General features: G+C 31.2%; 1 protein-coding gene across 1 annotated transcript; it reads left to right on the plus strand.

Moving 5' to 3' along the window:
* The first annotated feature begins 18,000 nt into the window (after positions 1 to 18,000).
* Positions 18,001 to 58,529, plus strand: LOC131845890 (neuronal acetylcholine receptor subunit alpha-10-like). The gene is made up of 10 exons (XM_059195042.1): positions 18,001 to 18,129; positions 34,458 to 34,612; positions 38,655 to 38,838; positions 44,818 to 45,034; positions 46,236 to 46,370; positions 47,708 to 47,786; positions 48,297 to 48,396; positions 49,274 to 49,415; positions 53,778 to 53,950; positions 58,393 to 58,529. Exons 1-10 carry the CDS (start codon positions 18,034 to 18,036, stop codon positions 58,522 to 58,524), a joined length of 1,413 nt encoding a protein of 470 aa, XP_059051025.1. The 5' UTR covers positions 18,001 to 18,033; the 3' UTR covers positions 58,525 to 58,529.
* Positions 58,530 to 60,948: the final 2,419 nt, after the last annotated feature.

Raw genomic sequence — 60,948 nt, forward strand, 5'->3', positions numbered from 1 at the left:
TCCAGTGGATATTTCTATTCAATGAAGTTATTGAACCGTAGATAGTTATTTTTAGACTTGAATAAGAGAGTGGTTTATAGCAATTTGAAGTATATCGTTGTTAAATTTGATGAAAATTGATAAATCGATTTGATGAGAACTCTCGAATGTAACTTTCTAAATGTAGATTTCGGACTTGTAAAATATTTCTTCAATTCCAGTCTTATATGTGATATACATATACCCAGTCCTATATGTATATCAATAGTTTGCGTACCATTTCTGATATGTAGATAATATTATAACGAGTGCTTTTTTTTCTTATAATTTTTAATATGTTCTAAATGATATAATAATTTACTGTAATAAGGATAATTTACTGTTTACTATTAGTGACAGGAATAATCAAGATTCCTCATCAAATGGAAGGTCAAACCTGTGAAGAAAGAATTATCTACTATATGATAGTGCAAATGAGTCTGTACCTACTGGATTTTGAATAACATTTGATGTAGCAATTTAATAGTAATCTTTTACATATTTTGAATATTCATATATATACTTAAAGTATGTAAACGATTGATATAATATGTATTCTATACTGCGTTATGAAAAATAGTGCAGCTTAATTAAAAAGTACAAATAAGTGCTTACGCACTTATTGTGACAGTGAACTGGAGAGTACCTACCGAACTTCATCTTGGCACATTTCATAGGTTTCAATATAAATTTATATTGGATGAAGTTTACATTTATAATCTGGGATAGGATTGTGAATATAAACCTCGGAGAAATTGTCAATACAATTAAATACATCTTGATCAAATATTGATTTATTTCTAATATTATCGTTCACATGTCAACATTTATCATGAACATGTCCACGTTGATTTATATAAGATTTCAAAGCTGAACTTGGGTTGTATCAGAGTAGGCTTTTATACATTATTCATGTGTTCAACGAAATAATATCTTAATATAATACAATATCATTGTTTGTTCTTACCAAAGAGTATTATAATATAACAGAATACTTTGTTGGCTACAAGTGAAGACACAATTTATTTTGAAATACCGTTTGTGTTCTATATGTTTTCTTAGTCTAAATCGAGTGTGAAACTAATATGTAGAATAAAAGGTGTTTTAATGTCATTTTAAAACTATAGATGGTATGAATGTGAAAAGTAATATGTTATTTTATAAGTATATATTACATATTAATTTAATATTTTGAAATTTATTAAAATTTAAACATTTAAATAAATTCCTTCAGTCGAGCTTATACGAATTCAATAAAAATGTGTACAGAAGTTGGTTGAGGCTCCGCGCCGCCGTAGCGCGGGCCGTAGGCCTGTAGCGCTGAAACGCGGGTAAACGTAGCTCCGACTCAGTCCGACGCGTCAGCTGCCGCCGCCGGTAACCACTGCAACATTGGCCGCGTCACATACAACTTTCGCTCGTTAATCACATTTTACGAACGTCATAAAAATATTTATTACATAAATCAGCTTTTTTAACAGCGACATAACAATACTAAATATTCGATATTGTAAAAGTGTCCGTAACTGTGACTGAAACCGAAAACTACTAAGTAACATTTGAAGTTGTAAGTCGTAAGTGTTCATCGTTTTGACAATGAGAAAAAGCCTCTTAAGATAAAGTGAAGGCGTTGGAGTTAATAATAAAGTGGGAATCTGTTAAATAAATCTCCAACATGTTGTATTCTCTGTTCGTTCGACAGTCTATTTGTATAATTGCTGTATTTTATATCAGAGGTAAGTTTATAGATAAATATTTATCAATAAATATGTAAGATATGTATATTAAAAAACCTTTTATACTTATTTTAAAAAGACAATATCATGAAAAAAATCAGTAATTCTTATCATTATTAAGATTTATTTTATATGTCGAATAAGTAGTTCTATTATATATCTCAGACCATGACACATTTAAAAAATAGATTGATATACCTATTTTTAAATATTTAAAGTATTTACTAAATCTTGCAGTAGAGGCATGAACATGATTGCAAAAAGAATTATGAAGTTCTATACGCAATAGTTGTATATAAACATAAAAAAAATAATCGAATACCTAGTCTCTTTCTATTGGGCTTAAAAAAACTAGCCATATTTTCATGCCAAATAGGATTTAAAATATCACAATCATTTGTGTTTACATATTTAGGTCCTAAAATTTATTTAATATACAATTAATGCAATATGTACTGTTTAGGCATTTAGAGGAGGATAGAGGCAAGGGAGTGGGCTGGATGTTACTATTTGGAGGGTTGTTGAATACAATAGAGTCAGATGTAGTTTTGGCGGCGGCGCATACCCTTATTCATTAATCAGATAAAACCATTTGTTTACCACACATATCTTTTGCATTTACTCTTTCCTGTGGTATTTCGTAATGTATGGTCAGTTCGACAGCGAGTTACTTTACGTTTCAATCTCATGTCCACGGGTTCCATTGAGGGCGTAAATGAATCCGCTACCAAATAGTCCGAGTCATACATAGCACACGACTATACTGAGCCTTTTATAAAGTACGACCTAAAAGAAATGTGGAATAGGTACTATTTGCACCTCTGTGCTTGCTCTTGTGTGTACCTATCTTACTTCCACGATATCTCATCGTGAATGAGAGTTACCAAGAGATTTCGCCTCTCAATATCTTTTACCATCTACTTCATAGTGTTTACTTTCAAATACATTTCCTTATTTCTGAATTTAATTTTTATTAATAGTAAGGATTGGTCCAAGCTGTATCTTACATTTGATGCGTATTACAAAAATATTTACCTTTTTGCCTTTGTCTAGCTTTCAAGTAAAAACTTGGGATGAAAGGAATATGTTGTTAATTATTCAGGTTGAATCTCACACCCTTTAACAAAAATACATATTTATCCTGTAATTTCATTAAATTATGGGATACAGATGATATGACGTCATAGTTCTCCGGAATGGCAATGCCTGAATAGTTCCACAGCCGTCATTTGACAATATAATGTCAGGCGTGTTATTTTTGTATAATGAGACGTTTGTCATCATGGTGAGACAAATTAAAAAGAAACATAATTACTATTATCACAGATAACATAATATTACATACTATTATTCTCCTGGATTATTCATTCAGGAGTAAATAAAATTAATTATTTTAAAAATAGAATGTTAAATTAATAATTTCTCAATAATACCCGTAAATAATGTCTGTATTGTATATATTGTAGTGTAGTATATATATATATATATCCACCACACCACAATTCCTTACAGTCATTCAAAGGTTGACTGGAGGAAATCCCTCATTTGGGATAAGTCCGCCATAGTACAACTTATTTTTTTTAAATCGTTGTATCTTTAGTTAATTTAAATGTATTTACTGTACAATAATTGTAACAAACAAACAAACAAACGAATCTGAAAATTATATAGTAAGTTAGATATTATTTTAGTAGTCAAAGTGGAACTAAAAGTAGCATTTGGTTGTGAAGCTACGTGTCACACTCTGCAGTATATTTTATTCCTTGTATCAATATTAAATTACCTTCTAAGTGTTTTTCCGTGTATTATTTATTGAATAATCTCGAAACATAGGCCCTTTATTGGAACTTGTGATTTTCGAGTTATGCGAATATTTCATTTATACCTAAATGTAACAGTGTGCAATTTATATTTAATGTTTTTTGTAACCTGCTTAGCGGTATAAAGAGGCTTGTACCTTGTAAGAGGGTTGATTTATCAATATACATAAACTAATGAGGATATAATTGAAATTAGGTACTTTTAGGTAGGTAAGCGTGATCCAATAAAAATATTTCCTAAAATTTGGGAAAGGAAGGTTATGAGATTATGTTTGTAGGCTTTATAATGGGATAAGAGGCATGTCGTCTTAGCACTCCGGAATGGCAACGCATTATGAGTGATATCCATAGTACTATGTATATATATTTTAAACGGTCCCCATTTACCATCATGAGTCTTTATTTTGAATGACATTAAGAAAATAATATAAAAATTATCCATTATGCGTTTATGATACTATAACTACTTCAGACTATTGATTTTCACAAGAAGCAGTGCAGATTGTTCAAGGATGTAATTTTTAATTATGACACTCATTCCAAGAGCGTGTATTCAAATTTTTCTATATAATTGTCAATAGGTATGTTGTAGCGGGAACACAACTACTATTTAAATTGTAAATCAACTAATAATAAAAATGTGCTAATAAAATTAAAATTCTCAAAAGGGCTCACAGCGAGAAGGAAAGTAACAAGCAATCAGTAAAAAGTGATATGTAAAAAAATAGATATCAAAAATATAAAGTTTATAAAAAGAATGGTAGACAAGCTGCCAGCAACATATGTATTATCTGTTTATTTTGCGTCAATATGTCAATTGCTGTATTTATTAATTACTTACTTTAACTATTATACAATTATTCATATTTAATAAATTAAGACTGAAATGTCTATGCAAAACAGTTTGAACATCAAAAACGGTCTTAATTTGTTTAATATTGGCATCAAAACGATCTTTATTCATAAAGCAAATTGACCTTAGATGAGTATAAATCATTAATAATAGATGATCACAATTAATTCATAGGATCCTATGGTAAAGGAACGGTTTGTTATTAGATTATCTGAAAGGGAGCGATAAGACTTTTGTATAGGAAACGTTGATTATTAAATTGGATATGCTATTCCTTCCACGAAAACAATTACCCAGATTTGACAGGTGAGTAAATTACGAGTTTGCTTTTCATGTCTAATTAAATGTAGGTTTAATTTCACCACAATCCTTTATTAATAAGATTTGTGAGTAATTGAGACTATATTTTATTTTAAATTAGTGCAACGTTACTAGTCACTTTTAAGAATATTCTGGAAATGAAAACCAGTCATTGAACGAGATCGTTTTATAATACAAACTGTCCTAAACTAATATAAGACTAAGTCAAAAAAATTAAGTCGGACTAATCGAACTCGCGACATTGGAAGTAAGGCGGTGTACTAAACTGCTAGTCCACCGTGGCCGTCATTCTACACCCTGTGACGGTAATTTCACTTGTGTTACTGTAGATGTGTACTTTTATAGTATATATTTTTTGTTTTATTATCCTGAATACTTCTTTAAAAGCTGGCTTTACATAAATAAGGGTCAACTGCTCCAGTTTGAAAGTAAATGTCACTTTCAGCCCAAAATTAAAAATTAACGCTTAGCCCAGTTGTAATTGACCAGACTAAAAATAAATATACCACGCGAGTTTGGTAAGGAACTTTAATATTTGGCCCATTTAATAAGTATCCTGAAATGTTTTGACACTTGTTAATTTATTAATTGTGGACATTTTATTCCAATATTATAGAAAATTATTTTCAAAAATGTTTTTACTTAAAATTTATCGCATTAAAATATGATTATTTGTCAATTCTTGTGGACTGTATCTCGTAATCTACATGTGTCATAATTTAAGCCCTAGTGTCGAATTAAGTGTTTCTTCTGTTGCCGACAATTATAATGTTAAAACGTCGTTCATGTAGTCAGTCCGTCTGTCTATATGTGTAGCATTAAATATTAATAACGCTTTGGACATATCGGCTCTAGCCGGTTACAGTAATAGAAAAAAATACATAATTATTAAGAACGTGAATGTTGGAATCCATTAACAAGGTTACTTCTATTTAAGATGGTTGCTCTTCAAATTTGGTGCCGGCTCTGCATGATTTTGTGTTCGCTAATAAATAAAACCTACGCTGTATATTGGAGTAGGTTGAAATGATTACGTTAAATTGAAACATTCCATCATAGTCCATAAATCAAGAACTAATCACGATTCCAGGGTAAACCGCGTGAAGATCTAGCTGATTATTCTCCCTTATAGATAGACAGGATTATCAATTGTGAAGCTTTCCTTCTAATAGATTATCAGTTAGATATACAATGCGCACAATGGTAACTTTGTCAAAGGGAAAAACCTATGAATTGCGTATCTTGTACTGAATACTGTAAGATTGTCCTGATAAACCGCTCACCCATGTGATTGTGAAAATAGTCGGACAAAATTTATGAGAAACCAATGTAGACTATATTATTAATCTTATGCAATATTATCTTATCCGTGGTCTTACTAATATCACAGCATTATGAGTAGGGAAATTTAAATGCTATTAAAACTAATAGCGTTTGTTGTAATCACAACTAGTAATTTATTGTTAAAATTTCAACAGTAACATTGTATCTTTGTAGTTTACTATCATTTGTCACTCTAATATCTATCGCAGTATTCAGTAGATTACCATGCTGCCGTTACAAAATTTTATCTATAAGTTCGACGAACAGATGCAAATAGAGGTAAATAAATAGTCGTTATAGATAGACAAACCCACTTTGTATGTATTTTCAGTTTATAAGAAGTATAAATCACATTATCGAAAAAATATATTTATCAATTTGTCAGTACACGAACAGCAGACATTTTAGTGTGATATTCTAAACATTTATTAGGTAGTGTGCAACATGCACACTCCCTAATGGAGTAGTAAACCACAAGGCAGGCCACGGCGCTCTCGAGTTGATAAATAGTTGGTTAATAAAATGCTCTCTAATTATGTCTATAAGTTAATATCAAAATTTATGAAACTTTTGTTAACTTTACTTTGAAATGGCTGTTTATGATTAAGTTATGAATTTATGGGTAAAAATATTCTGTTAAATATAAGAAACATTAATCAAAAGAGAAAAGCATTATGAAACTTTAAGACTTTATTCATCATGACTTAACATTCCTGATTGAACGGGACATTGAACGGGAATCGACCATAAATTCGGACAAAACTTAGCTGGCAATATTTCCCAAAATTAATTCATTTAATGATCGTAAAATTTACTTAAAACTTCGCCCTTTGCTTGCAATATTTATGCGCAATTGTGAACTTTTATGTGTGAGTTTGATACAGCTCTGTCCATTTAGGAAACTTTGTAATGGAGTATTAGCATACTTTTGTGATAGTGGGTCCGACTACATAGCATATCAATGGTGCAACGTTTTCGAAGACAACCTTCTATTCTACCTTCTAATACTTTTTAATAGGTTTGTAAAAATACTTGGATATTTTTCATTCAGATGGACCTTATTTTAGATTTTTTTAGAACACAGGGGACAAACGAGCATGCGGCTCACCTGATGGTAAATGATTACCGCCGCCCATGAACACCCGCAACACCAGGGTAATTGCAAGTACGTTGTCGGCCTTTTAAAAAGGATTAAGCTCTTTTCTTGAAGGTTTCAATATCGTATCGGTTCGGAAATACCATTGCTGGAAGGTGATTCCACAATGTGTGTGAGTGGAAGACCGCCATTCATCCAGATGATCAGGATGGTATTTTAGTTTCTGGCGGGTGGTACGGTGGTGAAACTCAGCAGCTGGTATTAATCCGAACAATTCCTCAGAACACTCCCCGTGATATATGCGGTAGAAAATGCACAGAGATGCAATATCTCGCCGCAAAGCCAATGGGTCGAGTCTGTCACATAGACATTGATTACCAATGATTCTGGCTGCTCGGTTCTGAATGCGGTCAAATGGAAGTAGCTGGTATTGTGGTGCTCCCGCCCAGAGATGAGAACAGTGTTCCATGTGCAATTTTAAAATTGTATTTGTAAAATTGCAAGCGATGGGCCGCCGTGAAATACCGTCTCACCTTACTGAGCACACCAAGCTTTTTTGAGGTTAATTTAGCCTTGACCTCCAAATGACCGCAAAACTGAACGTCACTGGATATATCAACGCCAATGACCTCGCGATTTGGCTTCATATCAAGGAGAATGTCTTGAAACTGAGGAGATACGATAAATGGATTAATTTTAGCGGTAAACGCGCAAGATTAGTATATTATGATATTGTATAAACATAATTAATATCAGAGAAGGAGAGCCTCGTGATTTATTATATTATAGACTTATACCCATAATTAGACACATGAGTTCAAAACTGGCTGACACAAAAAAATGTATTGTGTGTCAATTTATATTTCTGACTGACTCTATGAAACACCAAACCAGAAATTAATCCTAGAGACACCTGTAGTCTCGCCGTTTGCCATGTTGTATTGCAACAAACCGAAGGAATTGTGGACAGGTCAAATGTTACCTTCACCACAACTTCAACAGTTGACAATGTCTTTGACTCTCCTATTTAAAATAACAATTGGGACGGTATGTTATGTTTTTATTTACCTACCTAGTATCTGTATTTGAAACCAAAACGTCTATTTGAAATAAACATAATATTAATTAAATATATAGTATTTTAGTTTTTACTACCTTTACAAATACCTACTTAGATTCCGTTGGCGTCATAGTACTAGTTTAATTGATATTGGTTAGTTTTTTCCTTATTGGTAAAAGTAATACTTCTCACTGACAAGTAAAGAACAGGAATTGTGTCTGAAAGTCCCTAGTGTGATATTCGCATGAATTTGTTAATGCCTAGTACAAAAAATGTACAATTTTAATTCTTTATTTGACATTTCGAATAAAAAATAATGACAATTGGATTGAAACACATTGAATATTAAATGATTTACCAATTTGAATAACTTCATTAACTTTCAAGGTATTCGAAGAAATTAATTAAAAAATTTCATAACATGACCTACCACCCATACTGTTATCCAAACTTAATCTCATTTCTACTTAATTTGGAGTTTAATGAAATCTTTTTCATCGACATCGTGTAATAATTGAAGTCGTTAATACAGTTTTTTATTTCATGACTCTGCGTCTTTCATGCGTATATTTTTCCTCCTCTATTCTAAAAAATATTAAATTTTTGTTGTATATCCATGCAGTATTGTAAGTTACACGATCGTTATAAACAATAATATACGGCCTCGATAGTATAGCGGTTTAACACACCGCTTTATTTCCGATGGTCGCAGCTTCGATTCCTTGCAGGATGCAAACATTTGTAGTCATAATAATGATTATTTGTAACTAGTTTATTTATTAACTTTTAAATTATGCTATTTAGCAGTTAGTATTCACACAAAATCTTAAAAATGTAATGCATTCAGCTTTTATTTACAAGAGCATCACGCAATCTTATCTATGAAGTGGCAAAGTAAAAAGATGTGATTATTCAAAAGTGCTTATTGTAATTTATTTGAATAAAGATTATTTCTATTTCTAATGGTTTCGGTTTATTGAATTAAAGCGTGTTGATGAGAGATTTTGATAAGAACTCTACCCTTATCAATATGTACCATCAATATTGTACAAAGAAACCTGAAAATTTATCTCACATTAACCATCTAACTAGTAGTACCTGCTGTTGTTTCATTTTAGATACATACTTCATTCAATTCAAATCATAGTCCAAGTAAAAATTTTGACCAGACATACATACAGAACAAACAAAATTTTATTATATAAATTTACTAGTAGTTCTGTACGTATTTACTTTAAAATCAAAATCAGACATCGAATAAAGGCCGTTCCGGTTCCTATTCTGATATCCTATTTGATATACATTAAATTTTGTCAGTATTAGGTAACACAATATTAAATACAAACTATAAAAAACTAGTAGGTAAAAAATAGATAAAGACTAAATCACATAACTAGGTAGTATTTTTAGTTTATAAACCCGTTAATAATATAAAGACCTAAAGAAACTATGGAAAGGTGAGCGTTAACAATATGAAGGTATTACACGAAATGTATACTAGGTATTATATCTTTATTGAAATTCTCTAAAGTTATAATTTAATAATCAAGCCTAACACATCTTTTTCGACGACATAATAAGTAAATAAATAAATTATTATTACCGTATTTTTTGATAAAATATACAGAGTAAAAGTGGATTATGGAGTGCAATGCGAGTCTTTCAAGCTTTATACAGAACTCTACCTATAAGTGTTGAATGTATATATCGTTGTGTGGTTAAGCCGTCTGCACTGGCAAATTGCCTTCTAGGTATTTTCTATTTCCGCGACGATACGATATCACAGTCGATACTCAACGGACAAATTTATTTACTCATATATTTGTACATGTACGTAAACAATTTACTCGTAAATTGATTTTCAAATTATGAAACAATGAGGAAGCACATCGTGTCAGAAGATGACATGCAAATATGTAAAGAAAAGGTAAAGGATGTTTGAAAAGGATTCTCTGTTATGAATAGTCTAATTGCTGACAATGTCGCTACCCTAAATATCCCTATCGAACCCTATCAGATTGGTCTCCATGCAGTTCTCCTCGGTAAATTTGACACTATGAACGAACTGACCTAACTTCATTCTCATCATATTTATTGTAATAATAAATTTAAGCATTGTATTATAAAATATTACATGTGTTGTTCCCATCCAAGTTTATGAGGAGAAATAAATAAAAAGTTTTATATTATACTATAAATATCATTCTCCACTGCTACTCCGTTAGCGTTAACCGTTAGCACAAGCTGGATAACTATACTATTATAATCCATAAAAAACATATAGTAAGTAACCTCACTTTAATGGAAATATTAAGGTTGACACAATATAAATTTTAATTGGGGCACTTATACTCCGCGTATTGTAGCACGGTGCGGGTGACAGGCATACAAATCACTAAAGCGTAGGTCATTTACGAAGTCTCAATGTATTCCACAAAACAAATAGTTGTGGGGAAGTGACACTTAAAACTGTTAAATTTGGTTTTAAACCAAAAATCATATTATTTATTGACTTACATTTAAATAGAAAATTTTATGCGTTAGTGCGTTAGGTAGGTAACCTACACTAGTATATTGTTTTTTGAAAACTATGTAATTATTCTCTTTAAAATCGGCTATTTGTTACTGTTGCAGGGTAATAATCTTACTAGGCATATTAATTGCAATTATTATTTCGATATATCTAGGTAACTGTGTCCCATACATACAATTCGAAACAATTTTAGGCGACGGCATTTTTGTATGTAGTGGTATTACCCCGATTTGTTGATTTTAATACTAGAACTACTGAATCAGGGAAGGACTAACGCTACCTGTGGATATATAAATAGAAAATGTCGCCTAATTGAATGTAAATATTATATTAGGTTTATATTTGTATTATAAATATGACAATAGTTATAATATGCGAGTATATGTAAGATCCACCGGTACCTTTCATTAGAGCTTAAACACGAATTAATTAACAAAATTTGCATCGTATCTTGTGGCGCCCCCATAGTCGTAAATGGTGTTATAGATTTGTAGCGGCTTAGATTTTGGTTAGTACAAACACAGAGAACATTAATAATTAAAGTTTCATTAAGGCTTCGGTGGTCTAGCTGTTTAGTACACCGTTTTACTTCTAATAGTCGCGGGTTCGATTTCTTTCAAATATTTGTATTCATGACTATGATTGTTTATATGGGTCTGCGTGTTTTCTATATATATTATTGTGTATGCATTTATGAAAGAAAATCCTAGTATTTATATCAGTTGTACCCATAACATAAGAATTGCTTACCATGGGTCTAGATGGCGTCATTGTGAATTGTCCAGGAGTATTATATTATATTAGTGAAATAAGAAACGTACATATAGTACTTCCTAGATACTATTTTGTCTTATATGTATCTATATCGAGAACTTAAAAAATATTATATTTTTTAAATTCTCGTAAGCAATGTTTATTATAATAGATTATTATTAATAATAATATATCATTATATTATATTTTATTTCTACTACATTACATTAGTATATTTGGCCATTTATTTAATATATATATTTATATTATCTATTGTCGATCTATTTAAATTATAATGTCATATTATTTATTTCGAAAGATCTCTACCTCTACGCAGTCATCATACCGCTATTATTTTAGCTAACCATAGTTTTTCTTGTATTGGTTATGAATAAATTAATACAAATTATATATTTATATTAATATATTTTATTTTTTACTAAACGGGGTATCATTTTGCTGAACGAAATGGTGTTTTAATATACACAGTGCCTCATAGACGAGTCTGCAAGAAAGGGTTAGTGGAAAGTAACAAGGAATAAAAATAGATATTGCCAATACTGTAACGTAATTTGTTTCCGGCCCTATGGAGAAAGAGAAACGTAAAATCCGAGACATTACAAAGCATGAAATTACGGTAGCTATTATTCATAAAAATGAAAAGCGTTTTTCATCTTCTTTCAAATTATCAATTTAATTCAGAGGAAAGAGATGGAATTCAGTACAATAGATACTTTTTTGACGTTATATTAAGAGGGTTAGAATACAATACGAGTGAATAAAAAATATGTCTATTTTTATACAATCGTGACAAGAGGCTGGTCATCTGTTAGCTTGATTTAGTTTGTAATCAGTGTCCATCCATCCATGTGTGTGAAATATAAATCGACACAGTTTTTTAGTGATTCGAACTCACGATGGAGTAAACGTCCACTGAACTACCACTCTATCAAACTTACTAATTAAACAATTATCTTTAAAATCTAAATCTATCTGCAGATATGGTACTTCTGATTTTGTCTGTCTCAAATTCACGTTAATATATCTCAAGCATCTAAAGTTTAAACCTCGATACAAACTTTAGACAGATCCTAGACCTGGAAGCTCCTGGATTTAGCAGTTTAAACCTCTAACAAATTAACGACTGATTCTAAGTTAGAATCTGTTGTGTCAATTGTAATGAGAGATGCCAAAGATTAATGATACGATCAAATTAGCTTAATAAAAAATACAGATAGCATTAATAATATTACTCTTAGCATTAGCTGAAATAAAACTTACTGAGAAATTTCTATATAAAAGTATTCAGACTCAATGAATTTAGAAATGTCAATTTACAGTCTTATTCAATATACTTTTATTGAATCAAATTTAAAAAGCAGATTCGCATCATAATTGTCTGTTTAATGTAACGGACACTTATTCTTTATTAATCAGCTGATTCTTTTTGCAATCTTAATATTTACTCCCCAGTTGTACCTTTGAAACGATGATGATGACGATGAATCTTTAATTTTATGGAACTAAGTCTTTAATTGGATTACTGAGAGAATAATGAAATTTTTCTTGATTCAGCTTGTCAGGTTAACATGATAATCACTATATTTTGGTATATATTATATTATAGTGCACAACTGTTAACTAGGATGTTATAATGACAAGACACTTTACGAGACTGATTCTTTATTATATTGATGGTGAACATAAAATATTAATAACAATGTACCCACATATATGCCATTCTTCCCCCCTAGCTACAAAGTAATATATACATAATAATTATTTACTTGTAGATATATAACACTGTAACGAAAAGAAATAACCTAAAACAATTATATTTACTACACCTGTACATACCATAATACTTAATCTTATATATAAAATTTTACGTTCAATTAGTACATTAAAAAAAACTAAATCTAAAACTAAAAACACTGAAACAAAAAAAACGTTTAACTTTAAAGTTCAATTAGTATAAAAAATAACTAAAATTAAAAAAAAATACAATTACATATTAAACCAGTTGTCTTATGTAAGTATAACAGTAATATACAACGCTTACTGGTGTACGCATACACAAATGGAAAAATGTACAGCTTGTGTGAAACCTAAAATATTTGTAAAAATTATTCATCCATTCCATATCTTGACACCGGTTTGCGTATTCGAATTGAACGCGATCTAGGGGCATCGCCATCGGGTGACTCATGAGTCCCTGGCGAAAGCACCTGTGGGTATAGTGACCGCGGGCCTACCGGCTGTGTCTCCGTCACGGGTTCAATATCGGGTTCAGGTAGATTTTGGTCGTTGTTGGACACGATTTGACCGCTACTGATTGATGCAGCATCCCCACTCGATCGACGTTCATAATCATATAATAAATTTGAATCAATACTATTAAATATGCGTAACTGATCGACATGTTTTTTTAAATATTTATTATTATACTTGACATAGTACGTCAATGGACCCACACGGTCAGTGACAACACCCCTTTCCCATGTAAATGTATTACGCCGAAACAACTTAAAATACACGTGATCCCCGACGCTGAATTGTCTATAGGTATTATTATTTTTATATTCAATCTGTTTTCTTTGTTTATTTTTCACTAACTCGCTCGTGCTGGGTTGTAACACTAAAAGGTGTACGCACCTCTCTGCCTAGCAACAGGCTTGTTGGAGTTTTCCCAGTTATACTATGTGGTGTAGAGCGGTATATTAATAAAAAATTGTCCAACGCCAATTCCGAATCTATTTTGTCATGAACCGCTTTTTTTAATGCTTTTTTAATTATTTTTACCGCATTTTCTCCCGCCCCGTTACTACTAGGTTTATAAGGAGTCGTTGTTATTGGATGTAGACTGTTCAAAAAAATTGTAAACTCATGACTAGAAAATGGTGGTCCATTATCGGACACCAATTCATGTGGAAGACCAAATCGTGCAAATACTTTGCGCAATTTGTCTATGGTCGAAGTAGCTGAAGTGTTGTGAACTCTAAATGACTCAATCCATTTAGAGTGTGCATCTATGATAACAAAATAATACTTAGAATCGCCGGGTAACGAGAAAAATCAACGTGTATTCGGTACCAGGGTTCCTGTGGCCACATCCACGGGTGTAGCGGCGCGGCCGGCGGCGCGGGCCGCTCGCGGGCGCACGTCCCGCACGCGCCACACACAGTTCTATGTCGCCATTGATACCTGGCCAGTATACATAGCAAATTTTTACATTTCACCACACCCTGATGCGTCTGGTGTATTAAATTTAAAATAGCCTCTCTCAATGCGCCGGGAATAACAACCCGATGACCATATAAAATACAGCCTTGCTCGATACTGAGATATTCCTTTATTTCAAAATATGGCTTTAAATCTTTACATTTACAGTATATCCAATTAGATTTAATACTTTTATGTAACTCTTGCAATACTTTATCGGATGCTGTATATTTTGCAATATCCTTGTAACTAATGGGAGACGTATTTTGTATAAAATTAATGTATGAATCGATCCGCGTACTCTCTTCTGTCACAACGGTCGGAATCCTCGATAGGCAATCGGCTAACAATTATGTTTTGAACTGATACACTTAACTTTATAGTTGTACGCGCCTAGTATTACGGCCCAGCGCTGAAGACGGCTCGCGGCCATCAATGGGACTCCCTTATTTTCATTGAAAATAGCGGTTTACAGTCTGTGACTAAAGTGAATCGACCATATATGTACTCATGAAACTTAGTAACTGCAAAAATAACAGCCAACCCCTCCCTACATATCTGTGCATAGTTCTTTTCTGGCGCGGTGAGCGTGTGTGAAGCATGCGCGACGGGCCGATCGCACGCCGCGCCACCGCCGCGCCGCACCGGCGACTGCGCCGGCTGCGACAGCACCGCCGCCACCGCGAACGGAGATGCGTCACACGTGACCGAAATCGGCCGCGAAGGGTTAAAGTGCGCCAGCAATGACGAGTTTTTTAATGCATTCTTCACGCGCTCGAATGCAACATTACAAGAATTACTCCATTCGAATCTTTTACCTTTTTTTAATAATTGATATAAAGGGGAAAGTATATCACTCAGATTTCTCACGAATTTCCCATAATAATTTATCAATCCGAGAAACGCTTTTAACTCTTTTACATTGGTGGGGGTTGCTGTGTTGTTGATCGCATCAACTTTTGACGTTTCCGTGTGTAACCCGTCCGCATCGATTATGTGTCCTAAATACGATATGGACTTCTGAAAAAAACTACATTTCTCTGGAGCTACTCTTAATCCACACTCTGATAATATTTTAAAAACTTTCAATAACCGCATCCATAAATTGTCTATTTATACCACAGACAGTTAGGTCATCAATATAACAAGTTACGTAGGGCATCCTAAACAATTTTTCTATCAATCTTTGAAATTTATTTGGAGCGCACTTAATACCGAACGGTAGTCTATTAAAACAAAATATTCCCTGTTGTGTCACTATCGTGCACAACCTTTTTGAGGATTCATCTAACAAGATTTGTAGATACGCATTAGAAAGGTCAATTTTTGCGAATATTTCTCCCCCTGTAATGTAGAAAATATATCCTCGATCCTGGGGATAGGATATTTATCGTCCATGAGAACCGGGTTCAAGGTAGTTTTAAAATCTCCGCATAATCGCACTTGTCCATTTTTTTTTAGTACGGGAACGACGGGCGTACCCCATTCGCTCCATTCTACTGGTGATATAATGCCTTCATGCTGAAGCCGCTGTAGCTCAGCATCAACAGCCGGGCGTAGCGCGTGCGGCACGGGCCGCGCTCGGCGCCACACCGCCTGCGCCCCTTCTACTAGTTCTAGCCTTATCTTGCACTTATTAAATTACACCCGATTTAAACACGTCCGGATACATTTTTTTTAAATTATATACAGCACTCTTTGTGTCTATGGGTACAGTAAATTGTGTATTATGCATAGTACTTACTGACAATATTTTAGGAAAAATAATACCAAAAGATCGCATCCAATCTCGACCGAATAAAGATGGACTGAATTCATTATCTATAACGACTAAGTTTAAATTTGATATTATATTATTTTTTATACGAACTGTACATTGAATCTTACCTTTCGGTTTCACGTTTTGCCCACTGTACATTCTTAAATTTGTCGTATATGTTTGTAACTTACAATCACTGAATAACGTCTTATACGTGCCATAAGAAATTTACTGACTGCAGAACCAGTATCGCCCTCCATTTTTAATGGCACATCATTTATGTGAACAGAAACGTTCCACTTCTCGTCTGAGTCGTCATCACTTAACTGATACACTGTCACGGGGGCCCCGTCCTCGGAGTCAGAACAATCTGACGAGGTGGCTGTCACTACCGCTCCACTAACCCCGTGAATAGATTTTTGTTTACGTTGGTTACACATTTTTGCTATATGCCCTTTTTTTCCGCACACATAACACTCACTATATAAAAACGAACACTTGTCTGACGCATGATTTCCATCGCAACGATGACTGGGTGCGCTGCGGTACTCGATTACTACCGCGCGCTTGTCGCCGTGCTCCCCTTTGCCAGTCACGGCCGCTACCGGCGCCGGTACTGCGGCCGCTGACTGCATACACAGGTTCCTGGTCGGTGACACCGCTGCCGCCGCGACCACGCCCAGCTTCCGTAGCCGGTCCCGAGTCTCGTTCCATCGTCTCCAACGATAGTGCCAATTCAGAGGCACGAGTAAATGTGAGGTCCTCGTCCTTCTCTGTTAACAGGCGTTGCCGTGTACGATCGCTGAGAAGTCCATAAACGAATTGATCACGCAGATTCTCTTTTAATTTGTCGGTAGAAGAAAATTTACACGCCTTACTTAATTTCTTCAATTTTACAAGATAATCGCTTATTGACTGTCCCTCTGTTTGTTTGCATGATCTAAATATAATTCGTTCAGCGATAATTGATCTCTTTGGAGATAAATGTTCGTCAACGAGCGATTCGATTTTTTCAATTGACACGTTTTCAGGTTTTTCCGGATAACATAAGTCGATTATAAGGTCCAAGGCTTCGGTGCCAACCACGGCCATCAAGTATTTAGATTGGTCTGCAATTTTCACATCATTAATTACGAACCACGCCCTAAGTCGACTCATGTAGGTGGGCCACCGATCCACATGTATTTGGAATTCTTTCAAGTAGCCAATATCCTTCGATTTTTTTTCACTCATTATGTCACAACTAATAATATCAATGAACAATTTATATAATAATTTGGGTTCCCTCGTCGCCAAATGGTATGTATTATATTATAGTGCACAACTGTTAACTAGGATGTTATAATGACAAGACACTTTACGAGACTGATTCTTTATTATATTGACGGTGAACATAAAATATTAATAACAATGTACCCACATATATGCCAATTTCTAATTTATAGTTTAATTACTGGATAAAATATATGCTTACACCCTTTTTATTTCTTTCTAGTGGTGTGGTGCTGCGATGAGGAGTACAGACTGGTTCGACATCTGATGCAGAAATACGACGCGTCCGTTAGACCAGTCGAAAATTCCTCACATCCACTTTTGGTCACCTTTGGCGTCTCACTGCATCATATTATTGACGTTGTAAGTTATTATAATTATTTATATTTTGTCAAACTTCAGTTTATTTATTGATTTACTGTTTAGTATACCAGAAGACATAAATACTAACTATTAATTGAAATTCTACCGTGTAATTACACCATAAAAAAGGAAAAAATAAAACTAAGTAATATCTAGAAATAAAGCAAATTATTTAATTTTATTCTTATATTGTTCCATGGTTAATAAAAAAAATATTGCAAGTTCAATATTTTAAAATATAATACATTTCAAAATAAAGCAATCGCAATCAGGAAATACGTTCGAAAACTTTATTGTATTCCATATTCAAATTTTATTTTACTGGCGTCTTGAATTTGTGATTGGTTGAATTAGCTCAAATTTTAAATTCGGCTTTTTATTTCAGCGTAAAAATAAAGGGTGTAACAAATTATTCACAATTTATACGTCGATCTGTAATAGAATATCAGCAGTAAGGCCGCCTTGTTGTAATTATATATGTGTTCATTAATACATTGTTTATTTGCTGTATGTTACAAATAAAGTATATTCTATTTATCTATCTAGATTCTAGAATATAGTGTGTACTTTGTAGGTACTATTTACAGCAGTGATAAGTACTGTTATAATTAATAATATAATTTATATAACTCTTATCGACTCTTATTGTATGAAATAATAAAAAATATTTAACTATTATGAAACAGATACCCACGTAAAATATTCTTATAATTCGTCTTTCAGAACAAACCATCACTAAAACTGGATCCTTTTAAAATTGTCATAAATATAATTTGAAAGTTATTTAATACTGGGCCGCATGAAATTTTTTACTCAGAAACACCGCTAATTTAATAATACCGTCCACAAAAAGGCTAATGATGAAAATAAACATGATAAAATATGAAATAGAAAGCAACCTAGATGACAAATTATTTTTTATTGAGTCTACGGAAAGAATAAAGTAATTTCTAACAATTCTTCCATCAGATCTTAGCAGTGTCGAGAACGAATCGTTTTAAATACCTCAAAAATAAATATATATTAATTAATTAGCTTTATAGATTATTAAGTCTCTGATTACCATGAGCTTGCGAAGTTATTATATAAGTAAATTAGTAGAGACAGCATTTAAATAGATATTTGAAAAATAATAAAAATTAACTGCAAATTTTCATTATGTTCATCATCTTGTTGAAGTTGTCACTAAAGTAAAAGAGCATAATTGAAAAAAAAATAACAAAGATGATATGAGAATAATTTAATTAATTAGTTCTCATTAATTAAATTATTCTTAACTCTTTTGTTTCTTTTTTATTAGAGTTTATGTAATTTTATTGTTCTGATGCCTTAGCATAAATGTATAGAAACTATATAATGAATGTTGAAGCTAAAAACTATTCCAAATAAATGTAATTGATCATACCTGATTAATTTTCGATCTCCCTCATCATCATCAATTTACATAATAATAATAATATTATATGTAAATTTTGATGATATACCGGTTTATTTCCAACATCTACCTTATATAATATATTTGTTCCTATCAGTGGTAAGATAGACATGAATTACAGGCATATAATATATTATGCATGTGCCGTTGTTATCTATGTAATAAGGAATTAGTTTCTACCGATTTGCTATGGTTAATGGAGACCGACGAATTGGAAGCGACAACTCGCCTCAAACAGCACTAGAATGGATTCCACCATTAATAATTGAATGGCTCAAAACGGAAACAGATTAATTAGTAAATATTCAAATAGGTGATAGATATTTTTGGTTAGAATATGAGTTTAAAAAAAAATTGTAAATTAAGTATACCAGAATTAACTATTTATTTAAAAATAGGCCAAGTGTAACAATTCAAGTACTTTTCATTTTAAAATAGTGAAGACTAAAATTTTATACAATATTTATTAATTAATATTGTAAGATAAATTGTAGAAGAAGAGTTTTAACATTATTTAATCATAATTTTTATTGGGTAACTAATTAGATAATGTTTGATAATATAAGATAGAGATAATTAAGTGACTTTTGTCTAGTGTCTAATAGATTTTTATAAATAGAATTAAATTATCATATAATTTATAAATGTTTTTAACGAAAAACACTTGATCGAATTAAGTTTAGTGACCACAGGCGCTGGAATTACATGATGGCAATTACTCATTGTCCCTTTTTGTGCGAATCTAGCCCTCAAAGTGTTTTTACCTCCCATAAATTGTTGCTTGTCAGTCGATGTATTTATTACTAGATTGCTGAGGAAAGCAGGACAATGTTCAACGGGTACATTACATACTTATATATACCTCTAGGTCTTTTAGATAACTTACTAACCTGTGAATTTATGATGTATTCTTTTCTTTTGAATGTCAAGATGCTCTACATATATAGTAATTCATTATAAATGGACACTGGAATTTGTCTTATGTTCTTATTTTTTTTCATTATATTCATTGAAAACCCTATAAATAAAAGAATGAAGTAAAGAAGAAAAAATATTTCAAAGCACTAAAGCTTTTACAATAAAAACAAAAACAACCAATAGAAGATAAAATTAAATGCATAAATATATATATATATAATAAAAAGAATCAATTTTTACAAATAGGTACATAGCACTGAAATGACTTCACTGAACTTTATAACATGTTCTATGAGAAAATTCCGATAGCTTTCAGTAGTACCAGTAGGAAAAAAGAGAGAGGGTACTACTTAAAATATAAATAACTAGCTGTAACCGCGACTTCGTCCGTGTGGAATAGTGACTTTGACCAAATAAAGAACAAATATTTAATAATCTAACCCAAAAAAGCCAAAGAAAAGTTTAATCGTTTAGTCTAGTTTCAAACATGATGAATTTCCTTCCAAACTTTCATATTTTACTCCCTTAAGGGTAACATCTTAACAAACTTTTTTTTCGCATTAAAAAGTAGCCTGTGTTTTTTTCAAGACTATCTGTATACAAAATTTCATTTAAATCGGTACAATAGCTTTCGCGCGAAAGCAAGACAGATAGACAGAGTTACTTTCGCATTTATAATATTAGTAAGTATAATGAAAATGATGAGGGCAGTGCATTTAAAATAGATTTATAGTATTAATACTGGTGTAATCACAATTTTTTTTAAATATGCATGTTTTTAAATTCAACAGCAATCAGTTGTGTTGTCATCTCGATTTATGGCCCTCCATCCTGCGTCCGTGATCCAACACTGGGTTAATAGTATAATCTGTCTTCTTTCCCGGCCCGTTATCAGCTCTGTTCCGGCTTTAAAATGTATCCAGGATCTACCTGGGACAATTCTGTCTGTTTTTTAGAAATCCAATTAACACTTTAAACCAGTAATATTTAATTTAAAATGTTAAGTAATTTATTCTGGTATGTTTGCGTAGTTAATTATTATCGTGAGAGATATACTACGATTCTTTAAATATTTCACAAAATATATGTTACATAATAAAAATATTTTTTTATTGCAATTATTGAGCGAATATCAGGAACAGGACTGCGACTTTTCAGATATCTATTATACATGCCCTGTTAACTTGCTGTATGTTATAATGTTTTTAAGAGCAATCGTTTTTATCTCCTCCGGATATCGTATTTATTTTCTTCCTTTATGGAGACATTACGTGTAGTAATGAGTGGGCTGCAGCTATATAGGACGTGTAGTAGTGGCGTTCCCTCTCCGCTTCGATAAGTACTTACTTATCTAGAAATAAGCTATAACTACTTTTCACCTTAAAACGTCGTAAGTGGCATTTAAGAATATACAGAACAAATTCATCGGCGAGAGTGAAAAGAGAAAGGAAAATTCAAAATAAAATCTATAACCAAGCCTGGTTACCATGATAATTGTCAGCTAAACTCTTATGCCAACGTAATGCTCATTACGTGATGATGGCTCGTATGTTAAGGTTAGTCATAAAAAGACAAAAGATAAATTTGAAGAATTTTCCCAAAAAACCAACCTGAAAAATTGGGAACTATTTTTTAAATCTTCACATAAACTATTCAGTCACGTGATCAGTTTAGTTTGAAAAATTCATAGTATACATATTTTCATTTTGTTTCTTTAGTGAAAGTGGTTCAGTTTGATGAGTATTTAACATGGTATTTGTCTTGGTATACAATTTACAACGTATATATTAAAAACGATGACACACAATTCTAATAATTTTATAAGTTATTTAAATAAACTAATAAGTCATTTTACGATATACCTGAATACAATTAATTACATCAAAATGAACTCTCATGATAAAATATAAACTAGTATAATAAAGAAAAATAATGGGAATGTTATATTTAGAAATGATATAAATATACATGAGAATATAAACATACACAGTGCAAAGTCACTCGGTTTAAAAGGAAGTCACAAATTTCCGTCGCCAACGCCTTATTTAATTCCTCCGTAGCTGGTGATTTACCTAAAAAATAAATTACATTTCTGCGAGTAATGAAATATTGTGTATTAATCTTTTTGATGACACGATCAAGTACGGGTAACGTGTTACCAATTATATTTAAATCTCTTTTTGCAAACGTCATTATATTATAGAGATTGACTTGGTTTATCTTTTAATTTGTCTTTCATACAATTGCAGTAATGATTATTATAATCTTATATATAAAATTCTCTTGTCACATAGTATTAGTTACCATAATCCTCCGAAACGATTTGACCGATTTTTATGAAATTCTATTATATATGCATATTCATTAGATCTGAGAATCGGCTACTATCTACTTTTCATACTCCAAAGTGATAGTTTTATAATGTGGCATTTAAAATACATATAAACCTAATTTTTTTTTTGTTATACTAGCTCGTTTAGTGTACAAAGGTTATTTGGTAGGGAATGCTAATAATAAGTTCGTCGTCCATGCAAAATTTCAATAGTTTAAATAGATTAATATAAGCAGCTCTAATGTTTATTTTCTAAAAAAGTTTGAGAATGATCAGTTTCAGCAGCCAATATATTTCTGGGTGTAACAGTCCATCTCATATGCCAAGTAGAAAATGTCAAAGACCTTCTATACTTAAAACTATATAAATGCAGCTTGAGCTGATACTGTTAATGCTAGAAAATACACTTAAATAAATAAAACAATATTGTATACTTCGTGTCGAATGAACAATACCAATTAATATTACAAGCATGTAGCAATCTGGCATTAACTAAGGTAAACAAAGTTCTCAGGAAGAACTCAGTTACTTCCCACTACTTTATCTGTGGAGGCTTAACAAAGTTTGTTGTAACCAGTAGCCAGCAACCCACTTAGATCTGGTAGTGGCATTTGATACATATAACTTGATATAGTTTTCAAAAATATGAGTTCTTCATAATCGACTTTTTGAATTACATACACGCACTTGAGTTTTGCGTTTATATATATTTTAGTAAGAAAATTCCATGTAATATATATAAGTATTTTTCATAAGTGGATAGTTCTATTTTTTGATCCAAAAACCTAAACTACCCAATATATTTGAAATTAGTACATTATATTTATTTATAATATACCTTTCGTGTTTATTATTAACAGATATTATAATTGTAACATTGATTTGACTAAAGAATAGTTTAAACTGAAATAAAACATTTCTCAAAACTTATTCGTTCGTCAATCTCTCTGTAACAATGTGCGGAAGTTTTCTGCGCTATAATGTCGAGTTATTCATTAAGCTCTCCAAAATGTTAGTTAATTGTGTACCCTTTGTCCACGACTCCACAGTTTCCCACGCATTGTATTCGGGATTGAATATTAAAGGCAAAAAGTCGGATTTTGATATAAAAACCTTTAAAATACAAAATAAGGATTTTTTAAATTTAATTCTATAATTATACTAGTATTTTTATTGTAAATCATAGAAAAGATAAGAGTAGTGTCCCGACACACAGACTCTTATATTTTGCTGTTTAATCTATACATATAAATAAAATTGGAGTGTCTGTTTGTAATATTATATAACCGTTTTTACTACATGCATTTGAATATAAATACGGTACATATACCAAAATAACATTTTTTACAATATTTGTCTGTCTATCTGTTTGTTCCGGCTAATCTCTGAAATGGCTGGACCGATTTTGACGTGATTTTTATTGGCAGGTAGCTGATGTACCTAATAAGGAGTAACTTAGGCTACTTTTATTTTAGAAAAATAAAAAAATTTCATGCGGACAATGTCGCGGGTACAGCTAGCCATGTATATATTTGTCTAGTCCGTGGTCGAAATTTGACCATAATTAATTTAACATTCACTAAGACTAGACAAATCTATTCTCAATTTGATCACAGACTTTAACAATAAACAAAAAAATATAGTGTGTAAAAAAATATATGTATAAATGCTTGTGTGTCAAATACAGTGTAGTGTGTGTAATGTTGTTTTTATTGATTTAATGTAATTTATTTTTAATGCATTAAAAAAAATATGCACTATATCTCTATATATAAACTATAAGTGTGAGTTTCATGGGAGTATGAAACTATCGTCCGCGCAAATTTCGTAAAAAAGAGTAGGTACAAAGATTTGCTTCACATACAGATATATATAATTATGTAGTAAGGACTATGTTAATTTAATTGGGGCCATTTTAATCTAATTCCCTATTTATAATTCCCTAATTAGATTAAAATGGCCTCTTTTAAATAAGTAGTAGTAGTAGTAGTAAATTAGTAGTATAGTGTTTGTTAGTTATTACCCAACTACAGCAGGAACCACTTTTAGCTCATGATTAATTACACACATTATAGGCGTGGCGTCTTTCCAAACATTGTAACGAGAATAATTAGATACCTCCTGTCACAAATATTGGTTGTGTATGGAGTTGCGTACGGCAGTTTATATTATGAAAAGCTACTATTTGATATTCATTAGTAACATCTAATTATACATAGATTTAAAATAAATTCCTAACATCTATTGCAATTATCTTTATTTACATATATTTTTCGAAGACGTTTAATTATTGAGAAAATACATTTCATGTTTTTTATTTTCTTGCGTTGCCTGCTCTTATATTCTGTTAAAAATATTTTTATTAATAAGAGTACTATTAAATACATACTATTTAATCTATATCAAACACCTGACTTACATTTTTTTCTGTATACCCAGAAACCACACAACAGCTCTGTCTCGTACTGTCACCAGTAGGTTCCTTTGTTTTAAGGTTTGAACGGTGCTATGAGCCCTAGTCATTAGGAAACACAACGTATAACGTACATGTATACGGTCTAGGTACTAAGACACATTTATGAATTTATATTGTTTGGATATCAACTTGTTTGTCATTCCTACTAAAATAATAATTGTGGCAATAACACACATAAATACTATTAAAGAAAAATTATTCAAAAGTTAGATACCCATTTTATTCGATAACATGATTATAAATTCGTGAGTTAAACAATAATCTTTAAATGGCAGGTGAAACAGCTGAGAATTTACAAAAGCCATTTGCGGGAAATGTAAATACATACCAAAGGGGATTACACTCTACCCTGTTATGATTACGCTGAATGAAATTTCAATGAACCCTGCCTATGTTGTCACGAACAATACCTAAGAAGAAGAAATTGAGGAAAGTTTTCTACTTGTATTCGGTACCTATATACAAAAGGTCTAACTTGTGTAGGGTTTTCTTTACCGAATAAAGTATTCGAACATTGTTACAATTTACAAAGTGATTATTTCCTTAATTCCTTGCGGATTATTATTATCGTGACAATTTTGTGTGAGTTTGGAAATCATTGTCGCACGTGCACGTATGTATAAGCATTTATTTTCATTTTCTTCGCTTCCTTTCCGCGGAATGAACACCTATTCTGAACCGTATCCTTGTAATGTTTATTGAACAATTTCCTTATGTGTGGTGTAATTGAAATCAAATGTTTAATTACGTCACGAATGTATGCAGAAAGACACAAACTGGCGGATAATATAATAGATGTGCGAAGATAATGAAAATTTGTAACAAAATAAATAAACATACCTATATACATAAATATGTATATTAATACTTCAATTATTAATTACTGTAGAACACAGTTTATGCTTTTTTAGGGAAGTAAAACCAACATTCTTTTTATCTTCGTTATTCAGAAAAACGCCATAGATATTATAAACCATTTTAGCTATCGAATTAAATTGTTCCTTACTATTTGTTTTTTCGTTTATCCATAACAAAACCTAAAATGTGTTTTAGGAGGATATAGTTCTTTATGAATAAGATGATAAATACATAATTACTTTAATTTAAACCCAATATATTTTAGACTACAAACTTTTTTGTTTCGTAGACTCCTTGCCATTTTTTCGGTTTTGGGTAGACCCCCTATTCTTACATAGTACTGATTTTTTGTAAATTTCTAACTGTAGTAAAGTTTAGTGTTAAAAACATAAAGTAAAAACTACAAGATGACCGCTGTCGTAGACCTCTTGTTTGTCATAGACCCCTTAGGGTCGATATAGACGCTTTGGGAATAACAGACTATGACACAATTTCTCACAAATAACTTTCTGAAATTAAATATTAGAAATATTGATTAATTGCCTAAGTATGTAATTACTGCAACATTTTAATATTGTATAAACAGTTACAAGTTACAGAAAATTTAAAATATTTTGTAGACTATTTTGTAAAATATATTAAACTTTTTTTAAACATTAATAATAATAATGCATATATTTTTATATAATATACAATGTTATCTAACATTATATGTTATTTTGAGAGAAAAGATTAAATGTATAACATTTTACTGATGTATTTGCAAATAAACTTTATTATTATTATTTCCATAGATAAACAGAGAAATATTAGAAAGCGTCGTTAATGATCTTAATTAAAAAATAAAGCTAAATGCTTATTCAGAACTCCATTGGAAAACAATAGGTGTGTGATTATGCAACAATGCATGCATTCACGCTACCTCTGAGAAAATACTTCCATTAATTTTTATTCATCTGCAGTTTCAATTTAATCATTCCTGAAAGGGCTTTAGGACCGCGATAAGTCTTTGTTCCTTACAAATTTCAATAGGACATGGAATTATGTTTAGTGGGTTGTTCAAATTTTGCTGTGGGGAAGAAAACTTGGTCTATTTAGATAACCATAATTTACTCATGATCATTACTGTTATATATTTTGTATAGTGTTCTTAACTTCTGGCTATTGTCACTGCAGGTACACATGTACGAATTATGGTCCCCCGTAATTTCAAACTGTAAGTCACGTCTTACATGTATCCCATTGTATTCTTAACGAGATAAAAAGCACTCAGTTGAAAGCACTACATGACATTCATTCTATTCTTGTTGCCGTAAATGTGAGAGTTATTTCATTATACAATATCTTAGATAATGTACGTATAATATATACAAAAATAACAAAAATACGAGCAATTATTTGCAAAAGGATTATACTAACCTATATCGTGCAATCTTTTTTTTTTAATTATATATTTAGTCTATTGTGATCTAACGACAAAAAAATTGTATCTTAATTTTCATTGTCTTGGGATTGACACTTTTGCTGAAAAAAAAAAAGAACGAAAGGTCATCAATCTGTGGATGACGTAGATTATCTTGCATTATTTATCTTTTAATTGTTCGTGTTTTATAAATTATTAATTTAGAATAAATAAGTTTGTTTATTTGCTTGTTTAACATAAATGTGAATTTAAGTACCTAAGTATATCTACCTATTTTACAAAACACTATAATGATGAACGGTCATTATCAACATTCATTCATTACAAATATGCGTTTCCTAAATAATAATCGATTTTATTATTAATTATTTTATGAATATAGTATATGTAGATGTAGAATTTTTAGAATATTTAGAATGCAATTAAAAATATTCCACAAAACTGAAACCTATAGAAAATAAAACCCTTATCGGTCTAAAATAAGCTTTAAGTGTAATCGCTTAGGAGATTGTTGAAGTCAGTTGATTTCTATATTGAAAAGTTATTATCGTAATAATTTTATTTAATCTAGAAGATAATTATACTAATTTTAGCTTATCTGAGGAGTGCTTCAGTAAAAATCAGCAAAAACCGAACAAGCTCTGCCTAAGCCTTTTCAACTGACTTAAAAAGGATAACATTTTTAATTATGTAACTGATTTAGAAACAGAGAGATGCTCTCAATTCGGTTTATTTTTTTAAATGTTCATGATTTGGTAATTTTAGAATTTTACAGATATTTCAATAAAATCGGTTATGTAGTTTGGATTTCAAATCATAGTAGATAACGGGAAAAATGAAATATCTAATATTTAATTCAATGGGATTTACTACTCACTTTATTACTTGTTTATTACTGCTCAATTTCTCAGATCACAATTTTTGGATCGATACACACACATCAACGGATGATGATTGTTTTTACTGTCTTTATACTGCCTATTATGTAATATTATGTTATCTGTGATAATACAATATGAATCGATATTCACGATATAAATAGTTATATTTATATGTATCATAGTGAGGATTGCCCATTTAATATGGCGAATTCGAGTAAAATTATTATCCAAGTAACAAGTGTTCTCAAAATGAGCTATTTCCGGTACGTCAGAGGTACAGATCTTCGTAATAACATCATGTCATGTTTGGGACAGGTTGTAATATGAATAATATATCCAACGGTAATAGCTCGTCATGGTTGTCACATTTATTTTTAATAAAAAATATACTGTATCGGATAAGGGATGTGAATTTATTACATTACATTCGCATCAGCAGAATAATATAATCATTATAGCAGATTGAGGCATATATCGACTGATAGTCGTATGTTTCATTTTTCCACCCGTTTGCATTAACAGTATACTGGTGTGGCACCAGTGGAGGATAATGAGGTAAGAAGGCAGGTTAGTCAGCTTATCGTGGCAGATTTATCTAGAATTTAATACTATGATTCCAGGAGGACGACGTGGAAGTCAACCAGACATGATACATTGGTAGCATGGGAACCTTTTTTTAGAAAGGATCATAATAAATGTGAATTTTAGGAGACAATATAATCAACGGAACTATTATTTCCCATGGAATCCAGTGTCATCTATCCCATCAAAAACATAAATGTGAAATGATAGCCGAGTTTAATATTATGATATATGCCTTGATTGTTGACTTCTACGACAAAAGAGATGAGATCTAAATGGGTGCCAAGTTCAATGGTCTGTCCTGAAATGTATTTATAACAATATAAAATATCATTTCTTCTTATAACTTAGGATAATATACTGTAGCCTAAGGTCTAACTTGGCCAGTTCTCATATACCAATTATTACTTTCGATTGCTAGTTACTATTAATATTAAAATAGGAACCGACAAGTAACATGTTTAGAACTTGCGAAGGCTACAGTATATTTCGTATATGAAAACTAGCCAAGTTAGACCTTAGGCTACAGTATATTATCCTAAGTTATAAGAAGAAATGATATTTTATATTGTTATAAATACATTTCAGGACAGACCATTGAACTTGGCACCCATTTAGATCTCATCTCTTTTGTCGTAGAAGTCAACAATCAAGGCATATATCATAATATTAAACTCGGCTATCATTTCACATTTATGTTTTTGATGGGATATCATTACTTTTTGTACATAAATTATACGAGGTACTTATTTATAACTAAATTAATACCAAATTATTTTTGATAAATTACTGTATTTTCGTATATTTACGGGGTATAATTGTCTTTTTTTGTGTTATTTTCTATATTTTCTTGTAACTTTTAAATGTTCAAGTGCAATGCCAATTCAGTATCAGGAATTTTTGAGCAAATCGGGGCGGTATAACGTCCACAGATGGTTGTACTCTACAATAGAGCTCTCGTGACTTGGATCTAAATTGTTAAGACGTACCTACTCCATCTAAGGTTTTAACTCTGGAGAGTCCAACGTAAACCTGCCCTTTATTAAATATAGAGGAGGCTATGTTGAGAAGAGGACTGCCAAAACTCAGGCCTTGTGATTTGTGGATAGTAATAGCATATGTTAAGCAAATACGGAATTGTTCTCTATCAACATATACATTATTTAATATCTGAAACTTCGTATTGACACGTTATAGTTCGTAAAGACGATTATGTAACAAATTGACTGTTCTCTATTGAATTCTCAAGAAAACAATTTGTTACCAATGAGTTCTCATTCTCGAGTTAACTATACATTCCTACTTATAACTATACTAAAATTGTTATTAATTTTTGGTTTAAACTATTGTTTATACCATACGTATTTACTAAAATAATGTAATAATAATATAATCACAAATATATAAGTATAATTTAAGAAAGCTATAAATTTCGTAGCATAAATCGCAACCTTATAGGTTAGATATCGAGAAACAAAACATTGAGACATGAGGGCGGCTGCCATTCGCTCGGACAGGTTCGCGTCAACGTTTTATCGCACCGCTCCCACACGGCGCCGCGCCGCGGCGCCCTATACCGAAATGCCTATTATTTAATAATTATTTATAAAAATAATGATTTTACACTATCGATGTGCGCTAAATATTGAAACAATAATTAATACTAAATCTCAGTTAATAACATAATAAATACGAAATTCGACTATACTCCTAGTTATAAGTACGAGTGTATTTTAGACAGAATCTAAATTATAGCAACTACTGTTTACCGCTCAATGCAATATTTGAAGTTTGCTAGTTATCGACACTGATGTGAAGGGGTCAACGTAAATTGGTAATGATCGACGTTTTCATACAATATTACTTTCCGTCCAGTACAAGATGAGATTTTTCGCCAGGGATCAATGTCAATTGGTGGCTATCGACGTTTTCATAGAATTTTAGTATTCGTCCAGTATAAGTTGAAATATAATCAATTAAAGTGAAAAATTGTAGTAAAATGATAACAATTTACCAGTTTCAGATTTTTTCCTTTATATTCACCTAATTACCTATCTGCATACCAAATTTGAACTTCCTAGGTCATCTGGAAGTGGGTTATAATTTTGATCTATAGTTGATCAGTGATAAAAATGACGATTTTTGGACATTAATATCTAAATAACCGTTTGAGATATGTTTATGAAATTTGGAACACATATTTATCTCGCAAGTCTCAATATATGAACCAAATTTGACAGGTTTGTGTGAAAGAGTTTTTGAGTTATGAGGGGGTCAAAAGTGGCTCCAAATGGTTCGTGTAAATATACACACGGTGCTGCAGGCCAGTTTACTTGAAACTCGGCTTGACACGCTGCCGCGTGTCTAGATACTTAAAAATAAATGTAAAGGTACTTCAAGTTGAAGTGATAAAGTGAATGCGTCCTGACTCTCTATTTATATTGTCGGTAGAAAACAGCTAAGAAAGCGGGTAGACAAATTTTTCTGCTCGTAATAATTGTTTACATCCACTGCCATTTCCTGTTAACCCCTAAACAGGACCATTGAAACAGCGGTAAAATATCGAAAGTCCTTTTAGATATCTTTTTAATGTCATAGCAAATCTTGTTTATAAATAACCATAAAATTAAATTAAAAAAAATATATTGGTTATTTTTATTACGATCTGCTATTATTTTTGATTTTATTTTAGGACATGAATAATGTAGGTATTAAATTATTGAATGAGTATATGTTAGCATATAGGTGCGCATTAACCATAACATTAAATATATTAAAAACCTCCGGTATCCACTTCGCTATATTAATTTTCTTTTATAACTTTCAGAACACTTAATTTACTTAGATTTGTTTTTACCTAAATGTAGGTAGTATTGTATATCGTATATAAACAGTGATCGGTTTTTCTTATTAGTTATATATGATCAATATTTAAGTAGCTACCTATGGTTATATTTACCATATACAATGTTAGTGGTAAAATTAAAATTAGATATAATAAGTTCTTTAAAATAATACTTTTCCTTAATAAGTGGAATAGGCAATTTAAGTTCTATTGAAATCATTAGAAAGAGGGTCATTAAGTCTTTGTAAATTGGCTGTTATTATTAGTCACCGAATTCGTGGCGAAATTTCAAACTGAAAACTAAATTGCTTCTTTTTCATGAGGGAAATAACGTGAAAGATCTACAAATTGGTCCATTTATTTCAAAATATTATATTCCAATTTCATTTCAGGATATTTTTTATCGAACAATCGTATTCCCTTATCATTATGAAGTTTGAGTGACATTATTTCAATAAAATACTTTGCGAGTCTTTCTACCTGAATAATTATATTGTAGTGTCCGGACCATGTGAATTAGTAAAATAAATAATTACACTTAATATGTTCACATTCATTTTATATAATAATAATAATGATAAATGTAGCTAAGCTAACACAGGATAACAATCAATCAATGACAAACATACAGGCGTGTCAAACTTATAAAAGTTCTCACTTTGAGTCGGGGATTAAAAAAGTATCATATATAATGTAACAAGAACACTAAGGAATTATATTGTCTAATTTAAAAACAAAAATATATTAACAGGTTTAACGACATTCTTAATCATTGTAAGAGGTCAATAGGACCTAAATTGTACATAGGCTTCATAAACGGGCTTTATAAAAGACGCTCATAAATAAGTACTGTATAATATATATGTATGTACAGTTATGTATAGAATACACTAATACCTATAGAAACACCTTTTATGAAATATTATTTTCCCAATATTTCTATTTCGGTTATAGACGATGAAGGATTTTATAATGTAAACAACAACAAACACGAAAGCTGAATAAAGCGGGTATCGAAGAGCTTTACTTGTAGCCACATAAAATGGCGTCCACTCAACAATTCAAACAACATTTTATTTACAGGCGATGAATATTCCGTAATTCTTATAGTAGTTATTTCATTATCGTTGCTTGGTGTCTTTGCTCGATGCTCTTCAGGCCTAAGCTCTCCATTAGTCGTCTTTTCTTTCAGCTTATTTCTTTAATGTCATTATTAATAGAATTTTTTTTGCTCCAATTAAAAGCAAAAGGGTTCATGAATTCGGGCCGTTGAATTAATTGGCGTCGTAATAAATATACTCTATGTACTTCTTACTCCATCTTCTGTATTGTATATGTTGGCAATATAATTTTTTGTATATGAACTTTTACTCTTCGTCTTGTATTGGAAATAGGGACTGACTACGATATTACTTTTTAAGACTGCTAATTGATTTTTGTTATTGATATTAGATGTAATAATAAGTAGTGTTTGGTGTTTTCGAGTTTTATGATGTCATTTCTGGTTCAGTTTTTAGTTTGTGAATATAAGGTGATTCGTGCCATGTACTTTATATTTAGGTATATAAATCACCTCATTTTCACAGACAATAGTCTCTGTGTTGTGAATTATCTGGAACCTAGCTATAATCAAATATTTAGGGTTAAGTTTTGTTTTGAATTATTATAGAAAATATTAATGTTGATGTGGGTTTAGTTATTTATTACCCTATGACACAAACGGTTAAACTAGTTAATACAATTTCGTACACAGTACATATTCACGCGGATGAAGTCGCGTTTACAGTAGTTTAATAAAATACATACAAAAGAATTTTTGCCCAAACTATTTCAAAGGGCCTTTTATACCTTTGTGTTTGAATTTCTATAGATACCTTCTTCAACGTTGCGGCGCCTACGGCACAGCCATTGATGAGTCAATCAGGATTCTTATAGACGCATGTAAAAGTTAGTGAGGAAAGCATTATGGCACTTAGTTACATTGTAATTTTAACTTTAAATATCAAAAGAAACTCGCATATCGTATGGAAAATGAGTAAATTGTTCAAGTCTTCATTAGTTTTTATATAGCAATAGAGTAATGAGATATTTTAAACATTTGATTCACAAAAAATAAAAATAATTTGGACAACTTGGACAGTTTCCATAAATAAACAGTGTTTCCCGTACCCACGTATTGTATTACGGGATATTTATCATTATGATATTATTTTAAAGTTCCTGATATTTAATCACCGGTACATGCATGTTTTTGGAACTGGAATGGCATGTAAGCTGACGGCCCACCTGATAGTTCCGTGGCAACCGTTCTCTAAATACATGAAGTGTACTGAATGTACGCGTTACCATTCCAGCGGACATAGATTTTATACCTATGTACCCTGTAATTTCAATACCATATCTGACTTTACAATCAAAATACATTTCACAAAGACGCTGCTTTGGGTAGACAACTCTTACAAATACATACACATATACTTTCAAAATATACTTACCTTCTCTGTGTAATTAAAATATAACAGTTGTAGTTGATATTATTATGTCCTACATTATTACTGATTCTTATTTTTTTTTTTAGGAAGAGAAAGATCAGCTACTTACAACGAACTGCTGGATTACACAGGTGTGGATGGACTATCACCTGCGATGGAATATCAGCGAATTCAATGGCATCGACGTCATCAGGATACCTTACGAAAGAGTATGGAAGCCAGACATCATCTTATACAACAAGTAAGAGAATAAGCTTCAAGAACAGTAAATTATATTTGTCTATAAAAGTTAACTAAAATATAGTTAACTTTTAAAGAAAATTTAACTTACCATTAATTTTTTTTTACAGAAATAGTATAATAGTATAAATCAAGTAAAACCCAATTTTCGTAGGATAAATTAAATAATAATTGACATTAAAAATATTCAGACACAATAGTTTATTGTGTTTAATATTTTTAATATGTTTTAAACACAATACGACTCAATACAGACTTGGCAATATAAATCAGTCGACTTATATTGTAGGTATCGCATATATTATGTTCAGTCGGGCCAATTTGCTTCTAGATATATTTTCTTCACATTTTAAAAAACACATATAAATATAAGTTAAGTTATGCAATTATAAATTTTTAAAATAATCAACAGTCGCGTTACCCACACAAAGTATGAAACTTGTACTGGTACTTTAAGAAATTTCAATTTCTCTGACTACAAATATAAAGCAAATAAATTGTATAAAATTTCCTACAATGTTTCTGTAAAGAAAAAATTGATTACATTATTGTTGTCTTGGAAATGACTGAAGTGTTTTTGGCAGCTAGTCGAAAAAGCCTATTGTTGTATCGTCTATTTTGATAATAATGTTACAACAATTGAGAATTTAACAATTTAGATGTTGCTAAAATAGATACAGAGGGGTAGAGGAGATATAAAGATAGGTACCTAATACTTATGTAGTAGGTACGCAACGGATCATTAGGATCTCAATTTATCTTCGTTATCGAAAACATGCAGTGATGCGTATAATTCTCTACACTGAGTCATTGTATTATTGATTGTCATAGATTCTTCAGTCACTGAACCCACGTTACATACAAAATGTAAGCAAGTTATTTAACTACCTTTTTAAGAACTAAATAGTTACTAATCCTTTTTATACGACCTATAAAGGTTAACTTCTACTACTTCATTTATATAAGTAAACAGAGTTTGTGTTATGGGTACTAGAAAATTGATATAAATACATAGATTTTTTTGTAAATACATACGTAATATACATTGAAAACACCCATACTGATACAAAATACAATACTCTTAAATATAAATGTTTTCTGCCGTGCCAGGAATCGACATTCGGAAGTAAAGCCGAGTACTAAACCGATAGATCACCAAGGTCACCAAACTCAGTACAAAATGATAAAATAGTTTAGTAACCAAAAAAATTGTTGGAGGATTATTCATCTTTAAAAATAAGGTTGACGAAGAAAGTTTTATTCGCTGCCATTCATTATAAAGAAGGTGTTTCCGTACCCAATAAATTCACTGCAATATCTCACTTACCGGAACATAGCATAAAAGCAAGCTGTTTGGCGGTATAAATAATAGAAAAGACAGAGGTAACACCTATGTAGTCTTACCGAAGTCAAATATTTCGAATAGAATAATAAATCTTACCTCTATCCTTTCAATGTCTATACGGACTATTTCAATTATCTAGACCACAAAACATACGGTATTAAGTATAAATTGCAGATTTAATATTACTGTCATTATCCATATATAACGCAATCAAGAGTAAACCGAATTAATTGATTACGGTGTTGTTTATTTTACTCAATCAAACAACTCTACTATCAAACATTGTTGCGATGGTTCGAAACTGTTTAATCCTATAGATCGATAGGTAGGAATTATTTTTAAGAGAATATATGCTATTCTCAAAATACTATTGTTGTTCATATCGCGATCTAGTGAAAAAGATTTTTCTATAATTACCCACATTCAATGTCCGGGTCATTTCTATACTAAAATAATACAAAGTGCATCACTGAGTTAGGATAGTAAGGATTGATAATAATTGAAAATGCCCACAATATTCCCCTAGTAATAATAAAATTGAATACATATACTTCATGATTTTATTTTTTACAGAAGGTGTAGATAGGACTCTATTTTCCGCAATTGGCCTCTCATTCGGGCCGTTGTGCGTGTAGAAAGTTTTTTACAGAAAAGTAAATGCCAATTTCTTAAAGAAAAATTCAATAAAATATTATTTAATACGCATATTATAATTTAATACATTATTACAACTTCATTCCTAAATGCATATAGCTTCAGATTACTCCTAGTGGCGTGCTGAGGATAATTGAATTCTCTAGTAATTTTCTTCTCATCATATTATTATACTACAGTGAAAGTCGTAAAAAATAAGATTTTCTGAACTTCGTACGTAATGCAGAGTCGCAATTGGCAAAATGATACTGTGTTATTTCAAATAAGTATTTAAGTTTGATTTCTGTGAAATTTAGTAAATAATAAACCTTATTCTAATAATGTCTATGTCGTATCGATTTATGGACACAAATAGCGTTATTAAAATCATTATTCAGAGGAAATAGTATATAAAGTCGCTTATGTGTATTTTACTAGTTGTGTTCCGTGGCTTTGAGAGTTTTCCGACCATTAAGCGATATTGAATAAAAATATTTAAACATTTTTCATCCAATATCGCTTATAATTTAATATTTTTGAAACGTTTAATATTAATAACATTAGTAGTGATATAGTGAACAAAGTGGTGACCTACATAATTGAAAGTATCTCCGGCAATATATGACAGTTTATGTTGTGATTCTCAAGATATTACGACAACACAACAAGTTCTGAGAACTAAACCTTTTGTATCATAGAGAATGTAGTGCTTATCTGAAACATGAAACAACTCAAGCGTTACTAAATGATAAAGTACATTACATGCCTATGCAAGTTACACAAAACTTTATCAACTGTAGAATGTTCCGAGAGCTTCATTTTCAAATATTAATACAATTTAAAATAGTATAACATTTCAAAGTCATATTATAAAATAATTAAAAAGAAATTCATTAAGATGTACAGTGATAATAAAATTTTTATGAGAGATTAGTATTATATAGTGACGCTTCATATAATGGAAAGTCATAATCGGCGCGGTGTGATGATTGTGTTTTTATAAGACTCCCGAACGATTATTTAACCGGCATGCTATCCTTGAACTTAAATTATACTATTTCAATATACGTGGAAAATATTTATAGAAAATATTTTCATTTCGATATTATTTGATTTATATCTACAGAATCATATTAATATGTCTATGCACGTAGACTCGAAATAGATAGATTCAAAGCAGAAGAATGGAATAAAATTACGGACCGACATTCCCATCACGAAAACACTTTGATTCTTTTCACTGAAACAAATCTAAGTCGGTATCCCTGTTTGGGATAAGCAAAAGAATTATATTAATTTAACGTCGAAAAGGATTTCACTTATCTCATATAGTGATATTGGCTAAATGGAGAAAAGAAAAGTTAATGCGACATCCAAGTGACAACAGTAAATTTTAGTAGATCGCAAAATAAATTTTGATTTGTTTGAATGAGAATAACTTTCAAGTAATGCAACGGTGGCAGTTACTTCAACTAATGGTGACGTTCTTTATTCTCCGTTGACAGATATTTATCAGTCCGTTTATTTGTCAGATTTTTAATAAATGCTCTAACTTTGTTTTGGCATGGCAAACAAGATGAAGACCTTTCTGATAGAAATACACTATACACTAATCTTTGTTATTTCACAAATAAGGTTATGCTTCAGTACCTAGTAACGCGGGTTGTATTCGCATTCTCTTATATTAAAAAGAGTAAACTTACTATGACTATTTTTTAACAATATCGTAATACTGGGGGTAGTAATGATGTCTAGTGGCCTATAAGTAGCAAAGTACCCACGTAAGGTCGTCCTCAACGCCTATCCGCCCTAGAAACATCATGATTAATTACTGGTGAATTCAACACGATCGGACATGTTCATGTTCATCCTATCATATTTCACAGGTACCTCGCCAGTTTCCGTTATTGCAGCCAGGTGAATTATTCTATATTTATCTATTAAAATATATAAACGGTAATATAAAAATAACGTATACTACGCTATAGTAATTATTTATATGTATAGGGTATATCGTCTCTCTGTGAAAATCTCGTAATTATGTTAAAAATAATGTTTGTTCCAGCGCGGACCCGAACTATCGTTCAGCGGTGATAAACACAAATGTAATAGTAAAGAATACAGGAGAGGTGACGTGGCTAAGCCACGGTATTTACGTGTCCGTATGCGATATCAACGTGGAGCAGTTCCCGTTTGATGTCCAACTGTGTACAATGAAATGGGCCTCATGGACTTACGATGGATTTCAGGTAAATGTTCAGTATATAAGCTTGTATTGTAAAATTGTAATAATAAAGAAGAGTAGAGAGATGAGATTTAAATATGAATGAAAGATTATGCAAAACTGCCAGTGAATCACATTGTAGGTCTAACAATTTTATTGTAGTGGAATACGTTGTTGTAAAATCTTATCTGTTGTATGCCAACGTAGAACAGTGGCGTATATGTACTGCTGGTATTGCAATAATTAAATGTATTTGGCTTGTATAATATTTATTATTATATATTTTTATGTTCCCATGCCTATTGTTAAAGAATTATTGTTTTTCAAACAACTTCATTTTTATATTTTCTGTGGATATGTTAGGCAATGTCTATAGCAATTCTATAAGGAGATTAATTAGTTCTATCCGCGTTAGGTACAAAATTTTGTACGTAACGTGTATTAACTGCGATTAGCTAGTATATAATACGTTCTAACAGAATATTATAACATTGTTGAATTTATGATATTAGTATGTGATAATCGTCACGCCACGTTGTGATTGGTCTATATTTGTCAGACAGGTTTTATTTATTTCTTAAATTATAGAGAAAATTTGAAGATAACAATATTGCCAATGCATATGTCACTCCATATGGGGAGTGAGTTGACAAAGTGAGACGGACAAAAATTTATGATCAGAGTTGTAAGTTTAGTGACGTCACTTTTCGACAGCAAAATTTGTTTTCCAACCTAATGCTTAATTGTTAATTTAATCGTTTCTCAGAGTACCTATAGGTAATTGTTAAATAAGTGACGTTACAGTAGAGCCCTAAATGTGATCAGCGGGATCAGTGGGAGGAAAGAATTATAAATTTTTACGAACTGTGATATATGAATAACTTCATTTATTGAATAATAATATCTTTCTATTATAATATTATTGACTATAGGTACTTTATTAATGCAATTCCAAGAAACTATAAATAGTTCCTTGAAACTGTTTTAGTCATTAAATATTATTATACAAAGAAAGATACCTTATCCATAAAAGATTTTTCACAAACGGCTGCATTCAAGAAGAGATAGCCTGAAAGAAGAGTCGGTTTGAGTAGTTATGATCCTCGGCCGGCAAATCAGATTGTATTTACGTTCGTTACTAACAAGCAGCCCTCCCCAGTGAGGTTGTTAGGGGTATTTTATCATCGTATCAAGTTGCAATCATACCGCGCTTCCGTGAAAAATGCAGTTATTCATGGATTAAACCGTACGATGTTGTATAAGAAATTTTACGGATTATTAAACGTTATTAGAAATGTTTGTATTCGGTTTTGTACCCCAATTATTGTATTTTTTTTATACTTTATATAAATTTTCAGTTCAATCATCAGAATCTAAATTTTGTGTAATCTCAAGTAGTAGGTGTAAATAAAAAGTTTTGTGCTTTTATTTTTTTATTACTACAGGTATTATACTAAGCAACCATAATGTAGGTATCAATTTTATAGAAGCAAACAGTATATTATCATTTCCTCGGATACGGAAATAATATGAACGAAAATGATCTAAATATTTTATACAGGTAAAATTAAACTTTCTAAATTCTCCTACTATTAAGATCTCATTCTTAGGACATTATCTTAATTGTACAAAGATTAAAAATAATAAACTTTATGCGATGCTAGGTCGCATATCATATCTCGTATGTGCCTTATTAAAAAATAGCCTTTTTAATTAACAACCAATTCTTTGTCAATCAACTCATTATTAAGTTTAAATATTTTTGTTTCCCAAAATATAATCAATAACAGTGTTGGGTAAATACATTCTCTTATTGTTTATTTAGGTACAATAAGAATTTGGGTCAATGTGGTGTATTGTTTATCCAATTTTAATGGAATTTTAACTCTCATTTATCTTTAGTGGAATTATTTCAGAGCACTTATACGAAAATTAATATTGTACACTATCTAAATTTTATATATGCATAGTAGTAGATAGATATAGGATTAGGTTAACGTGTTGAGAATGTTCGATCCGGGACAACATAGAAAAGTTCATTTTTCATTATACTTCAAGTAGCTCCATGTCTAATATAATGTTTCAACGGGAAATTCTGAAATTATTTTATAACAGCGACGTAGTATGGCAGGGACACTATTTTTCAAAAGGCTATACAGGTAAATTTAAATGAAGGGGTTAAATGTTAGAAATACTTGAAATTAGAGATCATATAAATGAATGAGTGGATTTTAAAGTTTAATGTTATTAATAAATGATGCTAAAATCTTATAAGTTATAGGATTAGACTGATTAACAGGCAGACGACGAATGTAGTAAAAGGAATTTTAATGATTGTAAGAACATAAGAATAAATAAAGTGATTTAAACACCACTTACCCTCCACCACATTGATACAAAGTTTTGAAAGTCTCAGCTATAAACATACCCTATAATACGCATACGAGACAAAACACTAGTGGATATTTTATTGAGATGTAATTTAAGTCATGGTTTATGATATATAAAAGGTTGGATTAAATATTGTTTCCCTTTGATCTGGAGGCCTACAACAGCCGTTGTCACATCCAGTGCAGGCGGTTATAGGCGTCGAATGTATTTTCTTGATTTATGTTTGCAATTTCATCTATAATATCAGTTACAAGGAAAATAGGAACATCCGATATTGGAAAGCAATCGTGGAATGTAATTTTTTAACCATAACAAAATATAAATATTGTTCAAAGAACCTGCCGTCAAACTGAATTTGATTTGGATTAGGTATTGTTTTCAGGTAATGTATTATTATCACATTTAATTAATAATAACCAAACTTGTGATGAGAAAATGAAATTAAACTTGAGCTACAAAATTCACGGAGAAACTTACAGATTATTGTATGGCAGTCTCCTAACAGCCTTTATCTTAAAATGTAAGCAATCTTAAAATGTAAACGAAGCAACACCTTACAAGGCTCAAAGGGAGTTGTTGTACATATATTTATATCACCGGGTCATAAAGAGCCCACCTGCATCCAGGATCTCGAATGCACGTGGCTTCTTTATAGCTCGGTAAAATTAGATTTTTTTGTATACTTTATCTTTGAATCATTAATAATTTTGTGTTGATAATGTTGTGAATATTATATCAAAATAAAGTGATTTGAAAACTATAGTAATTACTATATCTATATACACATATATAAAACAAACTTATGCGTTTATGACTAGCACTCACGATTTCCTCAGCTTTTTTGATATAAAGGATAGCTTATGTTCTCGAGATATAATCCATGCCTACGTAAAATTTTAGTTCACCTGTTTACACCTGAAACGATAATTATAGACGGACATACTCACCTTCGCTTTTATGATATTAGATTTAAATATAATTAATTAAGACTATTGTGTTCTGTGTTGTTTGTTATGTATGTGTGTATATTTATAGTGCTATTATGATGATAAGGAATCAATAAAATGTCTCACTCCGTTAGACTGATTTGAGTGATTAAACTCGGCGTAGTCACATTCCAAGTTTTACTGGCTTAACCCAAGACATTAATTAGGTTTTATTACAGTTGGAGTTTTAACAGAGATATATTGTAAAATGCGAATTTCGCGCTTGTTTTACTGTTGATAATAATATGCTGCTAAAGTTTTTTCATTATAAAAACGAGACATTAAAAATATAGAGTTTGCAGTTCGTGCTCACAGCGTTGATGCTTCAAGAAAGTGGCGGTATTATACTTCCGCACCCATTATTATAATATGAACATATTTATTGTAAGCATGGATAGTAGATTTAGGTACATTTATATCGTCTTATATTATTTCATCCTTCGTTCCTCATCAACTTTCGTCTTACCTATTTCAGCCAGTAAACAGCAGAAAAATCACGTAGTCAATGATACATGATAGTAATTTTTACTATTGTTGAAATGAAAAATACAAATTTGTTATTCAATTCTTTTATCGTGTAGAGATGCAAACAATTAATATAAATACAACGAAAAAAAAAAGTTAGGTATAATATATATGTAATAACTAATAGAAAATATAAACGTTTTACATAAACATAACTTAAGAATTTTGTTGCTAAAAGTCGTGATTATGACGGACGAACTTGACTGATACAATAATTTAACAATGTTTTAATCTCCAAAGCTTAATGTAATTCGTAACAAAATTCCCGAGAGTTAAATTAGAGAACGTAAATTAAAAAGACCTCTGTCATGCTTTTCATAATTGTTTTTATCATACACAAAGCCATGGTTGGCATCTGTGATGTGTACTGACGTGGTGAACCTTTGTCACTAGAAACAACACATCCCCTCGCATTTTTTACGGTAAAGGGTATATATACAAACTGCCATAATTCATTAATTCTTTTTACAATAGAAATAAAAAACATCTGTTCAATTAAAAATGTTAGATACCGTACAGACTTAAATATATTTTCTAAACAATACAAATACATAACTTTTTATTTACTGATACAGTATCCATTATTAAGTTATAATAATGATGTTAGTAATATTGATACGAAGAATTGGCATACAATCCAATATATTATTTAGAATTACAATAGAATAGAAAAATCTTGAAACTTTTAATTTATTATTAGCCCATTGTAGGTGGATTTATTATAAATATAGGATATGTATTATAAGTTTTCCTGTTATGTATACGAGTGAAACCTGAACGCTCCGGGCTTATACTCAAATAGTCGGCAGTCATATTAAATAACCTGATAATACTATTCTTTATTTGGTCTTGTACAAGAATATGTTGATTTATACATGCATATATTAATTTTATTCTGGGACTAGATACTTAGGGTATTGTATTCATATAAAATACGTTGAAGCGATCTTGGAAAACGTCAATAATAAAAAGAGGAATATTTCGAGCCGCTCAAGAAATTGTTCTCCGGACATTATTATCATCGTTTATAGATACGATTTATTTTTATGAAGGAATGCCGACAATTTTCGGATTGGCTTCTAAATCAGAGTTATTTGACTTTTAAATTGAGATCCTCTCGTAGTAGGTATTTTAGGTATTTTAAATACGACATTCGGTTTTGAGTCATCTTCGTAAATTTATTGAAGCTGTATGATTTATCTTATGTACCATATAAGTTTTATTTCCGTATAGCAAATTCTCGTATATTTGACGGTCTGGATGGTTTAATGGTTTAGCATACCGTATTATTTGCTATGTTCACAGGTTCCATTTGTCGCACGATGCACAAACATTTATTTGTATTCATATCTATCCACAGGGTTACTATTATTATGAAAATCTGCCAATTTTAGACGTTTAGAATTACTTTATTTGAACTATATATCAGTAAACGTTACATCTCTAGTGTTTCAAGTGGCCATAGAGTATGGTATGTGTTTACTATAAGATAATAAAATGGTAACCCAACAATAGTATGGTAGTATGAGCTTTACAGTTGGCATATTCAGCTATATTTAAGTTATATGTTTATGTCGATAAATACAAAAGAAATGATATGCTTCCATTTCTATCTTCAAAAAGAAAGAAGTTTAAGCAATTTTGATGACTTCGGTTGTTTAGCTATTTAAACACCTGCCTTACTTTCCTATCGTCGCGAGTCCAAATCCTCGCACAGTGTAATAATGATTATTAGTATTGTCATGAGTGTTTTCTATTTATATTACGTACGTATTAACAAAAAAAAATATTTAAGCATTTATGTCAGTTATCTAGTTAGTATCCATAATACAAGCTCTGCTTTGCTTGGGACTATGTTGATGGAGCTATGTGTATTATTAATATTGTTATTATTAATTCAATGCATTAAATATTTTATTTCTTATTATATTAGATTAGTTACCCACCCAGTTCCGCACGAGTGTCAAAACCGCTTTAATATCTTTTGTGTAGTTTTAAAGATTTAAGCATACATAGGGACAGACAGCGACAGCGACTTTATTTTATACTATGTAATGATGATGATGCTTTTTTAATATTAAAATATTTGTTTCTGATAACAGTTAGACTTGAAGAAACAATTCGACGAGGGCGATACTACAAACTATCAGACAAATGGCGAGTTCGATCTGGTGAGCTTCGAAGCGATACGGCACAATCAGTATTACTCGTGCTGCGTTGAGCCCTACCCCGATATCACATATGTTATCAAGTTGAGAAGAAGACCCATGTTTTATGTCTTCAACCTTATCTTGCCATGCCTACTTATTAACGGAATAGGTAAGAAAAAATATGTAATAATAGAATTAAAAAATATGTAGAGACATTTTTATCGAACACCAATTAGTTAATTTTATTTTATTTCGTCTATATATAACCTACAAGCCAAGTCTTCCGAAGTCGGAATGTACTAACCTAAATCTCCAGATCATGTCTTCTGTAATGAAGGATTAGCTCTATCCTTGAAGAAATCCTTGAATCTGCGGAATAAACTGGTATTTTAAAAATATATTAACTAGAGCACCAAATTTAATTATAGAAAATAACTTTTAAAAACAATGAGGTAGGTACAGAATTCTAGGTAGGTGTAGATTTTGACAAAAATCTAAAAAAAAAACTATTCATAATTTTTATGTAGACAGAGTATTCTTAGCATTAATAAAAATATCCACTCCTTCTCTATATACCTAAACTATAAGTTATACATTTCATACACTTCCATCCACGTGTAATTTTTGTAAAAAAGCTAAGAAATAATAGGTTTAATCTTTATATAATTCAAATACAAGAGAAAAATGTTATTGTAATAAAAATATATACATTTTATTATATAAGTATAGTTATACTTCATCCAGCCCAGGTCAAATCCCAGGTTTCATTCATTATCTAAGGTCAAGCTTCTTTAGTTTTTTACACCAAATTATCTGTGTTCAATCGATTGAATTATAAATTAATTTACATAAAACCTTCCAACTTAGTTCTTCAATATTTTTATTACCTAATTATTAGCGACTTATTCATCATTTAATTTTGTTCGTCCAATTTTTCGACATTTTATTTATCTTCTCTCAACTGATTATACAGAATAAAGCAATTGATTAATAAAATAATATAACGCTTTTATAGTAAAATAGGTTTTAAGGTCATCGAGGTAAACTTTATTTAAGTCGTCTGCGCCAACTCACCTGTTTTAGTCGACAAGCAGCTTTCTTTGTAATCCAAGTTTTGGTTGAAAGGTCTGTAAGGTATAAGCAGAGAAATTATATGGTGTGGAAGCAAAATACCTTAATCCTCCGGAATAGCAATGTATATGTGGTACCACAGGCATCATCTGTTGACGTAATATTGTTCATGGATATAGGCGACTGTTGCCGCTTACCATAAGGGGGGGTAATTGGTATAGCAAACAAGGTTTACCCATCTGACGAAGTAATAAACCGTTGTTGCAACTTGTTGTCATTTAACTTTTTATGTTTTTTAGCTCTGCTAGTATTCTACGTACCGTCTGAATCAGGAGAGAAAGTCACACTTGGAATCAGCGCTCTGTTGTCCATGACTGTCTTCCTCATGACTATTCGAGACACGTTACCACCTACAGAGAAAACGCCACTCATTAGTAAGTTATTTATTTATATTAAATGCTTTATTCAATATCCATGACACAATTTAATATTATTATTCAATCAAATAGTAGTATAAAAGTGATATCTAGTTATAGTGATTTGTGAACATTATATGGTCAAATACATACTTGCTATGACTTGGATACTTTGGCCGTCTAATTGGATAATAATATGTAAACTTAAAATATGCAGTAGGTACAATTGGTAAATTCGCCACGATTGACTAACTGACATGATTGAATTCTTGCCCATCTTATCATATTTACTACTGGTGCCCCGCTAGCATATATCGTCATTGCAAGCACGAGAATCACTCCATCATCACTCATAAAATGTCCATAAAAGTGGCAACACATGAGAGGTATTTTATAATAATCATGTCTTTACATGTTTTAACATACATAAAAGTGATCTATAATAAATATAATACTGAGACATCTCTGCCTTGCTTTAGTAATATGTTAGTTATGATATTTCGTTTTCATACTACTAAGTACAAAGTATGCAAAACAGGTTGTAAAAAGTTTTATCTTGATTTTGTGTCATTCCGACGGAATAGACCTAATTATAATTTAATGCAATTATAATTACTTGTTAAAATTGTTTAGACGGAGTTTGCGGCCCATATTTTCCATAATTACTTGTCGTGCATTATTAATGTTTGCATAATCATGAATAGTAGGTCAAAGTACGATTCACATTTAAATTTCTACCGAATAATATTTATAGGCGACAAACCGATTACTGTTGACTTTGCATATCTTAGATATACATACAACAACATTATTGTTAAACAATTATTTAACAATAATGTTGTTATATTACTATATACCTGTGATTATAGGGTATAATTTGTTTGACTGGCATAAACTGTAGACATTTTGTTCATTTAAGTTATATTTATATAATATTTAGGATTGGAAGAGCTGTTCTAACATACATATAAATAAGTAACAATAATGACTACAAATTGTAAATAATATACTAATGAAGATTTGCAGGAATATGCTCAAAATGTTTAATAATGTTTGTTTGGTTTTCGCATTAACAAGGAACCTCTATCCTTTCTCAGGGTCTAGATTATCTGTGTCCAAAACTTTTGTCGTAAAAACGAGACAGACAGACTTACTTTCGCATTTATAATATTAGTAAGGATAATGTTCTTTTAGGGAAAGAATTTTCCACATACCCATAATGCGCTTGGTTTATATTGTAGCTGACCGCCGTCTCCTGGATTTTTTTATCCATTATCGCAATTTCGTTCACTAGAACAACATACTATTAGCACAGATAATATAATATTAGGTATTGTAACATTATCTGTTTTCAGGTTTGTATTATGGAGTCAGTACGTGCTTAGTATCGTTTTCGGCATCACTCTCTGTGGTGACTCTCAATATATCGTACAGGCGAGTTTTTTATTTGTATTTGTTCTGTAGCATATGTACTTAATTATTGCGATATTATTTTTAAATAATTAATTTAAAGTACAATGAATGAAAACGATACATACGAACGAAATAATAAGAAATATAAAGGCGCTATTTATAAATATAAATTAATAAACTTAAGATTTTAATATACTGAACTTGAGACTATAATTAAATTACAATCGTAGTATAATTTTGCAATAAATTAAATCTAGACTAATAAAATTTAAGGTATACTCAATATATAAGAACCTATAGTGAATTCCAATTCTTGTATTTCGCTTGTATTTATCATTGGTATATTTAATAATGTATATATATAAGATGATACTGGATCTTTATAAAGTGTTTAAATTTTGTAAAAGTCTGTTTTAGTTGATATAAAAAAAATATATTAAAAAAATACTTTTGTTTCATTCACTCTTCATGTTTGAACATTAGATGTGAATCAACATGATGTGTTGTGTGAACATATGATATTGCTCGTAGAGGAGTGAGAGGGCAGCCTGTGCCGGCGGTGCTCCGGGAGCTCGTGCTGCAGCGACTCGCGCGGCTGCTCTTCATCAACTTCGACACTGACGCACCAAAGGTATGTCGTATCCATAGGTACTATATGACACTCCTTACACATGTTAGTAATTAGAATCTACTATTTAATATCTTACTTTATACACTAGAACTCCACCGCTTAGGATCAGCCTTTACAAGCCGTCATGATATGTCATCACATAATCACAACGTGTCATCACGTGAAGGCGTGTCGTAAGATTGGTACATTAGTTGTTACACCCCGGCCGATTTTAAAATGCGTTCTTTTTAAACGTCGACGGCACGGACCGTGTCGGACTCTTATCGGAAATGTACGTGTAATGTGTATGCCTAACTGTCGCAATCATCCCATAATCCCTTATGATACACAGAATTTTTTAAACACCTTTATTCAAAGAAGATAACAATTCCATACTTACACATTTTATATCATAAATTGTGTATATCTACTTTTCTATTAATAAGTGGATTTGGGGTATAAAATATCAAAAGCTTGATATTGGACACCTGATAATACGAGCAATGAACTAGCTCTGTAATGAAATTAATATTTGTTCCATTTTATTTTTGATAGCTACTTAGAACAACTTATAGGATACTAAATTATCCAAAATGCCGTCACCGTGATGTGTAAGAAGGTGTCTTATAGTCAAATATTGTTTAGTATTCCCCGCGGCTACGACCCTCTTCTCACGTTTTTCGGCTCAAATTCTTTTCCAATGCGATCAAAACATGACAAAAGAATGGCTATAACTATACAGTGCTCGTAAGTGCGTATGACTATGTATACATACATATCTACTAATATATGGTACATCTAGGGTACAAAGAAAAATAGCATTTTTAGTTTCACAACCTATATCAAAAACGATGTCGATTTTTGTTGATTGTAAAAACATTTGACATGTGGGATATAGGATGACAACGGCACGGTGGCGACGGGTGGTGTCCAAGTCAATCCACGCACTGGGTCCCGATTGAAGACGGAAGTGCGCTGTGACGGTGCACCACTACCACCTGCCTCGCCACGTTTCGCACGTCACAACCACAACCATTTAGGTAAGTTCCGTAACTTATAGAAGAAGATTTTACGTTAGGATTAAGATCAATACTTACAACTTAGTGTTACTCAACATATAATGGAAAGGTATATCATAAAGGTTGCGTTGGGAATTGCGTTCAGCTTAATCTGTACTTTGTCTTATAAAAATATACATATATACTATCGACAATAGTTGCAAGCATCATTCAATCATAGGACAAGTATAGAGATAACGTTTTTGAAGTATAATTAAAATTTTATTAATAAAAAATATTAATAAAACCCGTTATGAAATTAGGAGATAGTTTAAAGATTCAACATGGAAGTAACCTTTTAATTTGCAAAAATAATAATTAATATTAATTCTAAAATATTTATTAGTCATGGATTAATTGTAAAATTATATCATCGTACATATATATATTTTAATCCACTGTTGAGTGAGATGCTATAAACGTTTTTTACGTCCACGTCTCTGGATTTGGAGTCAGTGGTCTAAGCCGGGTATACATAATTACTATCTACAATATGGTAGGCCTCTCCTCGGCCTGTCAGTTATTATTTTTTTATGAATTATATACACATCTATTACGATTTCTTTGTACAAATATTTTTAGTATAGACAACTGTAATGCCTGTTCTAAAATTGTACTGACATCACAAATTTACAAAAGGATTTCAATTGCTATTTTGATAGAGTTATGTACTTGTGCGATAAGGATTTGTTGATTCTCTGAATAAAACTCTCGTTTAATTCGACTTGTTTATCTTGCTGAAGTGTCTTGAACTTTTCTTGCCAACAGGATTCAAGTTTATTGAACGCTGTAGGCTCTGAATGATTGATGATGTTGAATTTGCCCAATAGGTAAAGACGGTTCCCATATTGGATTCAGTTTGTTAGAGTTATGCGCATATTGATAGTGCCATTTAGATAAAGAAGTTGGCTTATTAGGTGCCTTTGTATGCGTGGTTAGTAGGATTTGTGTTTTGAATAAGCGTGAAAAAATAAAACCTTACGATGTGGATGATCATGAATAATATTTGACTCGATAAAAAAAATAAGATATGAAATTTTATGATAGTATGCAAATGAATTTATGTTGGCAATAGATAGGGAAGTGAGCTTAGTTTGCGTAGATATAGGTTTAGGTCGAGTAAAAAATGCATATTCTTCAATATACGACCAACTAGAGTTTATGATTCACGGAGTGGACTATAAAAGGTTTCTTCAGGATCGATAATGTGCACTTGGCCACATCATGGTAAGCACTTGACTCAGCTGTAATAAATTCCAACGTCACAGCAGTACTCTTACGGCTGAATAGAAGTAAAATATTGGCAATATTTTCCTAGAGAAATTGTTTTTAATTACGATATTAGTAATTAAATAATATATATATATATATATTTGAGTAATTTCTACAGGTACATATACCTTCATTTTACATCTATGCTAAAATGCGTTGTTTGTAAACCTAAACATTTTATATTAATTTATTTAAAAAAGAAAAGAAAGAAGTTAAAAGTCTACTTACAATTCAATTAAAAGTGTTAATAAACCAATGTCTGTAGGAATGCAGATATCTAGAGATTATATTACAGAAACTCACAACTGTTTTGGAGGACAGAGTAAGATTTAATTACAAGAAAAGCGGACAAGGTAACAGATTAAACGAGTTTCAGTGATCCGCGAAAAGTTGACTCGAATTGCTGTGTAACTTTGTTATTGCAAATAATCGTTGGGCGGAGAAGGGTTGTAGTCCGGCCTAATTTGTATAACGAGCAGTTACGTGGGTTTATGTGGAAGGAGGCACCCAACTCCTTCAGCAATTAGAGAAAGCATATCAGTATTGTATATTACAATTTTAATATAACTGGATTGGCTTAGTATTGTATAATTTTGCATTTAACTAGACGACCTTACAGGACTCGTTTACAAATTTGTAATTAGGGTATTAGTAGACTAGATATTATTACAATTATTCATTCATTATACAAGTAATGTAGCTTTTATTAAGACATTAATTATAGGTATGATATTTAGTGTAGACTGTAAAATATATTTTAATGATGATGAATTACTGCTTCCAATATTGATGATGATGTTAGTGATATAGATCAGTAAGGCTAGATTGAAGGGTAGCAGTGGATGGTACATAAGAATGAAGCCATGGTAGTTAAACTACCGTGCCGAGTTCACATGTAATTAACCATTAAAATCCAAGTGGAATTGTTTATTTATTTATGTCGACTTTTAAATATTTAAATGCAATGATTTAAATATAAATAAAGTCTCCGGACAATCTTCAATCGTATATTTAGCCAGACAGGAGTTAATTTAAAAGGTTTAGAAAGTTTTTTAAATTAACAGATAAGAGGGCTATAAGGAGGGTTGAAACTGGTGAAATAGTACTGATCTTAAGAAACTTACATAATATTTTTAATTACTTCATAATTATTTATAATAAATAGTAGGTAATTATAAATGATATGTAAATTTCTCTATGTGTAAGTATATCTCAATATCAACATGAGTATAATATAAGTATGAGTAGATTTAGTCATTACTAAACTACTTGCAAAAAATAACATAGAAATATGGAGAAACACTGAAATTTTATACCAGACCTGCTTTCACAAGAGACAATAGTATCTCAAATGTTTTGTCTTAGAAATAATTAAAACAGTGCTACTATCCAGGCAGAGAACAAAACTTCACACGGGGGTACTTAATTAGAACATATTAGGGCGTCCTTTCCACGAACTAGTAGTTTCTTATTACGTTGCAACAAATATAACTGTACCCACTGAACTGCAATCGACAATCGAAATGAATCTGCACTCCAATCCAGAACACTATTAAAGAACAATGTGCACAACAGGTCCAGTCAGAAAAAAGACGTTCGGATAACAAGAAAACGGAGACTGTCTTTTGCCGTATATAACAAACGATAGTCGCGAATAGTTTGTATTAACAGTAAACACAGACGATATCTTCGTCGAAGTGTAATTTTCCAGAACTATTCTATTGAATAAAAGTGCAAAAGTGCAAAAATGTATGTTCTAATGATATTTTATTAACAAAAACAAAAGACGACTAGCGTATATTCTCATTTTTCTTCTTTTTTATTCAAATGAATATTCGCTTAATTTTCAGTTATATTGTTCAGAACTCCAGTCCGTCTAAAAAAAATTTATTATAATATTTTAGACAAATGATAACAAAATGGTGATACTAAGTACATAATTTTATTCACAAAACTACCGTGACAATACACAATAGCTACAACAATCTTATAATATACCGAGTACTTATTTTAATAATCTTGACTATTACAGGCGCAGGAAATCGTAATATTTCCTGGTTCCAGGTGTGAATCTTTTGTAAATGAAAGTGTGACGCTATTTATTTGAATTGTCTCGTTTATTCATGAACAATGCACAAATTTATAACCTTACCTGCCTATTATATTTTACCTATTGTACAATATTCAATATAATATTATTTAGTAATAATTTTCTATTATATCAGATTCTGGTTCTTATAAATCATGCTCTGAAGACAATTCAATTTGTTATTTAGAATTTTATCAAAAACTGTTGCCCGCTTGTTTTTAATATTTATTGTACATTTGTGCTACTGCTACATTAATCTAAGACTACTGACGGATAAAATCAGGTCGATAATTTCTTTCAATGATTTCGAGGGATATCGAACTAGGAGCATAATAACAATCTATATGACGAGATTAATCTAGTAATTAACTTATATTAATTTTTGTACAGATTATTTACATATGTAGATGCACTTAAATCTATGTTAGTGATACTATTAACATATTCCTAACATCATTAAATATTTGGATTCCGAGCAATTGGGTTGGGGTGACATATTTTTTAATGATTGATAGATTTAATTTTTATGATGAAGCTTTCGCCTGTGCGTGTGTAACAGTCTACGCTAATGGAACAGCAGTGGAAGATGATAAGATGAATATGAGGTCAGGCCAGTTAACCTATCATGGCGAATTGATCACGATGGATGGAATTCATCACGATGGTTTCCATGGGAAACCGCGTTTAGGTTAACTTGACATGGTACATTGCTACTTAATGACGTAATCATTCTACATTACTAATAATCCCCTTACCACGGGTTGTCATATTTATTACAGCAATGTTTTTAGATTGCTGTTACCGCACCGCTATCACGCAGGCTCTCATTTGCATTTGAATCATCATGAAATATATGGAACACGTTCAGCACTGTGTACCCGCTGTGTTCACAATCCCACAGGCTGAAGACAAATTGTGGTCACTTTACGTGCATTTATGAACAGGTAGTGCAAGCGCAGTGCCTGGAAGTGCAGTGCCGGGAGGAGCAGTACCAGGTACTGGTGCTGGTGGTGTGGTGGTCAGTGAAATGGGCTGCGTATCGCCGTGTTCACGGTGTGTGTGCTGTGGGTGCACGCTGCGAGAAGCCACTGCGAGACACGAGCAACGAGTTGCCGCCAACGAACGTTTGGAGCGAGCTAACTTGGAATGGAAACAGGTAAGGTATATTTCGTGATTATATAATTGCGTGGATTTTAATAATGAACTATAATAATATATCATTTTATTATAATATCTCAGAATAATCCATACAGAGTCATCTAATCTCAAGTTAAGCAGAGCTTGTATTAGGGGTACTGCCTTACGTACTGCTAAACCGCTAGATCACCCAGGCCGTCATTATATTTTACTATTAGACAAGACTATGGACTAATACTTATCTCTCTCAACACATATACTTTACCATAGATGAAACCCAAAGACAATAGAAGTGGTATTTATTTATTTTAAGAGCTTTGAAAACACAACTGTATCCTTTGTAAAAAATCGTACCTATATCAAGTTTATTTCTCCGGCCTAGCAACTTGAATTTTGTAAGCTGAATTTAAAATTCAAGCAATGAAATTAGTTTAATACGGAAGAAAAATGATTGTAATCTTAACTTCGACCATCGGCTAGTCCATAAATATGTGTGTGACCGTGATGCTGTACATGTATGTAGGCAGCAATTTCCACTTTAAATTACTTGTATCATCAGATTGGTACATAAAAAAATACAATTTTTTAAAGAATACATCACAAATTTACGTCGAGTATTTTATATAAACGTCAATGCTGAATTTGCTTCAAAGAATGGAACCGATCACATACATTACTTAAATCATGATAATGAAGTATTTGATCAAGACAACAGCAAACCAGTGTATCTTTATGATCGAAGACCAGTGATTTTATGCCTTCGATAATGCCTTAATACGATGAAACTGGTTAGGCTATAAAATTTGTTATATGAAATAAAGTCTGTGGAAAGTTTTTACACTTATAAAATTAGGAGTAGCAAATCTTTCTCATAAAAAAGATTTTTTTTAATGTTCGCAAATTATACCAAATGACATTTATAAAGTAACATTTGTCTTATTTAGTTTCTTTTTATTATGTTTGGTGCTTTATTTTTTGTATATATATATTGCTTGGTAGTGTTTTTCATATTCCTCATATAAATATATATATATAATATTATAGTAGACGTTCCATTTACCAATAGCTTCTTTCTATCTATTTACTAGTACTTATTACATTATAGGATCGCAAAGTATAGAATCAAAGAATTGTTTTGTCTATATAAAAAGAAAAAATAGGCGATTTGAGAACCTTGTCATACCGGAGTGATGGCTTTATGTTTACAGTGAGATACCTGCGTTCGTGAATTTAATTTTGGTTGACACCAAAAACTTTGTGGTAATTTAAATTTCCGATTAACACTCCGGTTTACCATTACCCCAGAGTTAATCGGAAATTTAAATTATGCAATCATCGTTTACAAACTACAAAATGAGAGAGAGCGGTAGGTTCGAATGATGAATAGAAATGCTCGCCGAAAGTGGGCAATTTAAGTGAATTGTAATAATGAACATAAACAACTTTTGATTAACTCATTTTGATTTACAAGTTAAACTTATATATAAATATGCATGTAATATTTGTTTTATTGTGTCAGCCTTTATTTTAGAAATTCTGAACGCTACTAAGTTTCAGCGTATTGTAGTAATTTGAAAGCTAAACATTTTACAATATTTATTATTTGAAATTCTAAATTTTATGCTATACGCAACTTACATGATTATTCAAAATCATCGTTATTAAGAATTTATAATTTTACATAAACATAAAAAGTATTCTAAGAAAAAAGGAAAAGTTTTGGTCTCACAGGTACAATAATTCTTTCTTTTTTGCACGTTTTGCGTCGTTATGAGATACGATACTTTGAAGTGTTTGTTAGATACATAGATTATTCATAATTCAGGATAAGGTTGTACAACCAAATACAGATAACAATAGTGACAATATTGATACATGTTAGGAGAATAAAAGTAATTAACAAAGTTTAATAATATTTACGTTTATTCATTATAGGCTCTGTCATAAAACAAAAACTCGTACAATCACTACGTTGAGAAATAAGTATCTTAGATAGTCGTATCCTTGTGGCTTACTACCCTTTCTAACACCCAAGAGTCGTGACATCTAGCCGACACCAAAAAACTGCATGTGTCAATTTGTATTTCTTAGTGTCTCTTCGGTGAAGATAACCTAACAACAAATCCGAGAGACAACGGTGAGCTCACCTCCTACCATGTTGGATTCAAATATCCTGGGAAATGCGGACATGTCAAGTGTTGCGTTCACCAGCACATCAATGCATTCAGGATACAGTCGTACTTGTACATATCTTACCCTATAGATACCGTCTTAGTATGTATTAATACTGTACTATATCAATATGTTACTGTAAAAAGTTTAAATGTTAAGAATTTCAACTGACAGGAACAAACATACCTATAATAAACTTCATTAAACGGAACGTACGCAGCGTCTTCTACGATTCTACTAACTTTGGCTTTAATGACGTTTAAAGAAGAGATTGAAAAATTTACCAATTTAGAACTCCTTCCGTGGCGTAATTGGAAACTCATTTCGCTTGGAAAGTTGAAGCATAATGGTTCAGGTTCTGTACGAAGGAAAATTTTATATTTGTATGCTAAAAATGAACACTAAAAAAAGTTTCGTATATTTTCGCACTTAATACTTAATACTTAGATATTGAATATATTTACAATTATTGTTAATGTTGATAAATTATAAAGAAAATTTAATAATTACATTAAAAGCAAATATTTTAAAACATATGTACCTTAATATAAGATATATACACACACGCATATATATGCACTTTTTTATATTACAATTACAGTTCCATCAAACAAGCTGACGGTCTACTTCATTAAGTAGACCGTCAGCTTGTTTGATGTAACGTTAACCATTGCCTATATACGAGTACATACAGAAGTATAATGTCACTCCTGTTATCTTGCAATTTTACTGCCTAATCGCATCCTACAACCTAATGACTGCTTACAAAGCAAGCTACTTCGCGGTTGAATAGGGGGGACTGAGGTACCCACGCAAACGACTTTTCAGTCTACTTCAGCTGAACTACTTCCAATGACGCACTTAAGTACCTATTACAGTCTCTAAGTTTATTGTGAGACTTACAATTTTACCTACTTATTGAGCTTCGCAATAAATGGATCGTTAAAAATATACTAATATAATTTTCTATCTTTATGTTTATGTGGACCGTAATATATGACAGCATGGGGAAACGGCATGTGTATTGATGATCTTATTGCTAGCTAATGATCTAATGTGCCATGTCAGATTGACCTCCCCGCGGTTCCCCCTGGAAACCATGGTGATAAATTCTTGGTGAATTTGTCACGATAGGCTAACTGATCTGATCTCATTTTCATCTTATCATCCTCCACTGGTACACGCCAGCATATACCGATAGCGCATGTGTGTGCACAATTCCATTATCATCCATAAAAAAAAAATTATATCAAAGAGGTGCCCTCTACATCCATTTGACTTTGACTGTCACTTGTATATTATGAACTTATGTAAATAAATGTGAATGTTTGTGGATTAATTTAGTAATTAATAAATTAAAGTTGCCAATCAAGTATAAAAAAATAATTCATATTTACTTGCACACAAAAAGGTTGATCATTAAATATTTCGTAGTTAACGATGTATTCAGCGAAACCTGTTTTTATGCCTTTCATTACACAGAAATTACAAACATTTATATTTTTCAGTCCCTTGATTTTAATAACATATACTTAATTTCCTTTGGGACCCGCCACGCTTGAAATGTCCGTTGGAAAACAACTGTTAACAAATGTTTTCTCTTATTTTAATTTATTAACAAGACTACCATCTACTGATGGAATACATTTTTGTAAAGAGTTTTACTCGGCTTATTTACTTTTCTGATGGTTTTGGTTACTTGTAATTATTTAATTTTGTTTGAGCACTAAACTGATAAAAACGAAATTTATTAAACCCTACAGTAATAATTAATAAGATATTGAGTAAAAGGCCACTTAAAAATGAAAGCAAGTTATTAACTTTTTTTGTAATCCTATTTATTTTAATAAGTAAATTAGTTACTTAAAATTTGGCAAATTGTAACACGTTTGAAAAACGTTTACATGTTTTTTTTTATTGCGCATCCTTGATCTATATATATAGATACTTATTATAAAACAAAGTCCCTCTCCTGCTCTGTATGTATCGCGATACTCAAAACTACTGAACAGACATTCGTGCAGATTAATTCTAGCAACTGAGTTGTTATTGACGAACGTTAAAGTTTTTTTTTCTTTCGGCCTACTCCAATGCTATGTGAGGGCATCGTTAGGGGTTCGAATCTCGGCTCAGGCCGTTGTAATTTCGATCCCCGTTTGAATTGAACGGGGGATCGATCGGAGGGGAAGATTTAAGTTGTAGCCTATAATGGGCTCTAGTTACAAATTATAAACGCGACGTAGTTTTCGGCATATTGTATTGTGATTAACATGATTGTATTGTCTGCAGGTGGCTGTGGTAGCTGATCGAGCGTTACTCGCCGTTTTCGTACTGGTCACCACAATTGCAACGGCCGCCATTTTATTGCCCCAGCTGAACAACCTGCACGTTGGTAATACACCCTTAAAACCGCCCACCTAGAGACCGTTTTCCCCTGCAACATGGGAACAAAATCAACGAATTAAACTTTAATTAAAGGCATGTGCCAAAAATATAAAAACTGTTGTGTCAAGTTGAAGTGCCAAAGTGTGAAGTGACGAAGGTTTTTGAACTGTCTACAGCAATATCTTATAGTGAGATGTGATGATGTACCTATGAATTGAACATATATACAAGTTGATATTGTGTAATGCAAGTGATATTGTAATGTGTATTTCATTGACTCATTGTCAATTGCTCAATTTGATGGATTTTCAATCCGCCAATTTGTAATGGATGGATTTTGATTGGTATACAAAAAACGAAAGCTCTTGTTAAAATAACGATGTATATGATGGAATGCCATTTAAAGCTATTTAGGTTTAAAGTAATAATTCAGGATCATTAATAAGGATACTTTGTTAAATATCGACTGTATAATATCAAGTACCTATATTTCAATAACGATCTTATAATGTTAAATATTTACATAAAAGAGTAAGTAGGGATGTCAATTAAAATATTTTTAATCAGTATTATAATTTTAAATACTTTGTTAAAAAAAAATTAAGAACTACTATGTACTGTTAGTTGCAAATGGAGATCGTTATTTATACTTATTTTTCTACATAATCATTTACTTGTTTATTTAAAAACTGTATATTGTATTAACATATGTGCCAAATTGTTTACTCATATGGGTAATAGTTACACTATTATGTTAAATAAGTGTGAAAAATTTAAAGTATTATAGAAAATAGTTTCTAGAATTTCGGAATAAAGTTTGTGTGCAATAAGTATTTACCTAGTTATTAATTTACAAAAATGATGACTTTATATACTGGCATTTGTTTATTGTATTTGACTTTTTGACTGGGTCGATTTGATTTTGGCCCGCCAAGTATTCTCGTAAATTTGTGAGCTTTTTTATATATAAACGTAATTTATAGCATATATCATTCTGGAATAATGTACCATACAAACAGTGCAGTAATGTTCCAAATAAGGTACAGTGGTTTCTGAGATTAATAAAAGTCTGCTCTCTTTCTCTCTTTAAAAAATATTTACATATATATGTTACATGTTTGTACCCTAGAATACATACCTATATATCTCTGAGAAAATAATATTACATACATACATATATATGCGGTTGTCTATCGCGAATATTAGTTAAACTGTCCATTAATACGTAGACTGGACAAAAGTTACTTAGTTGTAAATTGTATTTGTAATTAAATCGTTTAATAATATAGGTTATGCTCAAGGTTGTTGCCAAATATTGAATGTAAATATAGCATAAGAATGTTGATACTCATTATAGTAAGTTATCTGTTAATTAAAGTATCTATATAAAGAAAATAAAGGTTTCAAATGACGACTGAGTTTTGTGTTCACTTTTGCAAAAGTTTTTATGTACCTATACTTAGCTACTTTACGATCCAAAAGTTCATTTCTTTTAACATGAACATCAGATGAATTGGCAAATTTTGTTGGTAGTAAGTTGTTGTCGTTGTTATATAGAATTCTTTAATCTCTATATATCTACAAACTATAGGTATTCTGGGACGCTGATAGCGTAAATCTTTACTATCCAACATTTACAGAATTTTTGTAATCGGGTCAGTAGTGCCGGAGTTTATCCCAAGATCGAAACTCACAACTGTCTGTCTTCTTTAAAATATAAAACTAGTATAGATTAATTCGATCCTGAAAAATAGAAACGTATATGCTTTTTGCATTGATAGAGAATAGAATGTTCAACGATTCCATAGAAATAAAGCATATACCTAATAGTTGAAAAATTATATATGGATTTAAAAGTACGTTTACAAATAAGCTTTATAAAAAGATTACAGATATCATACATACTAAGAACTATATAATATAAATGAAATTGGAGTGTCTGTTTGTAATATTGAAATAACCGGTGTTTACTACATACATATAGATATAAATACGGTACATACACCAAAATAACATTTTTTACAATTTTTGTCTGTCTGTCTGTTCATTCCGGCTAATCTCTGAAATGGCTGGACTGATTTCGACGGGACTTTTATTGCCAGATAGCTGATGGAATAAGGAGTAACTTAGGCTACTTTTATTTTAAAACAATAAAGTTTAATTCCACGCGGATAAAGTCGCGAGTGTAACTAGTTAGTAATATAATCACAGATACAAGGGTTACTTCGTCCGTCTATCCGTCTGTCATAAGTTTACAGCGCTATATTGCAAGCTATTGTTTTAAAATTTGATTTACTTTTGTTATTATAATATTAATGAATTATACGTTCTTGCACGAAGAAAAAGAACAAGAATAGAAATGATGAATAAAATAGGTACAGTGAAGATTTAAAGCACAATGTTCACGTAATAAAAGCCATTTTAAATTTGAACGAAAAGGAAATGTGGTGTATAAATATT

This window comes from Achroia grisella, unplaced genomic scaffold (genome assembly GCF_030625045.1).
Source record: "Achroia grisella isolate CSIRO2021 unplaced genomic scaffold, CSIRO_AGI_Agris_v1 utg487, whole genome shotgun sequence".
Lineage (NCBI taxonomy): Eukaryota > Metazoa > Arthropoda > Insecta > Lepidoptera > Pyralidae > Achroia > Achroia grisella.

What these genes read in the sequence shown, in the direction of transcription:
- LOC131845890 (XM_059195042.1), top strand. Translation starts at nt 18,034, where the DNA reads ATGCAGAAATACGACGCGTCCGTTAGACCAGTCGAAAATTCCTCACAT. An exon ending in TGCATCATATTATTGACGTT is followed by an intron (nt 18,130 to 34,457) that starts GTAAGTTATTAT and finishes TTTTTTTTTTAG; the next exon opens with GAAGAGAAAGATCAGCTACT. An exon ending in AGAGAAAACGCCACTCATTA is followed by an intron (nt 46,371 to 47,707) that starts GTAAGTTATTTA and finishes ATCTGTTTTCAG; the next exon opens with GTTTGTATTATGGAGTCAGT.